At 46.4% G+C, this 72,089-nt stretch overlaps 3 protein-coding genes across 4 annotated transcripts; 1 reads left to right on the top strand and 2 right to left on the bottom strand.

Moving 5' to 3' along the window:
• Positions 1-20,455: 20,455 nt before the first annotated feature.
• LOC140116367 (olfactory receptor 52K1-like) lies at positions 20,456-21,484 on the top strand. The gene has a single exon (XM_072132896.1). The coding sequence runs from the start codon at positions 20,456-20,458 to the stop codon at positions 21,482-21,484; it is 1,029 nt and encodes a 342-aa protein (XP_071988997.1).
• An 8,387-nt stretch (positions 21,485-29,871) lies between these two features.
• Positions 29,872-58,251, bottom strand: LOC140116390 (olfactory receptor 51E1-like). 2 transcript variants are annotated; one of them, XM_072132915.1, is made up of 3 exons: positions 58,135-58,251; positions 54,087-54,297; positions 29,872-31,327 (listed from the first exon to the last, which is right to left on the bottom strand). In XM_072132915.1, exon 3 carries the CDS (start codon positions 31,296-31,298, stop codon positions 30,330-30,332), a length of 969 nt encoding a protein of 322 aa, XP_071989016.1. In that variant the 5' UTR covers positions 31,299-31,327; positions 54,087-54,297; positions 58,135-58,251; the 3' UTR covers positions 29,872-30,329. The 2 variants fall into 2 exon arrangements, with proteins under 2 accessions (XP_071989016.1, XP_071989017.1); XM_072132916.1 differs by lacking the exon at positions 58,135-58,251 and having other exon boundaries at positions 54,087-54,333.
• A 9,559-nt stretch (positions 58,252-67,810) lies between these two features.
• On the bottom strand, positions 67,811-68,785 carry LOC140116366 (olfactory receptor 51G2-like). Its single transcript, XM_072132895.1, has one exon. The coding sequence runs from the start codon at positions 68,783-68,785 to the stop codon at positions 67,811-67,813; it is 975 nt and encodes a 324-aa protein (XP_071988996.1).
• Between the last annotated feature and the right edge of the window lie 3,304 nt (positions 68,786-72,089).

Below are 72,089 nucleotides of genomic sequence, written 5' to 3'. Positions count from 1 at the left end.
ATGGGGCCTGGGGCTGGCTGAGGGGTAGGCCCGAGGCCTGGGAAGGAGCCTGGGGCTGGCTGGGGAGTAGGCCCGAGGCCTGGGATGGGGCCTGGGGCTGGCTGAGGGGTAGGCCCGAGGCCTGGGAAGGAGCCTGGGGCTGGCTGGGGAGTAGGCCCGAGGCCTGGGATGGGGCCTGGGGCTGGCTGGGGAGTAGGCCCCAGGCCTACGGGAGTAGGCCGACTGCAGGGAAGGACCGAGGTCTAGTAACAGGCCCGGGGTTGCATGAGTTATAGGCCCGAGGCCTGGTGGCGTGCCCGGGCCTAGGCGCCGGGTAGGCCTGAAGCCTACCGCAAAGCGAGAGGGGGTCTGGTGAGTTGCTGTATGGCTGGGGGGGAGGCCGGCCCCGAATGAGCAGGGAGCAGGAGGAGGATCGCTGGAGAGGAGGGCGCCCGGGCTTGAGAAAGGCCCGAACCGGAGCGTGGCCGGATGTGAGGGCCGCAGGCTCCGGAGGTAAGGTGAGCGGTGGGGTGGGGGCGGGATTGCGGGCGCCGCGGAGGTGGAGAGGTCGCCTACCGGTCGGGTGCCCGGGAGGCCATGCTGCAGTGCAGGATGCTGCTTAGGCCGCGGCCTGGAGGTGATGTGGCGGGTGCTGGGCGCGGGGGTCGGGGGGGGCAGCGCTGGGGAGCGGGCTGCAGCGCTGGGCAGCGGGGTGCAGCGCTGGGGAGCGGGGGTGCAGCGCTGGGGAGCGGGGGTGCAGCGCTGGGGAGCGGGGGTGCAGCGCTGGGGAGCGGGGGTGCAGCGCTGGGGAGCGGGGCAGGGGATCAGGCAGCAGCGCTGGGGTGCAGGGCAGGGGAGCAGGCAGCAGCGCTGGGGTGCAGGGCAGGGGAGCAGGCAGCAGCGCTGGGGTGCAGGGCAGGGGAGCAGGCAGCAGCGCTGAGATGAAGGGCAGGGGAGTGGGCAGCAGTGTTGGGGTGCAGGGCAGGTGATGCAAACCACTTACCCCTTGTGGTCTTCACAGCAGGGATCCCAAGAAAAACCTCCAGTGCAGCCAGCGTCTCACGTGGTCCAGGCGACGCCATCTTCTTCTGGCCCGGGCCGCGCTTCCTGGCTGGTGCAGGTGATGATCTTCTTCAGGGGACGTCTTCTATCTTCATCCAGCTGCTCCCGTGGAGGAGGTAAGGAGCACTGGGTGGGTGGTGGTGACAGGGTGGCGGGCCGCCGGGCGGGGGTGGTGGCTGTACCCTCCAGGGTGTAAGCCACTGCAGCGGGTTTCGATCCAGGGAGATGGGTGTCCTCTTCAGGGACGTCCGCTTCTTGAACCGACCCCGCAGCAGGGCGCTGCAGGAGGGTATCCAGCATGGCTGAACCCTGGTCACTTGCTGGATTACTTGTTGTTCTAGGGAAGCCATGCTGGGTATTTGCAGAGGTGTCTCTGACTTCTCGCCTCTTCGGTCCAGGGGGCAGAAGGAAAGAGGCCCCCCCACGTGCTCTCGGACTTTATAAAACCACCGGGCGGGTCCTTACCCGCCCCCAAACACCGCCTCCGGTGACCTCACACAGGAGGAGTAAAGGGGCAAGCCCCACCAGCCTACCAGAAGGCTTGAAACCACCCCCTACAGTCCTCAGCCCCTTCGCTATTTGCTTTGGGGCTTGCTATGCCATGTATGTAATGTCTGAGGAGGTATATACTGCTGTGTACATCCTGTGCCATGTATGTAATGTCTGAGGGGGTATATACTGCTGTGTACATCCTGTGTCATGTATGTAATGTCTGAGGAGGTATATACTGCTGTGTACACCCTGTGCTATGTATGTAATGTCTGAGGGGGTATATACTGCTGTGTACATCCTGTGTCATGTATGTAATGTCTGAGGGGGTATATACTGCTGTGTACATCCTGTGTCATGTATGTAATGTCTGAGGGGGTATATACTGCTGTGTACATCCTGTGTCATGTATGTAATGTCTGAGGGGGTATATACTGCTGTGTACAACCTGTGCCATGTATGCTTTCCTTTAACAGCCATTCGAGGGGGAATACTGCTGTGTGGGCTGTGTGAGGGGGAATATACTGCTGTGTGGGGTGTGTGAGGGGGTATATACTGCTGTGTGGGATGTGTGAGGGGTATATACTGCTGTGTGGGATGTGTGAGGGGTATATACTGCTGTGTGGGCTGTGTGAGGGGGAATATACTGCTGTGTGGGGTGTGTGAGGGGGTATATACTGCTGTGTGGGGTGTGTGAGGGGGTATATACTGCTGTGTGGGGTGTGTGAAAATTACTCATCTGGAAGCCCAGATTCTGGATCTAAATGAGCAAGTTTCAAGGCTGCGGGCAATTGATAATATGGAACGAAGTTTGCTGCTCCTGGAGCACAAACTCTCTGGGGAAGATGGGTGTGGGGAGGGAAGTATGGAGGTGCAGAGTGAGGGGGCAGATGGGTGTGGGGAGGGAAGTATGGAGGTGCAGATTGAGGGGGCAGATGGGTGTGGGGAGGGAAGTATGGAGGTGCAGAGTGAGGGGGCAGATGGGTGTGAGGAGGGAAGTATGGAGGTGCAGAGTGAGGGGGCAGATGGGTGTGGGGAGGGAAGTATGGAGGTGCAGAGTGAGGGGGCAGATGGGTGTGAGGAGGGAAGCATGGAGGTGCAGAGTGAGGGGGCAGATGGGTGTGGGGAGGGAAGTATGGAGGTGCAGAGTGAGGGGGGCAGATGGGTGGGGGGAGGGAAGTATGGAGGTGCAGAGTGAGGGGGCAGATGGGTGTGGGGAGGGAAGTATGGAGGTGCAGAGTGAGGGGGCAGATGGGTGTGGGGAGGGAAGTATGGAGGTGCAGAGTGAGGGGGCAGATGGGTGTGGGGAGGGAAGTATGGAGGTGCAGAGTGAGGGGGCAGATGGGTGTGGGGAGGGAAGTATGGAGGTGCAGAGTGAGGGGGCAGATGGGTGTGGGGAGGGAAGTATGGAGGTGCAGAGTGAGGGGGCAGATGTGTGTGGGGAGGGAAGTATGGAGGTGCAGAGTGAGGGGGCAGATGGGTGTGGGGAGGGAAGTATGGAGGTGCAGAGTGAGGGGGCAGATGGGTGTGGGGAGGGAAGTATGGAGGTGCAGAGTGAGGGGGCAGATGGGTGTGGGGAGGGAAGTATGGAGGTGCAGAGTGAGGGGGCAGATGAGTGCGGGGATGGAAGTATGGAGGTACAGAGTGAGGGGGCAGATGGGTGTGGGGAGGGAAGTATGGAGGTGCAGAGTGAGGGGGCAGATGGGTGTGGGGAGGGTAGTATGGAGGTGCAGAGTGAGGGGGCAGATGGGTGTGGGGAGGGAAGTATGGAGGTGCAGAGTGAGGGGGCAGATGGGTGTGGGGAGGGAAGTATGGAGGTGCAGAGTGAGGGGGCAGATGGGTGTGAGGAGGGAAGTATGGAGGTGCAGAGTGAGGGGGCAGATGGGTGTGGGGAGGGAAGTATGGAGGTGCAGAGTGAGGGGCAGATGGGTGTGGGGAGGGAAGTATGGAGGTGCAGAGTGAGGGGGCAGATGGGTGTGAGGAGGGAAGTATGGAGGTGCAGAGTGAGGGGGCAGATGGGTGTGGGGAGGGAAGTATGGAGGTGCAGAGTGAGGGGGGCAGATGGGTGGGGGGAGGGAAGTATGGAGGTGCAGAGTGAGGGGGCAGATGGGTGTGGGGAGGGAAGTATGGAGGTGCAGAGTGAGGGGGCAGATGGGTGTGGGGAGGGAAGTATGGAGGTGCAGAGTGAGGGGGCAGATGGGTGTGGGGAGGGAAGTATGGAGGTGCAGAGTGAGGGGGCAGATGGGTGTGGGGAGGGAAGTATGGAGGTGCAGAGTGAGGGGGCAGATGGGTGTGGGGAGGGAAGTATGGAGGTGCAGAGTGAGGGGGCAGATGGGTGTGGGGAGGGAAGTATGGAGGTGCAGAATGAGGGCGCAGCTAGTTGGGTAACGTGTAGAAGGCGGGGTAGAGGGAAGAGTTGTAGAGAGTCTAGTCCTGATCTGGTGCACCCCAATAAGTTTGGCGGCGGATGAGGGGGATATCAGCTCTGGGGTAGCAATGCTGCAGAAAGACGTGGCTGCTAGTAACCAGGGGAATGTCTGCTCCAGTAAGAAGGGTAATGGGAGCACAGGCAAGGTCAGACAGGTGCTGGTAGTGGGAGATTCCATTATTAGGGGAACACACAGGGCAATCTGTCACAAAGACCGTGCATACCGAACAGTGTGTTGTTTGCCGGGTGCTCGGGTTCGGCATGTTGCGGATCGGGTTGACGGATTACTGGGGGGGGCTGGTGAGGAACCAGCGGTCATGGTCCACATTGGCACTAATGACAAAGTAAGAGGTAGGTGGAAGGTCCTTAAAAATGATTTCAGAGATTTAGGTCATAAGCTCAGGGCAAGGACCTCAAAGGTAATTTTCTCCGAAATACTGCCTGTACCACGTGCCACACCAGAAAGGCAGCGGGAGATCAGGGAGGTAAATAAGTGGCTCAAAAGTTGGTGTAGGAAGGAGGGGTTTGGGTTCATGGAGAACTGGGCTGACTTTTCTGTTGGCTACAGGCTCTACAGTAGGGATGGGCTGCACCTCAATGGGGAGGGGGCCACTGTTTTGGGGGAAAAAAAATGGCTAGAAGGTTGGAGGAGTGTTTACACTAGAGACCTGGGGGGAGGGCAACTACACTTGTGCAGGGCAAATAGACAGTGTACATAGAGAGCTGGGAAGAGCCATAGTCCAAGGGGGAGGAAGGAGGGCTGGAATGAGATTGGGGAATAAGGACAAAAGGAATACGGACAGGGAAAACCATATAAAGTGTATGTACACAAATGCCAGAAGCCTCACAAACAAAATGGAGGAACTGGAACTCATGATGTTGGAACGGAAATATGATATAGTGGGTATCAGCGAGACATGGCTGGACAGTAGCTATGACTGGGCTGTTACTATAGATGGTTATAGTCTTTTTAGAAAGGATCGTATAAATAGACAAGGGGGAGGGGTTTGTTTATATGTGAATTCTTGCCTCAAGCCCGTCCTGCGAGATGACATCAGTAACACAAATGTGGAGTCCCTATGGGTGGAGATAAGGGGAGGGAAAAAGAATAATAAAATATTACTAGGGGTTTGTTATAAGGCTCCAAATATAATGGAGGCAGCAGAGGAAATGCCGATAAGTGAAATGGATGCGGCTTCAAAGCCCATGAAGGACTTATCATGGGGGACTTCAATTACCCAGATATTGACTGGGGGGCAGAAACATGCAGGTCCTTCAAAGGTAGCAGGTTCTTGTCAACAACAAAAGACACTTACCTGTCGCAACTAGTCCTGGAGCCAACAAGAGGGGGGGCACTGCTGGACCTTATCCTGACCAACAGACCTGATAGGGGATCAAAACTACAGGTTGGGGGGAACCTGGGGAATAGTGATCATAATATCATTGATTTTGTATTACGCTTTACTAAGAGCGTTAGTGAAGGGGCAACCAACACTCTAAACTTCAGGAGGGCAAACTTTCAGCAACTAAGGGAAGACCTTAAAGGCATAGACTGGGATAATGCTCTCAAGGACAAAAGCCCCCCCAAAAATGGGACTTTTTCTCATATATTCTGAAAAAGTCCTGTGAGAAACACATACCTTATGGGAAAAAGCATAAAAGGAACAAGAAAAACCCAATGTGGCTAGCTAGTCTTGTAAGGAAAGCAATAATCGAGAAAGATAAGGCGTTTAAGGTGCTAAAACGTGAAGGTAGCGATGAGGCATTACAGGATTATAGAGAGAAAAATAAATCCTGTAAAAAGCAGATAAAGGCCGCAAAAATAGAGACTGAGAGAAATATTGCCAGGGAGAGCAAAAATAATCCCATATTATTCATCAAGTATATAAATGATAAGAAACTAAAAACAGAGAGTGTGGGTCCCCTTAGAAATAACATGGGGGTCATGGTGGAAGGAGATGAGGAAAGGGCCAATCTACTGAATGTCGCCTTCTCAACTGTCTTTACCCAGGAAAATCCCCTGGTGGAAGACACAATGAGGAATAATGTAAATTTTTTTTATAATGTCAACAGTTTAACCCAGGAAGAGGTACGGCGCTGCCTCGCAACCACTAAGATAGATAAATCACCGGGCCCAGATGGCATACACCCCCGGGTTCCGCATGAATTATGTACGGTGATAGACAGACCGTTATTTCTAATATTTGAAGATTCACTGAGGACTGGTTATGTTCCACAGGACTGGCGCATAGTAAATGTGGTACCAATATACAAAAAAGGATCAAATAGCGATCCTGGAAACTACAGACCCGTAAGTCTAACTGCTGTGGTGGAGAAAATATTTGAGGGGTTTATTAGAGATGCTATCCTGGAGTATCTCACTGTGCACAACCTTATAACCCAGCGTCAGCATGGGTTTATGAGAGATCGGTCCTGTCAGACTAATCTGATTGGTTTCTACGAGGAGGTAAGTTCAAGACTGGATCTGGGGGACGCTGTAGATGTTGTATATCTGGACTTCTCAAAGGCATTTGACACCGTGCCACATAAAAGGTTGGTATTTAAAATGAGACTGCTGGGAATAGGAGAAAATCTGTGTACCTGGGTAAGTAATTGGCTTAGTGATAGAAAACAGAGGGTGGTCATTAATGGCACATTCTCAGATTGGGTTGATGTTACCAGTGGAGTGCCACAGGGGTCAGTATTGGGGCCACTTCTTTTTAATATTTTTATTAATGACCTTGTAGTGGGTTTACACAGTCAAGTTTCAATATTTGCAGATGATACTAAGCTGTGTAAAGTAATAAATACTGAGGTCGATAGTTTAGCATTATAGAGGGATTTGTGGAAGCTTGAGGAGTGGGCAGAGAAATGGTTGATGAGGTTTAATGTAGATAAATGTAAAGTTATGCACTTGGGCCATGGAAACAAAAAGTATAATTATGTTCTAAACGGTCAATTACTTAGTAAAACTGAAGCTGAAAAGGACTTGGGGGTATTGGTGGATGGTAAACTTAATTTTAGTGACCAGAGCCAGGCGGCTGCTGCTAAAGCAAATAAAATAATGGGATGTATCAAGAGAGGAATAGATTCTCATGATAAAGACATAGTTCTGCCCTTATACAAATCCCTGGTCAGACCACACATGGAATATTGTGTACAGCTTTGGGCACCAGTGTATAAAAAGGATATAGTAGAGCTGGAACGGGTGCAGAGGAGAGCAACCAGGATTATTAGGGGAATGGGGGGACTAGAATACACTGACAGATTACAAAACTTGGGATTATTCAGTTTAGAAAAAAGACGACTGAGGGGAGACCTCATTACAATGTACAAATACCTGAACGGACAGTACAAGGACCTCTCCAAAGATCTTTTTATACCTAGGCCTGTGACCAGGACAAGGGGGCATCCTCTACGCCTAGAGGAGAGGCGATTCTACCATCACCATAGACAGGGGACATTCTCTACACCTAGAGGAGAGGCGATTCTACCATCACCATAGACAGGGGGCATCCTCTACACCTAGAGGAGAGGAGGTTCTACCATCACCATAGACAGGGGGCATTCTCTACACCTAGAGGAGAGGCGATTCTACCATCACCATAGACAAAGGTTCCTTACTGTAAGAGCAGTGAGACTGTGGAACTCTCTGGGGATGGGGATAAAACATTTATTTAATTCTTGAAGGTTAGACTTGATGGACTTGCGTCTCCTTCCAGCCTTATATACTATGATACTATACTATGATAACAGCAGGGGGGTCTATCACATGTATATAACAGCAGGAGGGTCTATAACATGTATATAACAGCAGGAGGGTCTATAACATGTATATAACAGCAGGAAGGTCTATTACATGTATATAACAACAGGAAGGTCTATAACGTCTATATAACAGCAGGATGGTCTATAACATGCATATAATAGCAGGGGAGTCTACAACATGTATATAACAGCAGGAGGGTCTATAACATGTATATAACAGCAGGAAGGTCTATAACCTCTATATAACAGCAGGATGGTCTATAACATGCATATAACAGCAGGGGAGTCTACAACATGTATATAACAGCAGGAGGGACTATAACATGCATATAACAGCAGGAGGGTCTATAACCTCTATATAACAGCAGGGGAGTCTACAACATGTATATAACAGCAGGAGGGACTATAACATGCATATAACAGCAGGAGGGTCTATAACATGTATATGAAAGCAGGGGAGTCTATAACATTTATGTAACAGCTGGAGGGTCTATAACATTCATATAACAGCAGGAGGGTCTATAACATGTATATAACAGCAGGGGAGTCTATAACATGTATATAACAGCAGGAGGGTCCATAACACGTATATAACAACAGGAGGGTCTATAACATGTATATAACAGCAGGAGGGACGATAACATATATATAACAGCAGGAGGGTCTATAACACGTTTATAACAGCAGGAGGGTCTATAACATGTATATAACAGCAGGAAGGTCTATAACATGTATATAACAGCAGGAGGGTCTATAACATGTATATAACAGCAGGAAGGTCTATAACATGTATATAACACCAAAATACGGGCTACATATGCTAAAAGGGATGTCAAATTAATGCATTTGTTCTCCATTATGGCATCGCCATGATGCACTCCTAGAGGGGGTTCCCTTTTTCATTAATGCGTCAAATCATAAATTGGCTAACAAATAATAGACACATACAATTCAAAAAATACATTTATTTTATTGCGTATTCAGTAAAAACAAAAACCAACCTCTTCTCCGATCACGTGTCCTTCAGTGACGTTACCGTCACATGATCGGTCACGTGGTGGGGGTTGGGCTCGGGCGGGGGGCGGACACCTGCCGCAGTACGTGCGCTCAGTAGCTCCGTCCGGTTATTTAGAAATACACTACAGGTGAGCGATCTTTTTTGCTATTGGCTGATAGTTAGATAAAACTCTGGTGCAGCTAGAGTAACTATACCCCCAGACGAAGGCTAGCGCCGAAACGCGCGTCGGGGAACCAGACGGGAGGTGTATGATGGCTAAAGGTATGCTTCCATTTTAGGATTTGCACATGCATTAAGCACTTTATATACCTATAGGGAACTTGTGTACATTAAGCTGTATGGCAAGCACTTTATTGCATTATTTGCACAGTAACCCACTATTGGGTAAAAATTGCATTATGCATTTGATATTGTATACGTATGTGATCCATATGACTATGTACCCCACCTTTTCATCCCGCCCCACATGTTTTTAACATTTCTATGTGATAGCCCCACTGACCCACATGCTTCTTCCTGTCGAACTGTATATGTACTGTAATATTTTTGTTTTTGTTTTTACTGAATACGCAATAAAATAAATGTATTTTTTGAATTGGCTTAATGTTCTGTTTGTAGGTGTCTAACATGTATATAACAGCAGGAAGGTCTATAACATGTATATAACAGCAGGAGGGTCTATAACATGTATATAACAACAGGAGGGTCTATAATATGTATATAACAGCAGGAGGGTCTATAACATGTATATAACAGCAGGAAGGTCTATAACATGTATATAACAGCAGGAAGGTCTATAACATGTATATAACAGCAGGAGGGTCTATAACATGTATATAACAACAGGAGGGTCTATAATATGTATATAACAGCAGGAGGGTCTATAACATGTATATAACAGCAGGAAGGTCTATAACATGTATATAACAGCAGGAAGGTCTATAACATGTATATAACAGCAGGAGGGTTGATAACATGTATATAACAGCAGGAGGGTCTATAACATGTATATAACAACAGGAAGGTATATAACATGTATATAACAGCAGGAGGGTCTATAACATGTATATAACAGCAGGAGGGTCTATAACATGTATATAACAGCAGGAGGGTCTATAACTAGAGATGAGCGAACATGCTCGTCCGAGCTTGATGCTCGGTCGAGCATTAGGGTACTCGAAACTGCTCGTTACTCGGACGAATACTTCGCCCGCTCGAGAAAATGGCAGCTCCCGCCGTTTTGCTTTTTGGCGGCCAGAAACAGAGCCAATCACAAGCCAGGAGACTCTGCACTCCACCCAGCATGACGTGGTACCCTTACACGTGGATAGCAGTGGTTGGCTGGCCAGATCAGGTGACCCTGGGATAGACTAGCCGCTGGCCGCGCTGCTCGGATCATTCTGTCTCTGGATGCCGCTAGGGAGAGAGCTGCTGCTGCTCAGGGAAAGCGTTAGGGTGTTCTATTAGCTTACTGTTAGGCAGGAGTGATTCTCAAAGAACCCAACAGCCCTTCTTAGGGCTACAATAACGTTCTACTTTTTTTATTTTAATTTGCATCTTTTACCATTTTGTGAGGAATTAGCAGGGGGACTTGCTACCGTTGTGTTTAGCTCTTAGTGGCACACATATCCATAGCAAAGACCGAAGTGGGAAAATTCAGTAGGGGTTGGATTTCTATTAGGCAATAACTCAGTGTCATCTCATCTGGCATAGTAGTGTGCTTCCTTTGATACTTGGCTAGAAAATAGCCATAGGAGAATACAAACAGCTTCTTGAAGCCTACAGTAGCGTTCTATATATTTGATTTCTGGTTGATCTGCTGGTGGCTGTAGTTTCTGCAGTGCATGTACTTGCCAATTCTGAGCAATTTGTAGTGAGACTTGCGACCGCTGTGTTCTGCGCTTAGTGGCGCACATATCCATAGCAAAGGCCGAAGTGGCAAAATTCAGTAGGGGTTGGATTTCTATTAGGCAATAACTCAGTGTCATCTCATCCGGCATAGTACTGTGCTTCCTTTGATACTTGGCTAGAAAATAGCCATAGGAGAATACAAACAGCTTCTTGATCTTGAAGCCTACAGTAGCGTTCTATATATTTGATTTCTGGTTGATCTGCTGGTGGCTGTAGTTTCTGCAGTGCATGTACTTGCCAATTCTGAGCAATTTGTAGTGGGACTTGCGACCGCTGTGTTCTGCGCTTAGTGGCGCACATATCCATAGCAAAGACCGAAGTGGGAAAATTCAGTAGGGGTTGGATTTCTATTAGGCAATAACTCACTGTCATCTCATCTGGCATAGTACTGTGCTTCCTTTGATACTTGGCTAGAAAATAGCCATAGCAATAGGATAGCATTGTTTGGTTTTAAAAACTCAAAAAAAAAACAAAAAACACAAAAAAAAAAAAAAAAAACACAAAAAAAAACAAAAAAAAGTAAAAAAAAAAATAAAGTTATAACTCTCATTTTAAAAATGTTTAACCCGAGGGCTAGGGGTAGAGGACGAGGGCGGGGACGTGGGCGTCCAACTACTGCAGGGGTCAGAGGCCGTGGTCCTGGGCGGGGTGAGACACCACCTGCTGATGAGGGAGCAGGGGAACGCCGCAGAGCTACACTCCCTAGGTTCATGTCTGAAGTTACTGGGACTCGTGGTAGAGCACTGTTGAGGCCAGAACAGTGCGAACAGGTGATGTCGTGGATTGCTGACAATGCTTCGAGCAATTTGTCCACCACCAGTCAGTCTTCCACGCAGTCCACCCATGTCACCGAAATCGCCACTCCTCCAGCTCCTGCACCTCAGCCTCCTCCCCCCCAGTCTGCCCCCTCCCAGGAAAATTTGGCATTTGAACCGGCATACTCTGAGGAACTGTTTTCTGGACCCTTCCCACAGTCACAAACCACTTGTCCGGTTGCTGCTGAGCAATTTTCCGATGCCCAGGTTTTCCACCAGTCACAGTCTGTGGGTGATGATGACCTTCTTGACGTAGTGGAAGTGTGTAAAGAGGTGTCCGACGATGAGGAGACACGGTTGTCAGACAGTGGGGAAGTTGTTGTCAGGGCAGGAAGTCCGAGGGGGGAGCAGACTGAGGGATCGGAGGATGATGAGGTGACAGACCCAAGCTGGGTTGAGAGGCCGGGTGAACACAGTGCTTCTGAGACGGAGGAGAGTCCTCGACCTGAACAGGTTGGAAGAGGCAGTGGTGGGGCCAGACGGAGAGGCAGGGCCAGAGCTGGTGCATCAGCGCCACTGTCAACTAGTGAAGCTCCCGTGGTGAGGGCTCTTGCGGCGAGGGCTAGATCTTCAGAAGTGTGGAGGTTCTTTAAGGAAACACCGGATGACCGACGGACTGTGGTGTGCAACATTTGCCAAACCAGGCTCAGCAGGGGTTCCACCACTACTAGCTTAACTACCACCAGTATGCGCAGGCATATGAATGCTAAGCACCCCACTCAGTGGCAACAAGCCCGTTCACCTCCGGCCGTGCACACCACTGCTCCTTCCCCTGTGTCAGCTGCTAGTCAGCCCCCTGCCCAGGACCCTGGCACAAAAACCCCATCGTCGCCTCCACGATCCTCCACAGCATCCACCAGCGTTCAGCTCTCCATACCCCAGACGCTGGAGCGGAAACGCAAATATAGTGCAACCCACCCGCACGCCCAAGCCCTTAATGTGCACATCTCCAGATTGCTTAGCCTGGAGATGCTGCCCTATAGGCTAGTAGAGACCGAGGCCTTTCGCAACCTCATGGCGGCGGCCGCCCCTCGGTATTCGGTCCCCAGCCGCCACTACTTTTCCCGATGTGCCGTCCCAGCCCTGCACCAGCACGTGTCAGACAACATCATCCGTGCCCTGACCAACGCCGTTTCTGACAAGGTCCACCTGACCACGGACACGTGGACGAGTGCTGCCGGGCAGGGCCACTATATATCGCTGACGGCACATTGGGTTAACTTGGTGGAGGCTGGGACCGAGTCTGACCCTGGGGCTGCTCATATACTGCCGACGCCGAGGATTGCGGGGCCTACCTCGGTCCAGGTGTTTCAGGCCTACTATGCCTCCTCCTCCTCCCACCCCTCCTCCACCTCCTCCTCCGAACTACCATCCGTGGGCACGGCGCCATCAGTCGGTAGCTCTAGGCACAGCAGCAGTGCCGTCGCTAAGCGACAGCAGGCGGTGCTCAAACTGCTGAGCCTAGGCGACAAAAGGCACACCGCCCAAGAGCTATTACAGGGCATCACGGCGCAGACTGATCTGTGGCTGGCACCGCTGAACCTCAAGCCGGGAATGGTTGTGTGTGACAACGGCCGTAACCTGGTGGCGGCTCTGCAACTCGGCAGACTGACACATGTGCCATGCCTGGCCCATGTGTTAAATCTGATAGTGCAGCGTTTCCTCAAGACATACCCCAATCTGTCTGATTTGCTCACGAAGGTGCGCCGCATCTGTGCGCATTTCAGGAAGTCCAGCCCAGATGCTGCCACTCTCAGGGCAGCGCAGCGCCGCCTCCAACTGCCCGCTCACCGACTGTTGTGCGACGTGCCCACGAGGTGGAATTCAACACTGACCATGTTATCCAGAGTTTACCAGCAGCGCAGAGCGATTGTAGACTGCCAGATGTCAACTTCCACCAGAACTGGTAGTCAGGTCAGTCAGCTTCCTCAAGTCTACAATGAGGAGTGGACGTGGATGTCTGATATCTGTCAGGTGCTGAGTAACTTTGAGGAGTCAACACAGATGGTCAGTGGCGATGCCGCCATCATCAGCCTCACCATCCCGCTGCTTGGCCTGTTGAAAAACTCTCTGGTCAGCATGAAGTCGGAAGCTTTGCGCTCGTCACAAGAGACGGGGGAAGAATATTCCCTTGTTGATAGCCAAAGCACCCTCAGGTCTGTTTCTCAGCGCATATCGGAGGAGGTGGAGGTGGAGGAGGATGAGGAGGAAGAGGAGGAGAATGTTGGCGAGACACAAGAGGGGACCATTGTTGAGTCCTTCACTGTTCAGCGTGTATGGGCAGAAGAAGAGGAGTTGGAGGAGTTGGAGGAGGAGGAAATGGACAGTCAGGCCAGTGAGGGGAGTGAATTCTTACGCGTTGGTACTCTGGCGCATATGGCAGATTTCATGCTAGGCTGCCTATCCCGTGACCCTCGCGTTCAAAGAATTTATTCCAGCACCGATTACTGGGTGTTCACTCTCCTGGACCCACGGTACAAGCAAAATCTTCCCACTCTCATCCCTGGAGAGGAAAGGAGTGTGAGAATGCATGAATACCAGCAGGCCCTGGTGCACAAGCTGAAACAGTATTTCCCTTCTGACAGCGCTAGCGGCAGAGTGCGTAGTTCTGCGGGACAAGTAGCGAGGGAGAGTAGGCGAGCAGGCAGCTTGTCCAGCACTGGCAGGGGTACGCTTTACAAGGCCTTTGCCAGCTTTATGTCACCCCAGCAAGACACTGTCACCTGTCCCCAGTCTCGGCAGAGTAGGGCTGATCTTTACAGAAAGATGGTGAGGGAGTACGTAGCTGACCATACCATCGTCCTAAATGATCACACAGCTCCCTACAACTACTGGGTTTCAAAGCTGGACATGTGGCACGAACTGGCGCTCTACGCCTTGGAGGTTCTTGCCTGCCCTGCCGCTAGCGTCTTGTCCGAGCGGGTTTTCAGTGCAGCTGGTGGCATCATCACCGATAAGCGTACACGCCTGTCGACTGACAGCGCTGACAGGCTGACGCTTATCAAGATGAATAAAGCATGGATTTCTCCTAATTTCCAATCTCCAGCAGGTGAAGGAAGCTCAACCTGAATAATTTATCCACTCCTCCTCCTCCTCCTCATTTTCCTCCTTCTCCTGCTCTTTGTACAGTAAAGCAGAGGAAACTGGCTATTTTTTGACAGGGCCCACTGGCTCTACCTATAGTACTTTATGCATTTAATTTTTCTGGAGGGCCACCTACCCGGTCCTCTGTTTGAAACAATTTTTGTGAGTGCCACATACAGGCACTCAATCTATTCCATTTTTCTGGAGGGCCACCTACCCGGTCCTCTGTTTTAAAAAATTTTTGGGACTGCCACATACAGGCACTCAATCTATTCCATTTTACTGCAGGGCCACCTACCTGCTCCTCTGGTTTGAACAATTTTTGGGACTGCCACATACAGGCACTCAATCTATTCCATTTTACTGGAGGGCCACCTACCTGCTCCTCTGGTTTGAAACATTTTTGGGACTGCCACATACAGGCACTCAATCTATTCCATTTTACTGCAGGGCCACCTACCTGCTCCTCTGGTTTGAACAATTTTTGGGACTGCCACATACAGGCACTCAATCTATTCCATTTTACTGGAGGGCCACCTACCTGCTCCTCTGGTTTGAAACATTTTTGGGACTGCCACATACAGGCACTCAATCTATTCCATTTTACTGCAGGGCCACCTACCTGCTCCTCTGGTTTGAACAATTTTTGGGACTGCCACATACAGGCACTCAATCTATTCCATTTTACTGCAGGGCCACCTACCTGCTCCTCTGGTTTGAACAATTTTTGGGACTGCCACATACAGGCACTCAATCTATTCCATTTTACTGCAGGGCCACCTACCTGCTCCTCTGGTTTGAACAATTTTTGGGACTGCCACATACAGGCACTCAATCTATTCCATTTTACTGGAGGGCCACCTACCTGCTCCTCTGGTTTGAAACATTTTTGGGACTGCCACATACAGGCACTCAATCTATCCCATTTTACTGGAGGGCCACCTACCTGCTCCTCTGGTTTGAAAAATGTTTGGGACTGCCACATACAGGCACTATCCAAATTAAATTGTCTCCATAGCAGCCTCCACACGTTGTCTCCATTGCTACCTCCAAAAGTCGTCCATATAGCTGCCTCCATACATCGTCCCTTTATCAAACGAGGTGTGTCAGGCAGAAATTTGGGTTGTTTTCATGGATTCCACATCAAAGTTGTTAACTTTGTCACCACCCTGCTGTGTAATCCCCAAAATATACTGGCAAACTTTTACCATTTAGGGATATTATTTCAGCGCTTCTTGCGCATCTGTTTACATTCCCCTCACCCGGCATATCCTAAACTTATAAGAACGCTACTACACTTGATCTTATACAAAAGGTTCTTAGAAGTGCTGTTTGGGGAGTAGCCTAGAGACAGGGGCTTGGATTGGCGAAAGCTCGCCTGGCAGCGGAACGCCAGCTCCATGCGCATCATGCGCTTCTTGCGCATCTGTTTACATTCCCCTCACCCGCCATATCCCAAACTTATAAGAACGCTACTACACTTAACTTGGTGCAGGCTGGGACCGAGTCTGACCCTGGGGCTGGTCATATACTGCCGACGCAGAGAATTGCGGGGCCTACCTCGGTCCAGGTCTCAAAGGCCTACTATACCTCCTCCCACCCCTCCTCCACCTCCTCCTCCTCCGAATTACCATCCGTGGGCATGGCGCCATCAGTCGGTAGCTCTAGGCACAGCAGCAGTGCCGTCGCTAAGCGACAGCAGGCGGTGCTGAAACTGCTGAGCCTAGGCGATAAAAGGCACACCGCCCAAGAGCTATTACAGGGCATTCCACATCAAAGTTGTTAACTTTGTCGCCACCCTGCTGTGTAATCCCCAAAATATACTTGCAAACTTTTACCATTTAGGGATATTATTTCAGCGCTTCTTGCGCATCTGTTTACATTCCCCTCACCCGGCATATCCTAAACTTATAAGAACGCTACTACACTTGATCTTATACAAAAGGTTCTTAGAAGTGCTGTTTGGGGAGTAGCCTAGAGACAGGGGCTTGGATTGGCGAAAGCTCGCCTGGCAGCGGAGCGCCAGCTCCATGCCAAGATCCAACTAACATAGTTTTAACTGCAGTACCTTTAATCTACTACTAGTTCACTGCCTCCATACATGGTCCCCTTATCAAACGAGCTGTGTCAGGCAGAATTTTGGGTTGTTTTCATGGCTTCCATGTTAACTTTGTCGCCACCCTGCTGTGTAATCCACAAAATATACTGGCAAACTTTTATCATGTACCGATATTATTTGAGCGCTTCTTGCTCACCTCCTTTGGTTCCTCTCTGCCACCCATTGGTTTGAAGCCTGAGTCCATTTAGGGTATGTCGCCATGACACTCTCTAGCCTGCCACTGCTGCCGCTGCCTCTGCATGCCGTCCCCTATAGTGTCAGGGTCAATTATTGGATGTTTTAGATGCTATCTAGCTTCATTCTGTCACTCTGTCATGGCCATGCTGTTGCCCATAATTTTGGCATAATGGTGCGATTATGCAGCCTCAGAGGCATCCATGCATGCTGCCCCTGCTGTTTCCTGTCCATTTCCGTGGTGTTTCCATCCTTTTCTGAGGTTCCCAGGTGTTTGGCCAAGCTTCCCTGTGCAGAGCCTTGGTCCCCTTGAAAAATGCTCGAGTCTCCCATTGACTTCAATGGGGTTCGTTATTCGAGACGAGCACTCGAGCATCGGGAAAAGTTCGTCTCGAATAACGAGTACCCGAGCATTTTAGTGTTCGCTCATCTCTATCTATAACATGTATATAACAGCAGGAGGGTCTATAACATGTATATAACAGCAGGAGGGTCTATAACATGTATATAACAGCAGGAAGGTCTATAACATGTATATAACAGCAGGAGGGTCTATAACATGTATATAACAGCAGGAAGGTCTATAACATGTATATAACAGCAGGAGGGTCTATAACATGTATATAACAGCAGGAAGGTCTATATTTTGTATATAACATGTATGTTCCAGGCTCTACATTTTGGATCATGTATAATTGGCTTGAAGAACATCATGCCTCATAACCTAAGACCTGGTACAGACATGAAGGACGATGTGTTGACTCTCCAGTTCTGGATGTGAAGGGTAAACTTTATTCTTGTCTCCTTATTCTCATTGGTGGGGGTGGGGGGGGGGTCTCAGAGGTCTCCGTCCGGGGATCTCCCCTAATGATGTCTCCTATGATCCCCACAAGACTCGGAGGATTCTTCTGCCTTATAAATTCTTCTCTCTGATCTTTGAGGATCCTGGCAGATCCCATTCTGTGGTCCAGAGCCTCCTGTGACGAGGGTGAGGTCACTGCGGAGGAGCCTGCAGTATATACCTCCACCTTCACCCTGTATATACACCCTGCATGCAATATATAACATCCGTGCACTCAGTATACAGTGAGCAGAGGTGAGAGCAGTCACAGGGCACCTATTACTGGAGGTAGGTAGCAGGGTGACACCACAGCACAGGACGTGACGTGCACCAATATTATGACCTTTTTATGTTTTATATAGACAGAAAATGTAATCATTTCCAAATTTTGCTTTTTAAAAATCTCACAGATAAAGCTTCGGCGTAGAACAGTTTGTGGGTCATCACAGTGATGTGTGTACTGGGAGGACTGGAGTGTAAAGGGAGGATTGGGAGGACTGGGAGATACTGGGAGGATTGGGAGATACTAGGAGGACTGGGAGATACTAGGAGGACTGGGAGAACTGGGAGGACTGGAAGATACTTGGAGGACTGGGAGATACTGGGAGATACTGGGAGGACTGGGAGATCTGTGAGGACTGAGAGATACTGGGAGGACTGGGAGGACTAGGAGGACTGGGAGAAATGGGAGATACTGGGAGGACTGGGAGATACTAGGAGGACTGGGAGATACTGGGAGATGCTGGGAGGACTGGGAGGACTGTGAGATACTGGGAGATCTGTGAGGACTGCCAGATACTGGGAGATACTGGGAGAACTGGGAGATACTGGAAAGATTGGGAGATACTGGGAGGACTGGGAGATACTGGGAGGACTGTATTGCAAAGGGAGGACTGGGAGATACTGGGAGGACTGGGAGGACTGGATTGTAAAGGGAGGACTGGGAGATACTGGGAGGACTGGAGTGTAAAGGGAGGACTGGGAAGACTTGGAGATATTGGGAGGACTGGGAGATACTGGGAGGACTGGGATATACTGGGAGAACTGGGAGATACTGGAAAGATTGGGAGATACTGGGAGGACTGGGAGATACTGGGAGGACTGTATTGCAAAGGGAGGACTGGGAGATACTGGGAGGACTGGGAGGACTGGATTGTAAAGGGAGGACTGGGAGATACTGGGAGGACTGGAGTGTAAAGGGAGGACTGGGAAGACTTGGAGATATTGGGAGGACTGGGAGATACTGGGAGATACTGGGAGGACTGGGATATACTGGGAGAACTGGGAGATACTGGGAGGACTGGGAGATACTGGGAGGACTGGGAGATACTGGGAGGACTGGGAGATACTGAGAGGACTGGGAGATACTGGAAGGACTGGGAGGACTGGAGTGTAATGGGAGGACTGGGAAGACTGGGAGATATTGGGAGGACTGGGAGATACTGGGAGGACTGGGAGATACTGGGAGGACTGGAGTGTAAAGGGAGGACTGGAAGATACTGGGAGGACTGGGAGATACTGGGAGGACTGGAGTATAAAGGGAGGACTGGGAGGACATCACATTATGTAAAAATGGTAAAACACTGGTAACACTGGAGCAGGAAGAGACTCAGGGGGAGCTCAGTGCCAGGCAGCTGCTGCCAAGCCAGATATAATAATGGGAAGTGTGGAGACAGAGAGATAGATGACTGGTCATATCATACATGGAATATTCTGTACAGCACCGAGCACCTGTGTATAAGGACGGCACAGCTGCAGGGGGAAAAGGGGGGCGCGCAAGGGAAACAGGGAATATGGGCACTAGAGCAAAGGTGAATAGGGGAATGGGTGGATTAGGGTACAAGGGGATTAGGGGGAATGGGCGGATTAGGGTACAAGGGGATTAGGGGAATGGGTGGATTAGGGTACAAGGGGATTAGGGGAATGGGTGGATTAGGGTACAAGGGGATTAGGGGAATGGGTGGATTAGGGTACAAGGGGGTTAGGGGAATGAAGGTTTAGAAGACAAAAAAATTAGCGGAATGTTTGTATTAACACAATACAAGGGAATTAGGGGAATAGGTGGAATCATGCACAAAGTAAATTAAGGGAATAAAGGTTTTGAATAGAAGGGAAATAGGCAAGGGGTGAGTACAATGGAATTAGGGGGAGAGGGATGATTACAGTAAAATAACAGATCTATCAGACTGTCGGGGGATCCTCTGTACTTACAATCTACAGATGTGTGACTGGGCAGTACAGACACATTTCTCCTGATCTCATTAGACCTTGGCCTGTAACCCGGAGCAGACATCCTCCACACCAAGGAGAGAGGTGGATCACCATCTTCATGGACAGGATTGTGTAGTCTAAGAGCCGAGACACGATGAACCTCGCTGCCACTGGGTGATGTGATGTCTCATACATGGTACAGGGTCAGGAGGAGTCGGGAGTTCTGTACAAACCTGTTAGGCTCTACCTCTGCATGGTCCAATAGATGGAGGCCATTGTAAGACCTTCACAGAGCAGAATAACCTCAGCTCTTCCATGTCTTTATTGTTAGGCTGATTATAAATGCCCATCAAGCTGGACCAGCCAAGGAAACTCACAGTGGGTGATTCAGAAGACGGTAAGGGATGTCCAAAAAACTTTGAAGGAACCAATATCATAATAATAAAGAAAAACTCAGCCTAATTAACTGTAAAGTATGAGATGTTCATGTTTAATGGGACATAAATGACCATAGAGGAGACATCTGTAGGTCTGACCTTCCTCCATGTTATTTATGATGTCTCATGTTTCTTCATCCAGACCTTCCATGAATGTGAGACACGATGTCACATCTAATTCTACCAGGTTATTTCCCCTCCAGTTCTTCCTCCTGGGGATCCCTGGCCTTGAAGATCTCTACCTCTACCTCGCTTTCCTCTTCACTGTGATTTATGTCACATCAGTCCTCGGAAACTTCACGATGCTCTTCATCATCAGGATAGATCGGAGCCTCCATGAACCCATGTACTACTTTCTCTGCATGTTGTCCTCCGTTGACTTGGCCTTGTCCAATTCTACCACCCCTAAGATGTTGGGGATCCTTTGGATGAACACTCATGAGATATACGCTGAGGAGTGCCTCACCCAGATGTTCTTCCTCCATTCCTTTGCTATCATGGAGTCAGCTCTGCTCCTGGCTATGGCCTTTGATCGATATGTGGCTATCTGTAACCCTCTGAGATACACCTCCATACTAACCAAGGGGCTGGTCATGGTCATTGGCGTGTTGACCATTAGTAGGGCGGTGGCACTGATGACACCATTGCCTTTCCTCATAAGAAGGCTACCCTTCTGCTCGACCAACGTCATCCACCACTCCTACTGTGAGCACATGGCCGTGGTGAAGCTGGCCTGTGCCGATACCACCTTCAACAACATCTTTGGAATCGTGGTGGTATTTTTCATTGGAGGATTAGATTTGATCTTTATTATCTGTTCTTACATCATGATTCTTCGGGCCGTGTTTCGGCTTTCCTCTAGGGAGGCCAGATTCAAGGCTCTCGGCACGTGCGCCTCCCATATCTGCGCCATCCTGTCATTCTGGATTCCCGCAGTGCTGTCTTCTGTAGTCCATAGGTTTGGACATCATGTCCCGGTCCATATCCACATCTTATTGGCCAATGTGTACCTGATGCTGCCGCCTCTCATTAACCCCATAGTGTATGGTGTAAGGACCAAGCAGATTAGGAACAGGGTGAAGTCCATCTTCAGTGCAAACCTCCTCAAATGTTCCACCAATGTCTCCTCCAACGTGGCAAAGACTTAAGTGTGCAACATTCCCTCTGAAATGGAAGAGTAAACCAAGAATTCAAAAGAACCTGCAAAGTCAGACAAAGAATGGCGCAGGGGATTTAATAAATCTGTGCCAATATGTTCATTCTAATGGCTGCCCTCCAAGGGCTTAAAGGACGTCTACCACCAGGATGAAGGGTTGTAAACACAGCACACTGACATACTGGTGTGCGCCCAGTCTGCCAGGATCCAATCTTCTTTTAGCTCATTAGACTGATTTTTAAAGCCTTTTTTTGTAAAAACAAGGGCACAAGAAGCTAAAAGAAAAGCAGATCCTGGCAGAGGGGGCACACACCAGCATGTAAGTGTACTCAGTTTACAATCCTTCATCCTGGTGGTAGATTTACTTTAAGGGCTCATTGTAATCATATCACTCTATACATGTGACTAGGGATGAGAAGACCAAGGAGGGTTTTGACAGCTTTGGCCGAACCTGGAACAAATGTTTGATTTGGGTACCTGAACCCAAACACACCTTACCACCACATACGAGTTCGGGCTCACTGCCACCAGCAGCGCCCGTGATCATAGCTCAGCTCATCACTGCAGAGGACTTCTCCTAAACCACTCGCTTAACTGTGAAGGAGCAGATCCATCTATCATACAACCCACACTTGTTACATGGGGTCCTGGAAATCAGTGGGGTGAGAGGTTAACAGGCAGGAGGTCAGGCTGGGTGGCACAAGGCGAAATGTGGCATCTGGCAGAGGTCAGGACAAATTAGACTGGTGAGGTGTGAACTAACACAGAAAGAGGTGGAACATGTAGAAATTATAATGGACACCTTTATAGGACAAACATAAGGGACTGGGTAACATATGGCTCAGGCACCTTCTTAAGTAACCCAGGGTGCATGTGGCCATTAGCTTAGCAGTGACCGGCACAGTTAGTGAAGATTGTAGACGCTCTTTATAGGACACATATAAGGGACTGGGTAACACATGGCTCAGGCACCTTCTTATGACCGGCACAGTTAGTGAACATTGTAGACGCTCTTTATAGGACACATATAAGGGACTGGGTAACACATGGCTCAGGCACCTTCTTAAGTAACCCAGGGTGCATGTGGCCATTAGCTTAGCAGTGACCGGCACAGTTAGTGAAGATTGTAGACGCTCTTTATAGGACACATATAAGGGACTGGGTAACACATGGCTCAGGCACCTTCTTATGACCGGCACAGTTAGTGAAGATTGTAGACGCTCTTTATATATAGGAAAAATAATTTGTGGAGAACATTTTGGAGAACCCTGGAGACGTCTCTTAATGTATAATTCTTAGAAAAATGATGCAATTGATACAATTCAGCAAAGACCCAGAGGAAGAGAGAAGTTCTACATAACTAATCTCAAACTTGGTGCAGCTACTAAAGGTTTCAGTAGAAATATATATCATTACTTTGGTTTCAGATGATATTTTATACTATCTGTAGCTCCTGGCGTTGCCCGGGATAGTAAGTAACTGCTCTTATTTATAACAAAATAGAATGGGTTAAGAAAATATATTTTATATATATCTATAGACTGTTTCAGACTTTCTCTGTCTCTGGCCATCTCTGTCATTGACCATCTCTGTCACTGACCGTACCCTTTTTATAAACATTTTTGACCGTCCCTGTATCTGACCTTCTCTGTCTTTGGCAGTCTGTTTGAGTGACTGTCTGTCTCTAGCAGCTGCTTTAAGTATCTGTCTCTGGCAGTCTCTTTCAGTGACTGTTTTACACTCTCATTCCAGTGACTGTCTCTGACACTCTCATTCCAGTGACTGTCTCTGACACTCTCATTCAATTGACTGTCTCTAGATACTCTCATTCTAGTGACTGCCTCTGACACGCTCATTCCAGTGAGTGTCTCTGACACTCTCACTCCAGTGACTGTCTCTGACACGCTCATTCCAGTGACTGTCTCTGACACTCCCACTCCAGAGTCTGTCTCTGACACTCTCACTCCAGTGTCTGTCTCTGGTACTCTCATTTTAGTGTCCGTTTCTGACACTCTCTTTCCAGTGACTGTCTCTGTCTCCAACTGTCACTTTGTCTATGATGAGATTCATCAGAAGTGTCTGAGAGCAGAACTGCTCTAGTGGCCCATAGAAACCAATCATCTCAAGTTACATTTTCGCACAGCTGGTTGTAAAATTACAGATGATCTGATTTTTTTCCATGGGCAACTGGAACAGTTTTACTTCAGACATTTCTCCCCTTTCTTTGTCCTTCTCCATCTTACTTCTAACATAAGCATATTTGCCTGTAGCAACCAATCACAGCTCAGAGCTCATATTAATGACCTGTAGTAGTAACCAATCACAGCTCAGAGCTCATATTAATGACCTGTAGTAGTAACCAATCACAGCTCAGAGCTCATATTAATGACCTGTAGTAGTAACCAATCACAGCTCAGAGCTTATATTAATGACCTGTAGTAGTAACCAATCACAGCTCAGAGCTCATATTAATGACCTGTAGTAGTAACCAATCACAGCTCAGAGCTCATAGTAATCACCTGTAGTAATAACCAATCACAGCTCAGAGCTCATATTAATGACCTGTGGCAGAACAGCAACCAGTCATGGCTCAGCTTCCAACTGCCCCAGCAGCAGCAGACAATGGCTCCTGTACATGGGGGGGTAATAAGTGGGTTTTGAAATGCTCAAAACCGAGTCTATAATGTTACCTGAGTGACAGAGAGCGGCTGCGCAACATGTGGGGATTGTAAATGTGAGATTCCTTAAACCGACACGAACATACATATACACACACATACATACACACATATACACACATACATACATACATATACATGCATACACACATACATACACACACATACATGCACACATATACACACCCACACACATACATAAGCTCATACATTCATATACACACATACACACATATATACATAAATATATACACGCATACACACATACATACACACATATACACACATACTCATACATACATATACACACATACACACATACATACACACAACACAAATACACATCCACACACATACTCATACATACATATACACGCATACACACATACATACACATATATACACACACACTCAGCTTTATATATTAGATTGTGTTTGGGTGGGGGGGGGGATAGTGTGAACATTTTTCTAATATATTTTATCTCAAAAGTTAGTTAAAGGAAATCAAAATCCATCACGATGAACCAGGGACATTACTCATAGCTCCAGGAACTGGGACTGTGTTATCTGTTATACATGGCCTCCTTCCTTCTAAAATCAACTTTTATAATTATGCTAATGAGTCTGAGAGGCCTCCTTAGCTCCTCTGGCTTTACAGACTGCTAACTGTCTCACCCTGCAGGAAGCGCTCACTGCACAAGTGTTGAGGAGCAGGGGGGAGAGTGAGAAAGTCTCTAAAGCCAATTCACAGAAGGGCTACAGTAGGTCATCAGAATAATTTTAAAAGTTGATGTTAGAAGGAAGGAGGCCATGGATAACGATATAAGAAGATACCACAATTATGGTGCCGAGATCTATGAGTAATGTCCCTGGTTTATCATGAGGGATTTTGATAGTAGATTTCCTTAAATAAAAAACACCACAACGTTCTCCTTTGGGAAGGAAATCCTGTGCTCATCATGTTTAGTGTGGGCCTCAGAGTGACTCAAAGTGAACAAAAGTTGCTACCAGCCTCATGTTCTCCATAGCTCCCAACCATCCCAAATTTGGAGGGACAATCTCAGCTTTTCGGTGCTTTCCTGCCGTCCTTGACAGTTGGGAGAATGTCCGGCCCTGACACTAGAGCTTCAGAGCGCCCCACTTTTGTTGAGATTGACGCTCCCCCAATGTCATTAGGGAGCGGAGATAGTTTGATATGACATCCTTCTGGTTTCTGAAGATTCGCCAGTGGCTCATTGTAATGAATACTGTATGAAAACACCATATACAGCAATAGTATTAGTAGTAGTAGTATTGCAGTATATGGTAGGAACAATCAGACCCTCTAGGGGTAAAGTATCCTAGAGGTCTAAAAAATAGTAATAAATAAATAAATAAAAAATAATAATAAAATATTAAAAATCTATGCAAATATAAAAATGGGTTTTCCCGGCGGTGACCCTCATAACGGAAAATAGCGGCCACATGTCCAAAACGCCACTTATACACCATTGTACATAACATAAAAAAATTCATAAAAAGTGATTAAAAGGTTGCACAGTCCTCTAAATGGTAGCAATGAAAACATCAACTTATCTCGCAAAAAAATGACCCCTCCCCTGGCTCTGTGCACCACAGTATGAAAAAGTCATAAGCATCAGAAGATGGCGAAACTATTTTTTTGTCATACACATTTGTTTAATTTTTGAAAATGTATTAAAACACAATAAAACCTGCATCAATTACTTGGTATCACCGCGATCGGACCGAACCAACGAATAAAGTAGACATTTCCCACTAAGCCCACAACAAAGTGTTTTTTCACAGATTTCACCACATTTAGACTTTTTTTCCAGCTTTCCAGTACATGACATGGAATAGTAAATAACGTCTTAGGGAAGTACAATGTGTTACACAGAAACTAATCCCTTGCACAGCTCTGTACATGGGAAAATAAAAAAGTTCTGGATTTTTGAAGATGGGGAGCAAAAAATGAGCAGAAAAAGGCTGCATCCTTGAGGGGTTAAAGAGCGGGTGATATGTTTTGCACTGTTGCATTAGCGGGTAGGGAATGGGTCCTGTGTGGGGGCCTTTAAGGTCAATATGTAATGTTCTGTGGTGGGGCACAGAATGGGGCAATGGAAAAAAGGGAGGGACTTATTGTCTTCTCTTTAACCCCAAAATTGGGAGGTATTGGTGTCCTGACTAAAGCCCTCACCACCATCTGTCAGTGTCTCCTGTGAAGCCTCCATCTTTTCTCCTCCCCTTGCACTATTGAGCTCTGGACTAAGGACAGTTTGAAGGTTCATCAATCTCTGAGGCTCCTGGGACTCGTCCTTTCTGCTTGGTTTTATCCGTCTCCGGCCACCAGAGCAGATGCTAATCTCCGCTTTCTCCTGGATATTTCCTGGCATCCTGCTTGGCTCACTTAATACTTTTATGGCTTCCCATGTAGAAGGCCACGCCAGAGGATCTGCATCATTAAAGGCAAATGAGGAAACACCAGAAGAACATTGTTTATAGGCGTTATTACACCACGTCCTGGTCACCTGATTCCTGGAGACAAAGGGAAGGAACCGGCACGAGGGTCACGAGAGAAAGACATGAACTTTGCTGAACAGATTGTATCAATGCAACAATGGGACCAGAATTACAGGATTGTGTCACCCAAATAACTTTGGAACATTAAACTACAAATCCAATGGTCTCCGTGCACCTTCTGTCTCTATGATACTGGCCCGTCATGTGCCGCCTACCCTAAGTGACATCACTACAGGAGGACACCACCATCCCTGGTCACAGAATAACATCTCCTCAAATACTCCGTACCCCGGGGATCCCCTCCCTTTCACTTTCTAATACAGACATTAATGTTTTCCATAAGGAAGCATTGAATATGATAATAAACAGATTAAAAGAAAATACCCCATGTGGTGCAGATATTCCTTCCTACCGAAAACCGTAAGCAGCCATAGGGAGGGTAACAGGGTAATTTTCATTCATTTCCTGGGGCAAGAAGGAGGTCTTAATAGAAGAGGAGGGGGACAGAAGAGGAATAAGGACGAGTAGACGGGAGAGAATAGGAAGAGCAGAAGAGTCAGGAGAGAAAAAGAAGAGAGGAGGATCGGTCAGGAGAGAAAAAGAAGAGAGGAGGATCGGTCAGGAGAGAAAAAGAAGAGAGGAGGATCGGTCAGGAGAGAAAAAGAAGAGAGGAGGAACGGTCAGGAGAGAAAAAGAAGAGAGGGAGATCGGTCAGGAGAGAAGAGGAAGGAAGGAGGATCGGTCAGGAGAGAAGAGGAAGAGAGGAGGATCGGTCAGGAGAGAAAAAGAAGAGAGGAGGATCGGTCAGGAGAGAAAGAGAATAGAGGAGGATCGGTCAGGAGAGAAAAAGAAGAGAGGAGGATCAGTCAGGAGAGAAAGAGAATAGAGGAGGATCGGTCAGGAGAGAAAAAGAAGAGAGGAGGATCGGTCAGGAGATAAAAAGAAGAGAGGAGGATCAGTCAGGAGAGAAAAAGAAGAGAGGAGGATCGGTCAGGAGAGAAAAAGAAGAGAGGAGGAACGGTCAGGAGAGAAAAAGAAGAGAGGGAGATCGGTCAGGAGAGAAGAGGAAGGAAGGAGGATCGGTCAGGGGAGAAGAGGAAGGAAGGAGGATCGGTCAGGAGAGAAGAGGAAGAGAGGAGGATCGGTCAGGAGAGAAGAGGAAGAGAGGAGGATCGGTCAGGAGAGAAGAGGAAGAGCAAAAACGAATAGTCAGAAGACTAAAAGGAAGAGAAGAGGAGTGGTTAGGAAAAGGGAGGAAAAGCGGAGGAGTTGTCTGCAGAGAAGAGGAAGAGTGAAGGAGCATTCTGGTGAAAAGAGGGAGAGAAGAAGAGAAGATCAGTCAGGAGAGAAAAAGATAGGAGGATCAATCCGGTAAGAAGAAGAAGAGTGGAGGAGCAGTCAGGAGAGAAGAAGAAGTGAAGAGAAGTGGTCAGGAGACAAGAGGGAGAGAAGAAGAGAAGAGTAGTCAGGAGAGAAGAGGAAGAGCGGAAGAGTGGTCAGGAGAGAAGAAGAGAAGAAAAGAGTAATCAGGAGAGTATAGGAAGAGAGAAGGAGTGGTAGAGAGAGAAGAGGAACAACAGAGGAGTGCTCAGGAGTGAAGAGAGGAGGAGCAGTCAGGAGAGAAGAGGAAATGGAGTAGAAGCTGGAGAAGATTTACCAGAGAACAGGTAGAAGCAGAGATATAATATTATGGGTGACATTTCCAGACATTTGTAATGTAATCTAGGGGAAGTTGACATCTGTAACCTAGGGGCATGGGTGATCTGTAATCTATGGGCAAAGGCTACCTGTAAACTCGATGCAGAAGCTACATGTAATCTAGGGGCAGAGGCTGCATGTAATCCAGGGGAAGAGGCTATCTGTAATCTATGGGCAAAGGCTACCTGTAAACTCGATGCAGAAGCTACCTGTAATCTAGGGTTAGGGGCCACCTCTAATGTAGGGGCAGGGTTCATTTGTAATGTAGGAGTATGGGTTATCTGTAATCCAGGGCCAGAGGCTACATGCAATCTAGGGGCAGAGGCCATCTGTACTCTATGGGCAGGGGCCAGCTCTAATCTGGGGCCAGGGACGCCTCAGATATAGGGGCAAAGGCCACCTGCAACCTGGATGCAGAGGCTGCCTGTAATCCATGGGTGGAAGCTAGGGACAGAAGCCATTTGTAATCCAGGCGCAGGGCCCACAGGGGCCTCCATTAGTCTAGGGCAGTGATGGCTAACCTATGGCACGGGTGCCAGAGGTGGCACTCAGAGCCCTTTCTGTGGGTACTCAGGCCATCACCAGAGATGACTCCAGGTATCTTCCTGCAGTCCCAGACAGCCCAGGACTTGCTGTGCACAGAGCTATATTAAAGTGACAGGACTACCTGGGACTGTTTGCTGCTTTATTGGTGTCCTCAGGTGCTGATATCAATGAAAACTGTGACAGAGAAGGGAGTATAAATCACAAATTAAATTTCTGTGTTGGCACTTTGCGATAAATAAGCGGGTCTTTGTTGTAGTTTGGGCACTCGGTCTCTAAAAGGTTCGCCATCACTGCGCTAGGGGCATGGGTTGTCTGTAATCTAGGGGTAGAGGCTGACTGTAATTTAGGGAAAGGGGATGTCTATAATCTAGGGGCAAGGGTTGTACGTCATTGTAATTTGTTGATACCAATTTTTGCTTAAAGCCCTTTGAGAGCAGTGGAGAACCTGTACACGGGAACACGTCCGTCCTTTCATTGCTCTGGGCTGGACAAATGTTTGTCTCTAGGTGACCAGCCATGCGATTCTGTGATATCCTATGACCAAGTGATCCCCTGTGTCTACCCTGAGATAGTTCTGGTGTCAATTGAAGCTGATTAATTGTGTTTAATTCTTTTCACGAGAATTTAGGTTCTTAGACCAAAATGAAAGCCAAGTAAAAGGTGGACACATCAGTGTAGGACCACCGAGCCACCCAGGAGGAGCAAATCCTTGGTCTACAGGATGACACCCCTCACCTGCTCTCAGTCTCATGTTACACCATTGTAAACAGAGAAAGACGGAAGAAGAAGAAGTAGGGGGACACTTTATTGTTTCCAGTTTTAGGGCGTCTGACACGTTTACTACACTCAAGTCATGACTCTTCTTGAGAAGAAGCAAAACATGGAACTAGACATCCATCCTTGAGACCTTCTCCTCCATCCCTCCTGATCACCGTTCAGCCCTCTGAGGAGTCGTAGCAGTCGTCTTCCTTGCATGTGATTTACCTCTAGTAGCCTACAGAATCTCAGGTTCATCTGTTCCCATAACTCCTGTAGGTGCAGTAGAAAGGACCTCCCACATACACGGCCACTTCTCCTGTGTGTAAAATAGTCCAACGGGAGGAATAACAAACCCAACTCACCTTAGTCCAACCTTGTAAAAACTCTTACTCAACTCAGATCTTACAATGGATAAGAATTATCTAATGTAAAGTCCTCCAAAGCTTCTCCTCCCGTGATAACCCAAAGTCTTCAGCCTAAAAACTTTGGAGACTTCTCGACCCTATATCTGCTTGGACTTTCCCCTCAGAGGTCCCCTCCCCCTATACAGTAGCCAATAGGTTGTGTTTCTTGATAGAACAATCTGTAGATTAGAGTAGGTGTCCACAACATTCTATTGTCCATGTTCCGCTAATATCAGATCTTTCTGGAGTTTTTTCCCTGATGGATCATTTTAATCAAGAATTTTTTGAGTCCGTTGCGGATTTGCTTTGTTTTAATCCCATAAATTAAGGGGTTAATGACAGGGGGAAGCAGGAGATAGACATTCCCAAAAAATATATGAAGGTTTGGAGTCGAGTTGTTTTTGAACCTGTGAACGACTGAAAGACCAATCAAAGGGATGTAGTACACAAGGACGGCGCATATGTGGGCGGCACACGTCCTGAAGGCCTTCATGCTGGCCTCTTCCACCAGGCCAAGCACCGCCTTAAGGATCAACAGGTAGGACAAGGAGATGAAGAGGGAGTCAATGCCCATGACCGAGATGATGACAAAGAGCCCATAGATGACATTGACCTTGATGTCTCCACAAGCCAGGTTCATCACCTCTTGGTGGAGGCAGTAGGAATGGGTCAGGACGTTGTTCTTCCATTGTGGAAGCCTCTTGATGATGAGGGGGATGGGAACCATAACAAGGGCCCCTCTGACCACAATCAGTGTGGACATCTTAAAAATCTTCTCACTGGTCAGAATAGACGAGTATCGTAGAGGGTGACAGATAGCCACATAGCGATCTACAGCCATGGCCACCAAGATCCCGGACTCCAGAGCAGACAGGAAGTGGACGAAGAACATCTGGGTCAGACACGTATCAAAGGCAATCTCCCTGAGGTCCATCCAGAAGATCCCCAGCATTTTTGGCATGGTTGTGGTGGCTAACAACAGGTCTACCACTGACAACATGAAGAGGAAGATGTACATGGGCTCGTGAAGCTCCGGCTCCACCTTGATGATGTAGAGAATCGAGACGTTCCCCATGACTGCCACGATGTACATAGAGATGAGAAGAAAACCAAACCAGAAGCTGAAGTCCTCCAGATGTGGGATCCCGCTGAGGAGGAAGTGGCTGGAGTTACTGCAGTTTGGACTGATGGACGGTGACATGACCGGCACAGCTATGGGAGACGCATCATCTGTAATCAGGGGGAAAGTCATCACATCATGAGGCTCAGTACAATGTACAGGGAATAAGTCTATAACATAATGGAACATTATTACTGAATAAAAGAACAATGATGGTATAACATAGGTATTTACTGTGCATAATGATATATGTACAGCCGGTATAACCTGGGGATCTCCTGTATATAATGATATATGTACAGCTGGTATAACCTGGGGATCTCCTGTATATAATGATATATGTACAGCCGGTATAACCTGGGGATCTCCTGTATATAATGATATATGTACAGCCGGTATAACCTGGGGATCTCCTGTATATAATGATATATGTACAGCCGGTATAACCTGGGGATCTCCTGTATATAATGATATATGTACAGCTGGTATAACCTGGGGATCTCCTGTATATAATGATATATGTACAGCTGGTATAACCTGGGGATCTCCTGTATACAATGATATATGTACAGCTGGTATAACCTGGGGATCTCCTGTATATAATGATATATGTACAGCCGGTATAACCTGGGGATCTCCTGTATATAATGATATATGTACAGCTGGTATAACCTGGGGATCTCCTGTATATAATGATATATGTACAACTGGTATAACCTGGGGATCTCCTGTATATAATGATATATGTACAGCCGGTAGAACCTGGGGATCTCCTGTATATAATGATATATGTACAGCCGGTATAACCTGGGGATCTCCTGTATATAGTGATATATGAACAGCCGGTATAACCTGGGGATCTCCTGTATATAATGATGTATGTACAGCTGGTATAACCTGGGGATCTCCTGTATATAATGATATATGTACAGCCGGTATAACCTGAGGATCTTCTGTATATAATGATTAGAGATGAGCGAACATGCTCGTCCGAGCTTGATGCTCGGTCGAGCATTAGGGTACTCGAAACTGCTCGTTACTCGGACGAATACTTCGCCCGCTCGAGAAAATGGCAGCTCCCGCCGTTTTGCTTTTTGGCGGCCAGAAACAGAGCCAATCACAAGCCAGGAGACTCTGCACTCCACCCAGCATGACGTGGTACCCTTACACGTCGATAGCAGTGGTTGGCTGGCCAGATCAGGTGACCCTGGGATAGACTAGCCGCTGGCCGCGCTGCTCGGATCATTCTGTCTCTGGATGCCGCTAGGGAGAGAGCTGCTGCTGCTCAGGGAAAGCGTTAGGGTGTTCTATTAGCTTACTGTTAGGCAGGAGTGATTCTCAAAGAACCCAACAGCCCTTCTTAGGGCTACAATAACGTTCTACTTTTTTTATTTTAATTTGCATCTTTTACCATTTTGTGAGGAATTAGCAGGGGGACTTGCTACCGTTGTGTTTAGCTCTTAGTGGCACACATATCCATAGCAAAGACCGAAGTGGGAAAATTCAGTAGGGGTTGGATTTCTATTAGGCAATAACTCAGTGTCATCTCATCTGGCATAGTACTGTGCTTCCTTTGATACTTGGCTAGAAAATAGCCATAGGAGAATACAAACAGCTTCTTGAAGCCTACAGTAGCGTTCTATATATTTGATTTCTGGTTGATCTGCTGGTGGCTGTAGTTTCTGCAGTGCATGTACTTGCCAATTCTGAGCAATTTGTAGTGAGACTTGCGACCGCTGTGTTCTGCGCTTAGTGGCGCACATATCCATAGCAAAGGCCGAAGTGGCAAAATTCAGTAGGGGTTGGATTTCTATTAGGCAATAACTCAGTGTCATCTCATCTGGCATAGTAGTGTGCTTTGATACTTGGCTAGAAAATAGCCATAGCAATAGGATAGCATTGTTTGGTTTTAAAAACTCAAAAAAAAACAAAAAACACAAAAAAAAAAAAAAACACAAAAAAAAAAAAAAAAAAGTAAAAAAAAAAAAAAAAAGTTATAACTCTCATTTTAAAAATGTTTAACCCGAGGGCTAGGGGTAGAGGACGAGGGCGGGGACGTGGGCGTCCAACTACTGCAGGGGTCAGAGGCCGTGGTCCTGGGCGGGGTGAGACACCACCTGCTGATGAGGGAGCAGGGGAACGCCGCAGAGCTACACTCCCTAGGTTCATGTCTCAAGTTACTGGGACTCGTGGTAGAGCACTGTTGAGGCCAGAACAGTGCGAACAGGTGATGTCGTGGATTGCTGACAATGCTTCGAGCAATTTGTCCACCACCAGTCAGTCTTCCACGCAGTCCACCCATGTCACCGAAATCGCCACTCCTCCAGCTCCTGCACCTCAGCCTCCTCCCCCCCAGTCTGCCCCCTCCCAGGAAAATTTGGCATTTGAACCGGCATACTCTGAGGAACTGTTTTCTGGACCCTTCCCACAGTCACAAACCACTTGTCCGGTTGCTGCTGAGCAATTTTCCGATGCCCAGGTTTTCCACCAGTCACAGTCTGTGGGTGATGATGACCTTCTTGACGTAGTGGAAGTGTGTAAAGAGGTGTCCGACGATGAGGAGACACGGTTGTCAGACAGTGGGGAAGTTGTTGTCAGGGCAGGAAGTCCGAGGGGGGAGCAGACTGAGGGATCGGAGGATGATGAGGTGACAGACCCAAGCTGGGTTGAGAGGCCGGGTGAACACAGTGCTTCTGAGACGGAGGAGAGTCCTCGACCTGAACAGGTTGGAAGAGGCAGTGGTGGGGCCAGACGGAGAGGCAGGGCCAGAGCTGGTGCATCAGCGCCACTGTCAACTAGTGAAGCTCCCGTGGTGAGGGCTCTTGCGGCGAGGGCTAGATCTTCAGAAGTGTGGAGGTTCTTTAAGGAAACACCGGATGACCGACGGACTGTGGTGTGCAACATTTGCCAAACCAGGCTCAGCAGGGGTTCCACCACTACTAGCTTAACTACCACCAGTATGCGCAGGCATATGAATGCTAAGCACCCCACTCAGTGGCAACAAGCCCGTTCACCTCCGGCCGTGCACACCACTGCTCCTTCCCCTGTGTCAGCTGCTAGTCAGCCCCCTGCCCAGGACCCTGGCACAAAAACCCCATCGTCGCCTCCACGATCCTCCACAGCATCCACCAGCGTTCAGCTCTCCATACCCCAGACGCTGGAGCGGAAACGCAAATATAGTGCAACCCACCCGCACGCCCAAGCCCTTAATGTGCACATCTCCAGATTGCTTAGCCTGGAGATGCTGCCCTATAGGCTAGTAGAGACCGAGGCCTTTCGCAACCTCATGGCGGCGGCCGCCCCTCGGTATTCGGTCCCCAGCCGCCACTACTTTTCCCGATGTGCCGTCCCAGCCCTGCACCAGCTCGTGTCAGACAACATCATCCGTGCCCTGACCAACGCCGTTTCTGACAAGGTCCACCTGACCACGGACACGTGGACGAGTGCTGCCGGGCAGGGCCACTATATATCGCTGACGGCACATTGGGTTAACTTGGTGGAGGCTGGGACCGAGTCTGACCCTGGGGCTGCTCATATACTGCCGACGCCGAGGATTGCGGGGCCTACCTCGGTCCAGGTGTTTCAGGCCTACTATGCCTCCTCCTCCTCCCACCCCTCCTCCACCTCCTCCTCCGAACTACCATCCGTGGGCACGGCGCCATCAGTCGGTAGCTCTAGGCACAGCAGCAGTGCCGTCGCTAAGCGACAGCAGGCGGTGCTCAAACTGCTGAGCCTAGGCGACAAAAGGCACACCGCCCAAGAGCTATTACAGGGCATCACGGCGCAGACTGATCTGTGGCTGGCACCGCTGAACCTCAAGCCGGGAATGGTTGTGTGTGACAACGGCCGTAACCTGGTGGCGGCTCTGCAACTCGGCAGACTGACACATGTGCCATGCCTGGCCCATGTGTTAAATCTGATAGTGCAGCGTTTCCTCAAGACATACCCCAATCTGTCTGATTTGCTCACGAAGGTGCGCCGCATCTGTGCGCATTTCAGGAAGTCCAGCCCAGATGCTGCCACTCTCAGGGCAGCGCAGCGCCGCCTCCAACTGCCCGCTCACCGACTGTTGTGCGACGTGCCCACGAGGTGGAATTCAACACTGACCATGTTATCCAGAGTTTACCAGCAGCGCAGAGCGATTGTAGACTGCCAGATGTCAACTTCCACCAGAACTGGTAGTCAGGTCAGTCAGCTTCCTCAAGTCTACAATGAGGAGTGGACGTGGATGTCTGATATCTGTCAGGTGCTGAGTAACTTTGAGGAGTCAACACAGATGGTCAGTGGCGATGCCGCCATCATCAGCCTCACCATCCCGCTGCTTGGCCTGTTGAAAAACTCTCTGGTCAGCATGAAGTCGGAAGCTTTGCGCTCGTCACAAGAGACGGGGGAAGAATATTCCCTTGTTGATAGCCAAAGCACCCTGAGGTCTGTTTCTCAGCGCATATCGGAGGAGGTGGAGGTGGAGGAGGATGAGGAGGAAGAGGAGGAGAATGTTGGCGAGACACAAAAGGGGACCATTGTTGAGTCCTTCACTGTTCAGCGTGTATGGGCAGAAGAAGAGGAGTTGGAGGAGTTGGAGGAGGAGGAAATGGGCAGTCAGGCCAGTGAGGGGAGTGAATTCTTACGCGTTGGTACTCTGGCGCATATGGCAGATTTCATGCTAGGCTGCCTATCCCGTGACCCTCGCGTTCAAAGAATTTATTCCAGCACCGATTACTGGGTGTTCACTCTCCTGGACCCACGGTACAAGCAAAATCTTCCCACTCTCATCCCTGGAGAGGAAAGGAGTGTGAGAATGCATGAATACCAGCAGACCCTGGTGCACAAGCTGAAACAGTATTTCCCTTCTGACAGCGCTAGCGGCAGAGGGCGTACTTCTGCGGGACAAGTAGCGAGGGAGAGTAGGCGAGCAGGCAGCTTGTCCAGCACTGGCAAGGGTACGCTTTACAAGGCTTTTGCCAGCTTTATGTCACCCCAGCAAGACACTGTCACCTGTCCCCAGTCTCGGCAGAGTAGGGCTGATCTTTACAGAAAGATGGTGAGGGAGTACGTAGCTGACCATACCATCGTCCTAAATGATCACACAGCTCCCTACAACTACTGGGTTTCAAAGCTGGACATGTGGCACGAACTGGCGCTGTACGCCTTGGAGGTTCTTGCCTGCCCTGCCGCTAGCGTCTTGTCCGAGCGGGTTTTCAGTGCAGCTGGTGGCATCATCACCGATAAGCGTACACGCCTGTCGACTGACAGCGCTGACAGGCTGACGCTTATTAAAATGAATAAAGGCTGGATTTCTCAGAATTTCCAATCTCCACCAGGTGAAGGAAGCTCAACCTGAATAATTGATCCACTCCTCCTCCTCCTCCTCATTTTCCTCCTTCTCCTCCTCTTTGTACAGTAAAGCAGAGGAAAATGGCTATTTTTTGACAGGGCCCACTGGCTCTTGCTATAGTACTTCATGCATTTAATTTTTCTGGAGGGCCACCTACCCGGTCCTCTGTTTGAAACAATTTTTGTGAGTGCCACATACAGGCACTCAATCTATTCCATTTTTCTGGAGGGCCACCTACCCGGTCCTCTGTTTTAAAAAATTTTTGGGACTGCCACATACAGGCACTCAATCTATTCCATTTTACTGCAGGGCCACCTACCTGCTCCTCTGGTTTGAACAATTTTTGGGACTGCCACATACAGGCACTCAATCTATTCCATTTTACTGGAGGGCCACCTACCTGCTCCTCTGGTTTGAAACATTTTTGGGACTGCCACATACAGGCACTCAATCTATTCCATTTTACTGCAGGGCCACCTACCTGCTCCTCTGGTTTGAAACATTTTTGGGACTGCCACATACAGGCACTCAATCTATTCCATTTTACTGGAGGGCCACCTACCTGCTCCTCTGGTTTGAAACATTTTTGGGACTGCCACATACAGGCACTCAATCTATTCCATTTTACTGCAGGGCCACCTACCTGCTCCTCTGGTTTGAACAATTTTTGGGACTGCCACATACAGGCACTCAATCTATTCCATTTTACTGCAGGGCCACCTACCTGCTCCTCTGGTTTGAACAATTTTTGGGACTGCCACATACAGGCACTCAATCTATTCCATTTTACTGCAGGGCCACCTACCTGCTCCTCTGGTTTGAAACATTTTTGGGACTGCCACATACAGGCACTCAATCTATTCCATTTTACTGCAGGGCCACCTACCTGCTCCTCTGGTTTGAACAATTTTTGGGACTGCCACATACAGGCACTCAATCTATTCCATTTTACTGCAGGGCCACCTACCTGCTCCTCTGGTTTGAACAATTTTTGGGACTGCCACATACAGGCACTCAATCTATTCCATTTTACTGCAGGGCCACCTACCTGCTCCTCTGGTTTGAACAATTTTTGGGACTGCCACATACAGGCACTCAATCTATTCCATTTTACTGCAGGGCCACCTACCTGCTCCTCTGGTTTGAACAATTTTTGGGACTGCCACATACAGGCACTCAATCTATTCCATTTTACTGCAGGGCCACCTACCTGCTCCTCTGGTTTGAACAATTTTTGGGACTGCCACATACAGGCACTCAATCTATTCCATTTTACTGGAGGGCCACCTACCTGCTCCTCTGGTTTGAAACATTTTTGGGACTGCCACATACAGGCACTCAATCTATCCCATTTTACTGGAGGGCCACCTACCTGCTCCTCTGGTTTGAAAAATGTTTGGGACTGCCACATACAGGCACTATCCAAATTAAATTGTCTCCATAGCAGCCTCCACACGTTGTCTCCATTGCTACCTCCAAAAGTCGTCCATATAGCTGCCTCCATACATCGTCCCTTTATCAAACGAGGTGTGTCAGGCAGAAATTTGGGTTGTTTTCATGGATTCCACATCAAAGTTGTTAACTTTGTCGCCACCCTGCTGTGTAATCCACAAAATATACTGGCAAACTTTTACCATTTAGGGATATTATTTCAGCGCTTCTTGCGCATCTGTTTACATTCCCCTCACCCGCCATATCCTAAACTTATAAGAACGCTACTACACTTGATCTTATACAAAAGGTTCTTAGAAGTGCTGTTTGGGGAGTAGCCTAGAGACAGGGGCTTGGATTGGCGAAAGCTCGCCTGGCAGCGGAGCGCCAGCTCCATGCCAAGATCCAACTAACATAGTTTTAACTGCAGCACCTTTAATCTACTACTAGTTCACTGCCTCCATACATGGTCCCCTTATCAAACGAGCTGTGTCAGGCAGAATTTTGGGTTGTTTTCATGGCTTCCATGTTAACTTTGTCGCCACCCTGCTGTGTAATCCACAAAATATACTGGCAAACTTTTATCATGTACCGATATTATTTGAGCGCTTCTTGCTCACCTCCTTTGGTTCCTCTCTGCCACCCATTGGTTTGAAGCCTATGTCCATTTAGGGTATGTCGCCATGCCACTCTCTAGCCTGCCGCTGCTGCCGCTGCCTCTGCATGCCGTCCCCTATAGTGTCAGGGTCAATTATTGGATGTTTTAGATGCTATCTAGCCTCATTCTGTCACTCTGTCATGGCCATGCTGTTGCCCATAATTTTGGCATAATGGTGCGATTAAGCAGCCTCAGAGGCATCCATGCATGCTGCCCCTGCTGTTTCCTGTCCATTTCCGTGGTGTTTCCATCCTTTTCTGAGGTTCCCAGGTGTTTGGCCAAGCTTCCCTGTGCAGAGCCTTGGTCCCCTTGAAAAATGCTCGAGTCTCCCATTGACTTCAATGGGGCTCGTTATTCGAGACGAGCACTCGAGCATCCGGAAAAGTTTGTCTCGAATAACGAGTACCCGAGCATTTTAGTGTTCGCTCATCTCTAATAATGATACATGTACAGCTGGTATAACCTGGGGATCTCCTGTATATAATGATATATGTACAGCCGGTATAACCTGGGGATCTCCTGTATATAATGATATATGTACAGCCGGTATAACCTGGGGATCTCCTGTATATAATGATATATGTACAGCCGGTATAACCTGGGGATCTCCTGTATATAATGATATATGTACAGCCGGTATAACCTGGGGATCTCCTGTGTATAATGATATATGTACAGCCGGTATAACCTGGGGATCTCCTGCATATAATGATATATGTACAGCCGGTATAACCTGGGGATCTCCTGTATATAATGATATATGTACAGCCGGTATAACCTGGGGATCTCCTGTATATAATGATATATGTACAGCCGGTATAACCTGGGGATCTCCTGTATATAATGATATATGTACAGCGGGTATAACCTGGGGATCTCCTGTATATAATGATATATGTACAGCTGGTATAACCTGGGGATCTCCTGTATATAATGATATATGTACAGCCGGTATAACCTGGGGATCTCCTGCATATAATGATATATGTACAGCCGGTATAACCTGGGGATCTCCTGTATATAATGATATATGTACAACTGGTATAACCTGGGGATCTCCTTTATATAATGATATATGTACAGCCGGTATAACCTGGGGATGTCCTGTATATAATGATATATGTACAGCCGGTATAACCTGGGGATGTCCTGTATATAATGATGTATGTACAGCTGGCATAACCTGGGGATCTCCTGTATATAGTGATATATGTACAGCCGGTATAACCTGGGGATCTCCTGTATATAATGATATATGTACAGCCGGTATAACTCGGGTATCTCCTGTATATAATGATATATGTACAGCTGGTATAACCTGGGGATCTCCTGTATATAGTGATATATGTACAGCCGGTATAACCTGGGGATCTCCTGTATATAATGATATATGTACAGCCGGTATAACCTGGGGATCTCCTGTATATAATGATATATGTACAGCCGGTATAACCTGAGGATCTCCTGTATATAATGATATATGTACAGCCGGTATAACCTGGGGATCTCCTGTATATAATGATATATGTACAGCCGGTATAACCTGAGGATCTCCTGTATATAATGATATATGTACAGCCGGTATAACCTGAGGATCTCCTGTATATAATGATATATGTACAGCTGGTATAACCTGGGGATCTCCTGTATATAATGATATATGTACAGCCGGTATAACCTGGGGATCTCCTGTATATAATGATATATGTACAGCCGGTATAACCTGGGGATCTCCTGTATATAATGATATATGTACAGCTGGAATAACCTGGGGATCTCCTGTATATAATGATATATGTACAGCCGGTATAACCTGGGGATCTCCTGTATATAATGATATATGTACAGCCGGTATAACCTGGGGATCTCCTGTATATAATGATATATGTACAGCCGGTATAACCTGGGGATCTCCTGTATATAGTGATATATGTACAGCCGGTATAACCTGGGGATCTCCTGTATATAATGATATATGTACAGCCGGTATAACCTGGGGATCTCCTGTATATAATGATATATGTACAGCCGGTATAATCTGGGGATCTCCTGTATATAATGATATATGTACAGCCGGTATAACCTGGTGATTTCCTGTATATAATGATATATGTACAGCTGGTATAACCTGGGGATCTCCTGTATATAATGATATATGTACAGCCGGTATAACCTGGGGATCTCCTGTATATAGTGATATATGTACAGCCGGTATAACCTGGGGATCTCCTGTATATAATGATATATGTACAGCCGGTATAACCTGGGGATCTCCTGTATATAATGATATATGTACAGCTGGTAAGACCTGGGGATCTCCTGTATATAATGATATATGTACAGCCGGTATAACCTGGGGATCTCCTGTATATAATGATACATGTACAGCTGGTATAACCTGGGGATCTCCTGTATATAATGATATATGTACAACTGGTATAACCTGGGGATCTCCTTTATATAATGATATATGTACAGCCGGTATAACCTGGGGATCTCCTGTATATAATGATATATGTACAGCTGGTATAACCTGGGGATCTCCTGTATATAGTGATATATGTACAGCCGGTATAACCTGGGGATCTCCTGTATATAATTATATATGTACAGCCGGTATAACCTGGGGATGTCCTGTATATAATGATATATGTACAGCTGGTGTAACCTGGGGATCTCCTGTATATAGTGATATATGTACAGCCGGTATAACCTGGGGATCTCCTGTATATAATTATATATGTACAGCCGGTATAACCTGGGGATCTCCTGTATATAATGATATATGTACAGCCGGTATAACCTGAGGATCTCCTGTATATAATGATATATGTACAGCTGGTATAACCTGGGGATCTCCTGTATATAATGATATATGTACAGCCGGTATAACCTGGGGATCTCCTGTATATAATGATATATGTACAGCCGGTATAACCTGGGGATCTCCTGTATATAATGATATATGTACAGCTGGTATAACCTGGGGATCTCCTGTATATAATGATGTATGTACAGCCGGTATAACCTGGGGATCTCCTGTATATAATGATATAGGTACAGCCGGTATAACCTGGGGATCTCCTGTATATAATGATATATGTACAGCCGGTATAACCTGGGGATCTCCTGTATATAATGATATATGTACAGCTGGTATAACCTGGGGATCTCCTGTATATAATGATATATGTACAGCCGGTATAACCTGAGGATCTCCTGTATATAATGATATATGTACAGCCGGTATAACCTGGGGGTCTCCTGTATATAATGATATATGTACAGCCGGTATAACCTGGGGATCTCCTGTATAAATTGATATATGTACAGCCGGTATAACCTGGGGATCTCCTGTATATAATGATATATGTACAGCCGGTATAACCTGAGGATCTCCTGTATATAATGATATATGTACAGCCGGTATAACCTGGGGATCTCCTGTATATAATGATATATGTACAGCTGGTATAACCGGGGGATCTCCAGTATATAATGATATATGTACAGCCGGTATAACCTGTGGATCCCCTGTATATAATGATATATGTACAGCTGGTATAACCTGGGAATCTCCTGTATATAGTGATATATGTACAGCCGGTATAACCTGGGGATCTCCTGTATATAATGATATATGTACAGCCGGTATAACCTGGAGATCTCCTGTATATAATGATATATGTACAGCCGGTATAACCTGGGGATCTCCTGTATATAATGATATATGTACAGCCGGTATAACCTGGGGATCTCCTGAATATAATGATATATGTACAGCCGGTATAACCTGGGGATCTCCTGTATATAATGATATATGTACAGCCGGTATAACCTGGGAATCTCCTGTATATAATGATATATGTACAGCCGGTATAACCTGGGGATCTCCTGTATATAATGATGTATGTACAGCCGCTATAACCTGGGGATCTCCTGTATATAATGATATATGTACAGCCGGTATAACCTGGGGATCTCCTGTATATAATGATATATCTACAGCCGGTATAACCTGGGGATCTCCTGTATATAATGATGTATGTACAGCCGGTATAACCTGGGGATCTCCTGTATATAATGATATATGTACAGCCGGTATAACCTGGGGATCTCCTGTATATAATGATGTATGTACAGCCGGTATAACCTGGGGATCTCCTGTATATAATGATATATGTACAGCCGGTATAACATGGGGATCTCCTGTATATAATGATATATGTACAGCCGGTATAACCTGGGGATCTCCTGTATATAATGATATATGTACAGCCGGTATAACATGGGGATCTCCTGTATATAATGATATATGTACAGCTGGTATAACCTGGAGATCTCCTTTATATAATGATATATGTACAGCCGGTATAACCTGGGGATCTCCTGTATATAATGGTATATGTACAGCCGGTATAACCTGGGGACCTCCTGTATATAATGATATATGTACAGCTGGTATAACCTGGGAATCTCCTGTATATAATGATATATGTACAGCTGGTATAACCTGGGGATCTCCTGTATATAATGATATATGTACAGCCAGTATAACCTGGGAATCTCCTATATATAATGATATATGTACAGCTGGTATAACCTGGGGATCTCCTGTATATAATTATATATGTACAGCCGGTATCACCTGGGGATCTCCTGTATATAATGATATATGTACAGCCGGTATAACCTGGGGATCTCCTGCATATAATGATATATGTACAACTGGTATAACCTGGGGATCTCCTTTTTATAATGATATATGTACAGCCGGTATAACCTGGGGATGTCCTCTATATAATGATATATGTACAGCTGGTATAACCTGGGGATGTCCTGTATATAATGATATATGTACAGCTGGTATAACCTGGGGATCTCCTGTACGTAATGATATATGTACAGCTGGTATAACCTGTGGATGTCCTGTATATAATGATATATGTACAGCCGGTATAACCTGGGGATCTCCTGTATATAATGATATATGTACAACTGGTATAACCTGGGGATCTCCTTTATATAATGATATATGTACAGCCGGTATAACCTGGGGATGTCCTGTATATAATGATATATGTACAGCCGGTATAACCTGGGGATGTCCTGTATATAGTGATATATGTACAGCTGGCATAACTCGGGTATCTCCTGTATATAATGATATATGTACAGCTGGTATAACCTGGGGATCTCCTGTATATAATGATATATGTACAGCCGGTATAACCTGGGGATGTCCTGTATATAATGATGTATGTACAGCTGGCATAACTCGGGTATCTCCTGTATATAATGATATATGTACAGCTGGTATAACCTGGGGATCTCCTGTATATAGTGATATATGTACAGCCGGTATAACCTGGGGATCTCCTGTATATAATGATATATGTACAGCCGGTATAACCTGGGGATCTCCTGTATATAATGATATATGTACAGCCGGTATAACCTGAGGATCTCCTGTATATAATGATATATGTACAGCCGGTATAACCTGGGGATCTCCTGTATATAATGATATATGTACAGCCGGTATAACCTGAGGATCTCCTGTATATAATGATATATGTACAGCCGGTATAACCTGAGGATCTCCTGTATATAATGATATATGTACAGCTGGTATAACCTGGGGATCTCCTGTATATAATGATATATGTACAGCCGGTATAACCTGGGGATCTCCTGTATATAATGATATATGTACAGCCGGTATAACCTGGGGATCTCCTGTATATAATGATATATGTACAGCTGGAATAACCTGGGGATCTCCTGTATATAATGATATATGTACAGCCGGTATAACCTGGGGATCTCCTGTATATAATGATATATGTACAGCCGGTATAACCTGGGGATCTCCTGTATATAATGATATATGTACAGCCGGTATAACCTGGGGATCTCCTGTATATAGTGATATATGTACAGCCGGTATAACCTGGGGATCTCCTGTATATAATGATATATGTACAGCCGGTATAACCTGGGGATCTCCTGTATATAATGATATATGTACAGCCGGTATAATCTGGGGATCTCCTGTATATAATGATATATGTACAGCCGGTATAACCTGGTGATTTCCTGTATATAATGATATATGTACAGCTGGTATAACCTGGGGATCTCCTGTATATAATGATATATGTACAGCCGGTATAACCTGGGGATCTCCTGTATATAGTGATATATGTACAGCCGGTATAACCTGGGGATCTCCTGTATATAATGATATATGTACAGCCGGTATAACCTGGGGATCTCCTGTATATAATGATATATGTACAGCTGGTAAGACCTGGGGATCTCCTGTATATAATGATATATGTACAGCCGGTATAACCTGGGGATCTCCTGTATATAATGATACATGTACAGCTGGTATAACCTGGGGATCTCCTGTATATAATGATATATGTACAACTGGTATAACCTGGGGATCTCCTTTATATAATGATATATGTACAGCCGGTATAACCTGGGGATCTCCTGTATATAATGATATATGTACAGCTGGTATAACCTGGGGATCTCCTGTATATAGTGATATATGTACAGCCGGTATAACCTGGGGATCTCCTGTATATAATGATATATGTACAGCCGGTATAACCTGGGGATGTCCTGTATATAATGATATATGTACAGCTGGTGTAACCTGGGGATCTCCTGTATATAGTGATATATGTACAGCCGGTATAACCTGGGGATGTCCTGTATATAATTATATATGTACAGCCGGTATAACCTGGGGATCTCCTGTATATAATGATATATGTACAGCCGGTATAACCTGAGGATCTCCTGTATATAATGATATATGTACAGCTGGTATAACCTGGGGATCTCCTGTATATAATGATATATGTACAGCCGGTATAACCTGGGGATCTCCTGTATATAATGATATATGTACAGCCGGTATAACCTGGGGATCTCCTGTATATAATGATATATGTACAGCTGGTATAACCTGGGGATCTCCTGTATATAATGATGTATGTACAGCCGGTATAACCTGGGGATCTCCTGTATATAATGATATAGGTACAGCCGGTATAACCTGGGGATCTCCTGTATATAATGATATATGTACAGCCGGTATAACCTGGGGATCTCCTGTATATAATGATATATGTACAGCTGGTATAACCTGGGGATCTCCTGTATATAATGATATATGTACAGCCGGTATAACCTGAGGATCTCCTGTATATAATGATATATGTACAGCCGGTATAACCTGGGGGTCTCCTGTATATAATGATATATGTACAGCCGGTATAACCTGGGGATCTCCTGTATAAATTGATATATGTACAGCCGGTATAACCTGGGGATCTCCTGTATATAATGATATATGTACAGCCGGTATAACCTGAGGATCTCCTGTATATAATGATATATGTACAGCCGGTATAACCTGGGGATCTCCTGTATATAATGATATATGTACAGCTGGTATAACCGGGGGATCTCCAGTATATAATGATATATGTACAGCCGGTATAACCTGTGGATCCCCTGTATATAATGATATATGTACAGCTGGTATAACCTGGGAATCTCCTGTATATAGTGATATATGTACAGCCGGTATAACCTGGGGATCTCCTGTATATAATGATATATGTACAGCCGGTATAACCTGGAGATCTCCTGTATATAATGATATATGTACAGCCGGTATAACCTGGGGATCTCCTGTATATAATGATATATGTACAGCCGGTATAACCTGGGGATCTCCTGAATATAATGATATATGTACAGCCGGTATAACCTGGGGATCTCCTGTATATAATGATATATGTACAGCCGGTATAACCTGGGAATCTCCTGTATATAATGATATATGTACAGCCGGTATAACCTGGGGATCTCCTGTATATAATGATGTATGTACAGCCGCTATAACCTGGGGATCTCCTGTATATAATGATATATGTACAGCCGGTATAACCTGGGGATCTCCTGTATATAATGATATATCTACAGCCGGTATAACCTGGGGATCTCCTGTATATAATGATGTATGTACAGCCGGTATAACCTGGGGATCTCCTGTATATAATGATATATGTACAGCCGGTATAACCTGGGGATCTCCTGTATATAATGATGTATGTACAGCCGGTATAACCTGGGGATCTCCTGTATATAATGATATATGTACAGCCGGTATAACATGGGGATCTCCTGTATATAATGATATATGTACAGCCGGTATAACCTGGGGATCTCCTGTATATAATGATATATGTACAGCCGGTATAACATGGGGATCTCCTGTATATAATGATATATGTACAGCTGGTATAACCTGGAGATCTCCTTTATATAATGATATATGTACAGCCGGTATAACCTGGGGATCTCCTGTATATAATGGTATATGTACAGCCGGTATAACCTGGGGACCTCCTGTATATAATGATATATGTACAGCTGGTATAACCTGGGAATCTCCTGTATATAATGATATATGTACAGCTGGTATAACCTGGGGATCTCCTGTATATAATGATATATGTACAGCCGGTATAACCTGGGAATCTCCTATATATAATGATATATGTACAGCTGGTATAACCTGGGGATCTCCTGTATATAATTATATATGTACAGCCGGTATCACCTGGGGATCTCCTGTATATAATGATATATGTACAGCCGGTATAACCTGGGGATCTCCTGCATATAATGATATATGTACAACTGGTATAACCTGGGGATCTCCTTTTTATAATGATATATGTACAGCCGGTATAACCTGGGGATGTCCTCTATATAATGATATATGTACAGCTTGTATAACCTGGGGATGTCCTGTATATAATGATATATGTACAGCTGGTATAACCTGGGGATCTCCTGTACGTAATGATATATGTACAGCTGGTATAACCTGTGGATGTCCTGTATATAATGATATATGTACAGCCGGTATAACCTGGGGATCTCCTGTATATAATGATACATGTACAGCTGGTATAACCTGGGGATCTCCTGTATATAATGATATATGTACAGCCGGTATAACCTGGGGATCTCCTATATATAATGATATATGTACAGCTGGTATAACCTGGGGATCTCCTGTATATAATGATATATGTACAGCTGGTATAACCTGGGGATTTTCTATATGTGATGATATATGTACAGCCGGTATAATCTGGGCATCTCCTGTATATAATGATATATGTACAGCCGGTATAACCTGGGGATCTCCTGTATATAATGATATATGTACAGCTGGTATAACCTGGGGATCTCCTGTATATAATGATATATGTACAGCCGGTATAACCTGGGGATCTCCTGTATATAATGATGTATGTACAGCTGGTATAACCTGGGGATCTCCTGTATATAATGATATATGTACAGCTGGTATGACCTGGGGATCTCCTGTATATAATGATGTATGTACAGCTGGTATAACCTGGGGATCTCCTGTATATAATGATGTATGTACAGCCGGTATAACCTGGGGATCTCCTGTATATAATGATATATGTACAGCCGGTATAACCTGGGGATCTCCTGTATATAATGATATATGTACAGCCGGTATAACCTGGGGATCTCCTGTATATAGTGATATATGTACAGCCGCTATAACCTGGGGATCTCCTGTATATAATGATATATGTACAGCCGGTATAACCTGGGGATCTCCTGTATATAATGATATATGTACAGCCGGTATAACCTGAGGATCTCCTGTATATAATGATATATGTACAGCCGGTATAACCTGGGGATCTCCTGTATATAATGATATATGTACAGCCGGTATAACCTGAGGATCTCCTGTATATAATGATATATGTACAGCCGGTATAACCTGAGGATCTCCTGTATATAATGATATATGTACAGCTGGTATAACCTGGGGATCTCCTGTATATAATGATATATGTACAGCCGGTATAACCTGGGGATCTCCTGTATATAATGATATATGTACAGCTGGTATAACCTGGGGATCTCCTGTATATAATGATATATGTACAACTGGTATAACCTGGGGATCTCCTTTATATAATGATATATGTACAGCCGGTATAACCTGGGGATGTCCTGTATATAATGATATATGTACAGCCGGTATAACCTGGGGATGTCCTGTATATAATGATGTATGTACAGCTGGCATAACTCGGGTATCTCCTGTATATAATGATATATGTACAGCTGGTATAACCTGGGGATCTCCTGTATATAGTGATATATGTACAGCCGGTATAACCTGGGGATCTCCTGTATATAATGATATATGTACAGCCGGTATAACCTGGGGATCTCCTGTATATAATGATATATGTACAGCCGGTATAACCTGAGGATCTCCTGTATATAATGATATATGTACAGCCGGTATAACCTGGGGATCTCCTGTATATAATGATATATGTACAGCCGGTATAACCTGAGGATCTCCTGTATATAATGATATATGTACAGCCGGTATAACCTGAGGATCTCCTGTATATAATGATATATGTACAGCTGGTATAACCTGGGGATCTCCTGTATATAATGATATATGTACAGCCGGTATAACCTGGGGATCTCCTGTATATAATGATATATGTACAGCCGGTATAACCTGGGGATCTCCTGTATATAATGATATATGTACAGCTGGAATAACCTGGGGATCTCCTGTATATAATGATATATGTACAGCCGGTATAACCTGGGGATCTCCTGTATATAATGATATATGTACAGCCGGTATAACCTGGGGATCTCCTGTATATAATGATATATGTACAGCCGGTATAACCTGGGGATCTCCTGTATATAGTGATATATGTACAGCCGGTATAACCTGGGGATCTCCTGTATATAATGATATATGTACAGCCGGTATAACCTGGGGATCTCCTGTATATAATGATATATGTACAGCCGGTATAATCTGGGGATCTCCTGTATATAATGATATATGTACAGCCGGTATAACCTGGTGATTTCCTGTATATAATGATATATGTACAGCTGGTATAACCTGGGGATCTCCTGTATATAATGATATATGTACAGCCGGTATAACCTGGGGATCTCCTGTATATAGTGATATATGTACAGCCGGTATAACCTGGGGATCTCCTGTATATAATGATATATGTACAGCCGGTATAACCTGGGGATCTCCTGTATATAATGATATATGTACAGCTGGTAAGACCTGGGGATCTCCTGTATATAATGATATATGTACAGCCGGTATAACCTGGGGATCTCCTGTATATAATGATACATGTACAGCTGGTATAACCTGGGGATCTCCTGTATATAATGATATATGTACAACTGGTATAACCTGGGGATCTCCTTTATATAATGATATATGTACAGCCGGTATAACCTGGGGATCTCCTGTATATAATGATATATGTACAGCTGGTATAACCTGGGGATCTCCTGTATATAGTGATATATGTACAGCCGGTATAACCTGGGGATCTCCTGTATATAATGATATATGTACAGCCGGTATAACCTGGGGATGTCCTGTATATAATGATATATGTACAGCTGGTGTAACCTGGGGATCTCCTGTATATAGTGATATATGTACAGCCGGTATAACCTGGGGATCTCCTGTATATAATTATATATGTACAGCCGGTATAACCTGGGGATCTCCTGTATATAATGATATATGTACAGCCGGTATAACCTGAGGATCTCCTGTATATAATGATATATGTACAGCTGGTATAACCTGGGGATCTCCTGTATATAATGATATATGTACAGCCGGTATAACCTGGGGATCTCCTGTATATAATGATATATGTACAGCCGGTATAACCTGGGGATCTCCTGTATATAATGATATATGTACAGCTGGTATAACCTGGGGATCTCCTGTATATAATGATGTATGTACAGCCGGTATAACCTGGGGATCTCCTGTATATAATGATATAGGTACAGCCGGTATAACCTGGGGATCTCCTGTATATAATGATATATGTACAGCCGGTATAACCTGGGGATCTCCTGTATATAATGATATATGTACAGCTGGTATAACCTGGGGATCTCCTGTATATAATGATATATGTACAGCCGGTATAACCTGAGGATCTCCTGTATATAATGATATATGTACAGCCGGTATAACCTGGGGGTCTCCTGTATATAATGATATATGTACAGCCGGTATAACCTGGGGATCTCCTGTATAAATTGATATATGTACAGCCGGTATAACCTGGGGATCTCCTGTATATAATGATATATGTACAGCCGGTATAACCTGAGGATCTCCTGTATATAATGATATATGTACAGCCGGTATAACCTGGGGATCTCCTGTATATAATGATATATGTACAGCTGGTATAACCGGGGGATCTCCAGTATATAATGATATATGTACAGCCGGTATAACCTGTGGATCCCCTGTATATAATGATATATGTACAGCTGGTATAACCTGGGAATCTCCTGTATATAGTGATATATGTACAGCCGGTATAACCTGGGGATCTCCTGTATATAATGATATATGTACAGCCGGTATAACCTGGAGATCTCCTGTATATAATGATATATGTACAGCCGGTATAACCTGGGGATCTCCTGTATATAATGATATATGTACAGCCGGTATAACCTGGGGATCTCCTGAATATAATGATATATGTACAGCCGGTATAACCTGGGGATCTCCTGTATATAATGATATATGTACAGCCGGTATAACCTGGGAATCTCCTGTATATAATGATATATGTACAGCCGGTATAACCTGGGGATCTCCTGTATATAATGATGTATGTACAGCCGCTATAACCTGGGGATCTCCTGTATATAATGATATATGTACAGCCGGTATAACCTGGGGATCTCCTGTATATAATGATATATCTACAGCCGGTATAACCTGGGGATCTCCTGTATATAATGATGTATGTACAGCCGGTATAACCTGGGGATCTCCTGTATATAATGATATATGTACAGCCGGTATAACCTGGGGATCTCCTGTATATAATGATGTATGTACAGCCGGTATAACCTGGGGATCTCCTGTATATAATGATATATGTACAGCCGGTATAACATGGGGATCTCCTGTATATAATGATATATGTACAGCCGGTATAACCTGGGGATCTCCTGTATATAATGATATATGTACAGCCGGTATAACATGGGGATCTCCTGTATATAATGATATATGTACAGCTGGTATAACCTGGAGATCTCCTTTATATAATGATATATGTACAGCCGGTATAACCTGGGGATCTCCTGTATATAATGGTATATGTACAGCCGGTATAACCTGGGGACCTCCTGTATATAATGATATATGTACAGCTGGTATAACCTGGGAATCTCCTGTATATAATGATATATGTACAGCTGGTATAACCTGGGGATCTCCTGTATATAATGATATATGTACAGCCGGTATAACCTGGGAATCTCCTATATATAATGATATATGTACAGCTGGTATAACCTGGGGATCTCCTGTATATAATTATATATGTACAGCCGGTATCACCTGGGGATCTCCTGTATATAATGATATATGTACAGCCGGTATAACCTGGGGATCTCCTGCATATAATGATATATGTACAACTGGTATAACCTGGGGATCTCCTTTTTATAATGATATATGTACAGCCGGTATAACCTGGGGATGTCCTCTATATAATGATATATGTACAGCTGGTATAACCTGGGGATGTCCTGTATATAATGATATATGTACAGCTGGTATAACCTGGGGATCTCCTGTACGTAATGATATATGTACAGCTGGTATAACCTGTGGATGTCCTGTATATAATGATATATGTACAGCCGGTATAACCTGGGGATCTCCTGTATATAATGATACATGTACAGCTGGTATAACCTGGGGATCTCCTGTATATAATGATATATGTACAGCCGGTATAACCTGGGGATCTCCTATATATAATGATATATGTACAGCTGGTATAACCTGGGGATCTCCTGTATATAATGATATATGTACAGCTGGTATAACCTGGGGATTTTCTATATGTGATGATATATGTACAGCCGGTATAATCTGGGCATCTCCTGTATATAATGATATATGTACAGCCGGTATAACCTGGGGATCTCCTGTATATAATGATATATGTACAGCTGGTATGACCTGGGGATCTCCTGTATATAATGATGTATGTACAGCTGGTATAACCTGGGGATCTCCTGTATATAATGATATATGTACAGCTGGTATGACCTGGGGATCTCCTGTATATAATGATGTATGTACAGCTGGTATAACCTGGGGATCTCCTGTATATAATGATGTATGTACAGCCGGTATAACCTGGGGATCTCCTGTATATAATGATATATGTACAGCCGGTATAACCTGGGGATCTCCTGTATATAATGATATATGTACAGCCGGTATAACCTGGGGATCTCCTGTATATAGTGATATATGTACAGCCGCTATAACCTGGGGATCTCCTGTATATAATGATATATGTACAGCCGGTATAACCTGGGGATCTCCTGTATATAATGATATATGTACAGCCGCTATAACCTGGGGATCTCCTGTATATAATGATATATGTACAGCCGGTATAACCTGGGGATCTCCTGTATATAGTGATATATGTACAGCCGGTATAACCTGGGGATCTCCTGTATATAATGATATATGTACAGCCGGTATAACCTGGGGATCTCCTGTATATAATGATATATGTACAGCCGGTATAACCTGGGGATCTCCTGTATATAATGATATATGTACAGCTGGTATAACCTGGGGATCTCCTGTATATAATGATATATGTACAGCCGGTATAACCTGGGGATCTCCTGTATATAATGATATATGTACAGCCGGTATAACCTGGGGATCTCCTGTATATAATGATATATGTACAGCCGGTATAACCTGGGGATCTCCTGTATATAATGATATATGTACAGCCGGTATAACCTGGGGATCTCCTGTATATAATGATATATGTACAGCTGGTATAACCTGGGGATCTCCTGTATATAATGATATATGTACAGCCGGTATAACCTGGGGATCTCCTGTATATAATGATATATGTACAGCCGGTATAACCTGGGGATCTCCTGTATATAATGATATATGTACAGCCGGTATAACCTGGGGATCTCCTGTATATAATGATATATGTACAGCCGGTATAACCTGGGGATCTCCTGTATATAATGATATATGTACAGCCGGTATAACCTGGGGATCTCCTGTATATAATGATATATGTACAGCCGGTATAACCTGGGGATCTCCTGTATATAATGATGTATGTACAGCCGGTATAACCTGGGGATCTCCTGTATATAATGATGTATGTACAGCCGGTATAACCTAGGTAAATCCCATTAATAGTCTATAGTGTGTAGCACATACCTGTTTCGTGGTTGTGTCTCCTTCATATCTTGTGGATTCTCCTGCTTCTATCCTCCATCTGTTCATGGATTTGTGTTGTCCATATTTCCTTGTGTTGGACACAGTTTCCTTCTGATCTTCTTATTTGCATCCAGATAAGTCTGATCTGAAGACTTTGTGAGATCCACAATTTCTGATACAATGAATCAACTCAATGTCCTCATAGACAAGTCTGTAAGAGAACAATAGACAATCCAGGAGATGGTGGAGAAAGAGGAAGCGGCTGAACATTATCAGATGAGAGCGGACATTACAGCCAGTTATAAGGAAACAGATCCTGTGCCAGCTGCGAGGCGGCCAGGAAGCAGTGGGGGGCACCGGGCTACTCAGAGGGCGGCCACAAGTGCCCACACCTCCACCCAAACTGCACCGCTATGGACAGTCTAGGATGTCCGGCTATAGTGACCCCCCCCCATATCATCTAAGCCAAATGAAATGTGTCCTTCCGACATGGGGGCCCACCAGCTAATGACACCAATTATAGGGACTCATTCCTGCTGCCCATGGTCCATACTACACCACCAGACCTCGTCTCCCCTCTACTCAGAATTCTACTACAGACTATTTGCTATTAAACCATGTAGGTCCCCATGACATCTCCACACACCGTGAGAACTCGGAATACAAACTCCCTTTAGGCTCTCAATAAAGAGAAACGTTGACTTCTCTGTCCTCTCCTGACTCCAGAGACCTCGCTTTCCTCCATAAGACTCCTATACCCCCTTTTAAGAGCACTCCTCATCCCTTCCAAATCCCTCCGCAGTGAATGATCCAGTGCTGAGCCACCGGACTTGAGATGGTTGTCAGGACCTGACTATAAGGGTCTTTCAGAGGGTCCATTCTGGATTATTTCACCTCTCTAAAATCAGATCTTTACCTCCTCAGTACTTGGTTGAGATCTTATGGCTTATCTCCAAACCTTTTAGATTACAATTCTAAAAATAAAGAACACCCAGCCAAGAGTCCTCGGTGACATGTGACCGGAGAGCAGAACAAGAAGCCGGTCACGTGATTCTTCAGAAGAGAAGATTCCACTTGTTTATGGAGTTTGTTTAGACTTGGGCTTCCTCCAGGTTTGAGATGGATCCAAGAGGTCACCACCAAGTTATGGGGCCACAGTCACAGAGACGGCAGGAATGCGGCCAATGTTCTCATGTCCCTGTCAGCAGTATTATGAGTTACAATCATGGGGAGGGGTTTATTTTTCCAGTTTTGGGGGGAGGGAGGATAAACGGGTCACATATTTGTAACTCTGAGTATAATTTCTGTGAGGAACTAGTGGCTACAAGGTGGAGAAGCATCTTTGGAGAAGCACGTGGGACAGATGGTCCTGCATGTGACCAGGTCTTAGTCTTCAGGTTTCTAAGAGTAATGTATAGAGGTGAGCGTGTCCTAATATATACTGGTAATACTGGCAGCACTTCTGCTCCAAGCCTTGGTCCTCAACACCAGGACACCTTCATTACATTTCTCTCCTCTTTGTGTGCTAGGATGTGTATAAACTGTCCTTGGCTCTTGCATACGTCCTCCTTGACGGTCTTTGCAGACTATAACCCTACTTGACACTATTGTCACTAGTGTCTTTTGGTGGGGCACCACTTCACAACAGAAACTGCTCAGATGTAGTAGAGGTAAAGGTAGTTAGGAACCCAAACCGGCTGAGACTAGATCCCTGTAAAACGAAGGTAAGGAATAATGGAGAGACGAGGTGGCCCAATGTATAATGCATGGTGGGTTCAAAGATTAGTCATGGAGGAGGCCCAAGCAGGGGCGTAACTTGAGGGGGTGCAGAGGTTGCGATCGCACCTGGGCCCCAGAGGCTTAGGGGGCCCTTATGGTGTCACTTTCCCATATGAGAAGACTAGTACTATAAACCATACAGTATAGTCGGGGGCCCGGCACAGACTGTGCACTGGGGCCCATCAGCTTCAAGTTACGCCACTGGGCCCAAGGTCTGACAATTTGACCAGAACTGCCACAATATAAAGTCAGTGAGGTGTAACATAGAATAGATAACGATATGCTGAGAAATGCTTGGGGCACCTGGAGCCCAGCACCATATATAACTGGTGCCAGGTTTCCTCTGCTACCTCGGCATATCCTCTACTGCAGGGGCAAGATGGTGCTCACACAGAGAAGCCAAAAGTCCTTCCTCCCTGTACGATGCAATAACTGGGGTCTAGGCAGAATTATGGATTCATACAGCCCATAGCCAATCCTGATCATCCCCAAACACGCTCCAAATGCAAATGTAAAAAATTGGGCCCCCAATCCTGAGCCCTGTATATCACATGTATCTTCTGTCCTACATGTTCATGGACAATCCTGGGGAGTTGGAGGTCAGTGTTTCTAAACGTTCAAGGAGTTTTAAGAGGGTTTGTGGTTGAGTATCAGTAAATAGATTTGGGGGAGTCCAGTAGAGGGTTGTGGTGCCACAGTTTGTGGTTGGGGTTTAGGATTAGCAGGAAGGTAAGGGCCAAAAGGTGTGGAGTAAAGAGTAAGGGGGTAAGAGGGATATAGGATGGATATATTTAGCTTGTATGGGTTTAGTGGGTTGAGGGCTAGTAAAGGTTTAGGATAGTAGAGAAGGGTTACATTGTTAATAGATAATAAAAGGTCTATGGAGGATTCGTGGTTCAGTGTTGGTGTTAGAAGGTGTTATAGGGTCAGTAATTGGATAGTGGGTCAGTGATTTAGTATTAGTAAAGAATTACTGACTTGGGGTTGAATGAAGATACTTTAGGGTTAGGGCTAGAAGAGGAGCTCAGGGGAAAGATAAGGAGTGTCTGGGTGCTATGTAGCCCCTATAAGGAGACTTCTGCCTGGAGAAGTTGTAGAATGGAAGAAAATACAGGTCAATGTTAGCAAGTTGAGATGAGGAAGAAGAAGATTGGAAGTAAGATTCAGCAGGAGAACTTCCTCAAGGATCAGAGCGAAGGGCCATCAAATCAAAATGAAGCAGATATTGTACATGATGGAAATGCGGCAGCATGAGATGTTCTCCAAGGATCTGACTTGTAGCAGACGGCAAAGAATATATTCAGAACGAAAGAGATGTTCCTCGATGTTCTGAGCAGAGACCAGAGAGTAAAAAAGAAGGAGACGTCTGATGGAAATGCACCAGGATGAGATGTTCCTCAACGTTATGAGTAGGGACAATATAATGAAAAAGAAGGAGACGTATGATTACATGTGCCAGGGTGAGATGTTCCTCAACGTTCTGAGCTGAGACCAGAGAGTAAAAAAGAAGGAGACGTATGATGGAAATGCACCAGGATGAGATGTTCCTCAACGTTATGAGTAGGGACAATAGAATCAGAAAGAAGGAGACGTCTGATGATATGCACCTGGATGAGATGTTCCTCAACGTTCTGAGCTGAGACCAGAGAATCAGAAAGGATGAAATACAAGATGGGAATGTAGGTAGAATGTGCAATGAGAGGTGATATGGAGTTATAGGGTCAACATTTGTAGGAGAAGGGGGTTAATATGACAAAGCGTGTGTATATCTAAGAACGTCATTGTAGATATTGGGATTAAATATTAATGAAAGTCAATATAACATTTGATGTCAGTGTTTACGGGTAAGAGTTAGGCTAAATCCTACAACATCTGGTGTAATCCACAGATTATAGAGAGGTATATAGGAGCCCGGGTAGTGCAAACCATAAGGTGCCATCCTGCAAGAGGTGGGGGAGGGGAGAAGTATTAGCCGCAAAATATGATGATGAGGCCAAAGTAAGAGATCCTGATGGGTTTAGAAGTGATGATAGGGACCCCCGGCCCATTCCGCAGCTTCTCTGCTGCTCCATTCTGGTTTTCCAGGTGTCTAATCTGTCCTACACTGTAAATAACCTTCAAGCCTCAGATTAATTTCATGGGAATGGGATAAGATTCTCTGTATCCACAATATAAAATACACAAACACTACAATATTATGTGGCAGTGGGTATATATGACCACAGGAGCGGGGGCTCAGTGCTCAGCTGTGTCGGTGCTGTCCACTCACCGGTGCTTTGGGTCCTCGGTCCAGGGGTTTATCCGGCAGATGTCCCGAGCTCCCAGCACTGGAGTATTTATAGAGAAGGACGAGCGCTGGGAATACGCTGCTGCCACTTGTCCGGTGTCCAGGGAAATCACCCACAGCACAAACAAGAATTCGGATGTCATCTATGTAGAGGGGAGGACTCGGGGGTCCGCCAGCTGATGACACAAATTATAAGGACTCATTACCGCTGCCCATGCTCCATACTACACAACATAAAGTAACTGTAATACAGAAGATCATAGAGGATTATAATAAAATAATCCAGTAACCTACTGCCGGAGTGAGCGGCTCCTCAGCTCCAGGGAGACACCAGAGGCCTCCATCTACTATCTAGAGAGGGAGTGGATTATATAGTCAGGTGCCAGTTACCTGAACATTCTCCAGCAGGGGGCAGGAGCAGTCAGCTATAGGCGATAGTCTGCTCCAACTGCTCACCCCCCAGAGGTCCACTGATCCATGCAGCAGATCCCCCACATTGTGTTCCTAAACATGCCACAGTCACATCCAGTATAGTGTCACCTGTAAAACAACTATGTTCCACACTGTGCACCTAAATAATATATACTCCTCACACCCCAACTGGTCACATTGTGACCCCTTAAAACCTTTATCATCTATACTATACAATATATAGTGCCCCTGAATACAATATATAGTGCCCCTGAACTATTTACAGAGAACCCCAATGTAATGTATAATATACAGGAACCTTAACTCTTACCCCATAATGTAAGGGTGAGACGTTCTCCCAGGTATCACAGCAGAAAACCCGAACAATTTAGTGTAAGAAAACCTCAAAGTCAAGTGTTTTATCAAATTTCCTTTGACAATGTTGTAAAGACATCTTGCATCTAGGACACATTAGTAGTTGAATAGTCTAGGAGACCTCAGTGATCATATGCAGTCTGATTGACTAGTGAGACTGGTAAACTAATTAGACCGGCGAGTCTCCAGTGTCACCAGTCCACCAGTCTATCACCTGTCTCACTAGTCTATCACCAGTCTCACTTGTCTACCAGTCTCTCATTAGTCTCACAAGTCTACCGGTCTATCACAAGTCCCACTAGTCTACCAGTCTATCACCAGTCTCAGTAGTCTACCAGTCTATCACCAGTCTCACCAGTCTATCACAAGTCCCACTAGTCTACCAGTCTATCACCAGTCTATCACCAGTCTACCAGTCTATCACCAGTCTCACCAGTCTATCACAAGTCCCACTAGTCTACCAGTCTATCACCAGTCTACCAGTCTATCACCAGTCTACCAGTCTATCACAAGTCCCACTAGTCTACCAGTCTATCACCAGTCCCACTAGTCTACCAGTCTATCACCAGTCTCAGTAGTCTACCCGTCTATCACTAGTCTATAAGAGAAAAAAATGTTGTTGCTCACCATCATATAACCAATTCACATGTGCAGGAAATCCACACCGACGTAGTGAATATCCAAGATTCTTGAAGAAAAAATGGAGCCTCGCACCAGTGATGGAATAAAACATTTCTTGTCCGTCAAGACTTTATTGCAATATCATATTAAAATATACACCGCATAACCCCTAGACCATAGAGGGTGATAGACTGGTAGACTAGTGGGACTTGTGATAGACTGTCTACCAGTCTACCAGTGTATCACCAGTCCCACTAGTCTATCAGTCTATTACCAGTCTCACTAGTCTACCAGTCTATCACCAGTCTCACTAGTCTACCAGTCTATCACCAGTCTATTTCCACTCTCATCAGTCTATCACCAGTCTCACTAGTCAATCAATCTATTAACAGTCTCACTAGTCTACCAGTCGCATATTAGTCTCAATAGTCTATCACCAGTCTCACTAGTCTACCAGTCTGTCACCAGTCTATCACCAGTCTCACTAGTCAATCAATCTATATACAGTCTCATTGGTCTACCAGAATATCACCAGTCTACCAGTACATGACCAGTCTATCACCAGTCTCCCCAGTCTATTACCAGTCTCACCAGTACATCACCAGTCTCACCAGTTTATCACCAGTCACACTAGTCTATCACCAGTCTCCCCAGTCTATTACCAGTCTCCCCAGTCTATCAGCAATCTCACTAGTCTATCACCAGTCTCACCAGTCTATCACCAGTCTCAAAAGTCTATCATCAGTCTCACTAGTCTATTACCAGTCTCACCAGTCTATCACCAGTCTCACTAGTCTATCACCAGTCTCAAAAGTCTATCACCAGTCTCACTAGTCTATCACCAGTCTCACCAGTCTATCACCAGTCACACTAGTCTATCACCAGTCTCACTAGTCTATCACCAGTCTCACTAGTCTATCACCAGTCTCCCCAGTCTATCACCAGTCTCCCCAGTCTATCACCAGTCTCCCCAGTCTATCACCAGTCTCCCCAGTCTATCACCAATCTCACTAGTCTATCACCAATCTCACTAGTCTATCACCAGTCTCACCAGTCTCACCAGTCTATCACCAGTCTCCCCAGTCTATTACCAGTCTCCCCCGTCTATCACCAGTCTCACCAGTCTATCACCAGTCTCAAAAGTCTATCACTATTCTCACTAGTCTATCACTATTCTCACTAGTCTATCACCAGTCACACTAGTCTATCACCATTCTCCCCAGTCTAATACCAGTCTCCCCAGTCTATCACCAGTCTCACCAGTCTATCACCAGTCTCACCAGGCTATCACCAGTCTCACTAGTCTATCACCAGTCTCCCCAGTCTATCACCAGTCACACTAGTCTATCACCAGTCTCCCCAGTCTATCACCAGTATCACCAGTACATCACCAGTCTCACCAGTCTATCACCAGTCTCACCAGGCTATCACCAGTCTCACTAGTCTATCACCAGTCTCCCCAGTCTATCACCAGTCTCACTAGTCTATCACCAGTCTCCCCAGTCTATCACCAGTCACACTAGTCTATCACCAGTCTCCCCAGTCTATCACCAGTCTCACCAGTACATCACCAGTCTCACCAGTTTATCACCAGTCTCACTAGTCTATCACCAGTCTCCCCAGTCTATCACCAGTCTCCCCAGTCTATCACCAGTCTCACCAGTTTATCACCAGTCTCACTAGTCTATCACCAGTCTCCCCAGTCTATCACCAGTCTCACCAGTTTATCACCAGTCTCACTAGTCTATCACCAGTCTCCCCAGTCTATCACCAGTCTCCCCAGTCTATCACCAGTCTCCCCAGTCTATCACCAGTCTCCCCAGTCTCCCCAGTCTATCACCAGTCACTAGGTTACCATTAAATCAAAAGTCTCCTTCCCTCTGACATGATGAAGTTCTGTCCTGTTTTGGTAATGTTTGGCTTTATAGGAAGTAGTGGAAAAGTGTTGGGGCTCTGTGTTTTTGTTGGTCTTTGTTTTTGGACATTAGACCATATTCTGGGAGTATAATGATCTGGAGATGGGCACGAGACACAGAAGTCAGTCTGGGGGAGGGGGTGTAATGGGCAGATAGTTACTTTCCCACATGAAGCGCTAGTTATGATCCTGATGGACGAACGGTTTTAGTTTATCTCTTTCCGTTCATTTGCTGGTAATTTCCTGTTCATGTTTGTAATATGATAACATTCATTATTATATATCAGTTTATCTCTTGTATCTGATCTGGGTTTATAGTAGAAGAGCTCAGGATGGCATAAAGGACAATGGAGGGTTCTGCTTATCATCTGGAAGGGTCTTTTTACACCCCGATTATCCATAAACATAGGACACAGTGACCTCACTCCTCACGTATGGACATTAGGAGAAGGTCTCTGCCGGATGAAGGGCACAATGTTGTATTCTCTGGGACATTATTGTGTCCTGGATCTTTATCAGCTTCATAGAACGTCCTGTTCTCATTCATGGAATGCAAATCAAGAATGGAATATAATGGAATATAATGGAAGATAAGCTGATAACATGGAAATCCGGCTGTGAAGCGATCGGAGGTGGGACCAGATGAGGGTCTGATGATTCATCAAGAGGGATCAAAAGTTACAAAGGATGAACATCATTGTCACATGTGGTTCAAGGCAACTGACACAAGGGGGAAATGACAGTGACACTAGGGCGGAGACGAGGAATAGGCAGAGGAGGGTGATGTCCTAGGGCGCCACCTATGCTCTAGCTGGAAGGGGCGGAGGATGGATGTGCAGGGTGACAGCCAGAGCTGGAGCTCCTCCCCTGCTGAGTCCTATGCAGCAAGCCCCACCCCCTCATCATGTGGCTGCATCAGGCTCCAGAGCTGGAGTGGCAGTGGCACCTCCAATAGCTTCAAGAGATCCTACCCCTACAGCATGTGCCGTAACCAGGAAGATAGCATACCTCCCAACATTTGTGAAAGGGAAAGAGGGACAAAATGGCGGCACGCGTATCCCCCTAAGCCACACCCCCAATCACTCCCTGGCCCCGCCCCAAATTTTTGCCATATTATAATAATAAAAATCATCTCAATAAAAAAAAAAAAACCTATCCTCTATGGGATTTGAACCTAGAACCTGCAGTGTCCATGCACAATAATGTCACAGTACCCGACCCACTGAGCTATAACCTCTGTGACTTTCCAGTTTTAGAATTTTGGTAACTAAGAACTATGACTGCTGTTACACTTTGACACAGATTTAATGCCTTGGTATATAGGGTATATATTTTTGCGACTACTATTATTATTATGGAGATTATTATTATTATTATTATTGAGATGATTATTATTATTTTTACTATTATTAATAATCGGCTCCATAATAATAAAAATAATAAAATTAATAATAATAATAATAATAGTCTCAATAATTACAATAATAACCTCTGAGAAGATCCCTCTCTATATATCAGTGCATTAGTCTGTGTCACAGTGTAACAGTGGCAGATAACACTTCTTAGTTACCAGAAATCCTCAGCTCTGTATCACTGGGCTTATAGCTCAGTCAGTTAAGGCTCCTGTCGACAGTGCAGAGGGTCCCAGGTTTGAATCTCAGCCTGTATAAAACTTTATTTAATTACATAAACAGCTTGTGTCTGGGAAAGCCCTGGAGACCATATATGGACAGATGCTGATCTGACCTAATGACGTGGTCCCTGCTCTCCGCTAAGCTGACACTTCTCTGAAAAGGATTCCCTGCCCGATGTCTGTAGAAGCCATTCTGTACTATGGGTTCTGGCTTTCAAAGTATTTACTATGCGGACACAGCGGGACCTGGGGGTCAAATCGGTGACAATCTCATAGCTGCCCGTGACACGTGGCAGAGGTAAGAAAAACGGGACGGCTGGGAGCTATGATAGCAACGAGACACAGGGAGGAAATGACTTGTTTGTTGTCAGATATGGAGTGAGCAGTCTGTATGTTGACTGGTACAAGCTGACACTTGGAGGGACAGGACAGGGACACGCTGACACTTGGAGGGACAGGACAGGGACACGCTGACACTTGGAGGGACAGGACAGGGACACGCTGACACTTGGGGGACAGGACAGGGACACGCTGACACTTGGAGAGACAGGACAGGGACACGCTGACACTTGGGAACAGGACAGGGACACGCTGACACTTGGGGGACAGGACAGGGACACGCTGACACTTGGGGGACAGGACAGGGACACGCTGACACATCGGGGGGGGGGGGCAGGACAGGGACATGCTGACACTTGGAGGGACAGGACAGAGACACGCTGACACTTGGGGGGGGGGGGGCAGGGACACGCTGACGCTTGTGGGGCAGGATAGGAACACACTGATACTTGGGGGGGACAGGACTGGAGCCCGCTGACACTTGGGGGGACAGGACAGGGACACGCTGACGCTTGTGGGGCAGGATAGGGACACGCTGACACTTGGGGGGGCAGGGACACGCTGACACACTGACACATGGGGGTACAGGACAGGGACACTCTGACACTTGGGGAACAGGAAAGGGACACGATGACACTTGGGGGACAGGACAGGGACACACTGACACTTGGGGGACACGACAGGGACACGCTGATACTTCGGGGGACAGGACAGGGGCATGCTGACACTTGGGGGACAGGACAGGACACACTGACACTTGGGGAGGGCAGGACAGGGACAGGCTGACACTTGGGGAGGGCAGGACAGGCACACGCTGACACTTGGGGGACAGGACAGGGGCATGCTGACACTTGGAGGGACAGGACAGGGACACGCTGACACTTGGGGGGCAGGACAGGGACACGCTGACACTTGGGGAGGGCAGGACAGGCACACGCTGACACTTGGGGGACAGGACAGGGACACGCTGACACTTGGGGGACAGGACAGGGACACGCTGACACTTGGGTGGACAGGACAGGGACACGCTGACACTTGGGGGACAGGACAGGGACACGCTGACACTTGGGGGACAGGACAGGGACACGCTGACACTTGGGGGACATGACAGAGACACGCTGACACTTGGGGGGGGCAGGGACACGCTGACACTTGGGGGGACAGGACAGGGACACGCTGACACTTGTGAGACATGTCAGGGACACGCTGACACTTGGGGGGGGGCAGGGACACGCTGATGTTTGTGGGGCAGGATAGGAACACACTGAGACTTGGGGGGGACAGGACAGGGACACACTGACACTTGGGGTGACAAGACAGGGACACGCTGACACTTGGGGGGACAGGACAGGGACCCGCTAACACTTCGGGGACAGAAAAATGATGACAAGGAAGCAGATGTCAATCTTTCATATGTAACTTTTTATTAAACAGTAGTAAAAACTGAACCCTGCAGCACTTCTACTGGGTGAATTGTGTATTACATAGATCAGTGGACTATATGTATAATGACCTCTGTAGGGTCATCTAGAGGAAGAACACGTGTCCTGTGTTAGCAGATTGTGCTTCAGAAGCTTCTCCTTTGACCTCTTGCAGGAGATGTGGTGGTGAAGTTGGAGTGGAGGCCACTCGTTAAGTGAAGCAAAAAATATATCTATATTGCCATCATTGGGGCTCATTTACTAAGGATCGGTTGGGCGCATTTTTGTTGGGTTTGGCGCCGATTTCCGTTTTGCGCCGAATTCCCCTGGAATTTTGGCGCATGCGATCGGATTCTGCTGCACTGGCGCCAGTTTCCACGAGACAGAAATCGGGAGGGGGGGGGAGTTGGCGTCGGACAACGCGACGGATTCGGACAACGCGCAGGATTTAACATTTAGAATTGTGTCGCAAGACATGCACTTACAAGCACCGGGAAGAAGAAGGTAAACTCCAGCGGACCTTGGCGCAGAAGTGATGGATGCAGGAACTCTGGCGCACAATCTTAGTGAATCGCGGCATACCCGAATCCTCATCGGACAATACACCATGGGTTCGCCACAGGGCAGGGTAAGCAAATCTGCCCCATTGTCCTTCTAAGTCTCATTAGGGGCATATTTATTAAGAACAGAGCAGTATGTACTATATGCAGGTTGTGTACTATGTGCAGTGTCCTGTGTAGTGTGTACTTTGCGCAGTGTCCTGTGTACTATGTGCTGGGTGTACTATGTGCAGGGTGTGTACTATGTGCAGTGTGTACTATGTGCAGGGGGTGCACTATGTACAGTATCCTGTGTAGTGTGTGCAGGGTGTACTATGTACTATGTGCAGGGTGTGTGTACTATGCATAGCTCCCAACCGTCCCGATTTTGCCGGGAAAGTCCTGTTTTTCTTACCTCTGTGAGATTGTCTATGAGATTGTCACGGATTTGACCCCCAGGTCCCGCTGTGTCCCGGCGCTGTGTCCGCATAGTAAATACTTTGAAAGCCAGAACTCACAGTACAGAATGGCTTCTACAGGCATCGGGAGGGAATCCTTTTCAGAGAAGTGTCGGCTTAGCGGAGAGAGCAGGGACCACGTCATCAGGTCAGATCAGCATCTGTCCATATATGGTCACTGCATCTCCTAGGCTTCCCCAGAGCAGACATCGGGAGGGAATCCTTTTCAGAGAAGTGTCGGGCTTAGCGGAGAGCAGGGTCCACGTCATCAGCTTCATATCACCATCTGTCCATATATGGTCAGTGCATCTCCTACGGTTCCCCAGAGCAGACATCGGGAGGGAATCCTTTTCAGAGAAGTGTCGGCTTAGCGGAGAGCAGGGACCATGTCATCAGCTTCAGATCAGCATCTGTCCATATATGGTCACTGCATCTCCTAGGCTTCCCCAGAGCAGACAAAGGGAGGGAATCCTTTTCAGAGAAGTGTCGGCTTAGCTGAGAGAGCAGGGACCACGTCATCAGGTCTGATCAGTATCTCTCCATATATGGTCTCCAGGGCTTCCCCAGACACAAGCTCTTTATATAATTAAATTACATAAAGATTTGTCCAGGCTGAGATTCGAACCTGGGACCCTCTGCACCATAGACAGGAGCTTAACTAACTGAGATATAAGCCCAGTGATACAGAGCTGAGGATTTCTGGTAACTAAGAAGTGTTATCTGCCATTTACACTGTGACACAGACTAATGCACTGATATATAGAGAGGGATCTTCTCAGAGATTATTATTGTAATTATTCAGACTATTATTATTATAAATTTTATTATTTTTATTATTATGGAGACGATTATTAATAATAGTAAAAATAATAATAATAGTCTCAATAATAATAATAACAAAAATAGTCGCAATAATTACAATCATCTCTGAGAAGATCAATCCCTATATACCAAGGCATTAAATCTGTGTCAGTGTAAAAGTAGCAGTCACAGGGCTTAGCTACCATAATTCTAGAACTAGATAATCACTGCGATTATAGCTCAGTTGGTTGGGGCACTGTATTGTACATGGACACTGCAAGATCGAGGTCCCAGTCAGGAAATTTTTTTTTTTTTTATTGAGATGATTTTTATTATTATAATTTGGTTAAAATTTGGGGCGTGGCCAGGGAGTGATTGGGGGTGTGGCTTAGGGGGATCGCATGCCGCCATTTTGTCCCTCTTTCCCTTTCACAAATGTTGGGAGGTATGGTACTATGTGCAGTGGGTACTATATGCAGGGGATGTACTATATGCAGGGGGTGTACTATGTGCAGGGGGTGTGTACTATATGCAGGGTATGTACTATGTGCAGGGGGTGTACTATGTGCAGGGGGGTGTACTATATGCAGGGGGTGTACTATGTGCAGGGGGTGTACTATGTGCAGGGGGTGTACTATGAGCAGGGTGTACTATGAGCAGGGTGTGTACTATGTTCAGTGTTCTGTATACTATGTGCAGTGTCCTGTGTACTATGTGCAGTGTGTACTATGTGCAGGGGGTGTACTATGTGCAGGGGGTGTACTATCAATCGTGTCTCACGTTCTTCATGAATCTGCCCTGACTCAGTGCAGCACTTTTTTTTTTTATGCACCTTTAACATGGGGCATACACTATTCTGTCAGACTGCGCATGATAAATGTGGCCCCTGGTCACACCAGAGCGCCCCCTTCAGTGCAGAATTGGGTGTTGCGTGAAGAATAGTGCAGCAGCGACACAAAATGGTAGTATGTGACAGAAATGTGGTGCAGTTTGCAAAGTGAAAGCTGGCACAAGGTCCTTAGTAAATGTGGTCCATTGCCTATGCAAAATATAACAAACTACAAAGTCCACGTCCCATGGTATATACAGGATACAGCATGTATATTACTGCCACCAATGTGTATACAACATCCATAACCAGAACATCACATCGTTACAGCAGAGACCCCAATACCAGGACTCCTCTTCGTCATGGAGAACCTGAAGACCTTGACGATCTTCTGACGGATGAGTTTGGTTTTCACGCTATAGATCACTGGATTGATGACAGGAGGAACCAGAATATAAATATCGGCCATCAAGATGGGGATAAGATGGGAGGCCTTCTTCCCAAACCTGTGGACCACAGATAATCCAATGAGTGGGATGTAGAACAGGAAGACGGCACAGAGGTGGCAGACGCAGGTGTTGAAGGCCTTCAGCCGAGCCTCATTTGCTGTGATGCTTAGGACGGCTTTGAGGATCATCATGTAGGAGACGATGATGAACATGGAGTCAACACCTTTCGTCATGAGAACGGCCACCAGCCCATAGATACTGTTAACCTTTATATCGGCACAAGCCAGTCTGATAATGTCCTGGTGGAGACAGTAGGAATGGGATAGGACATGGCTCTTACAAAATGGAAACCTCTTGGTGAGAAGAGGGACAGGGAGGACCACAAAGATGCTCCTCAACAATATCCCTAAGCCAATCTTTCCAATGACTGAACGGGTTAAGATAGAAGCGTATCTCAGAGGGTTCCATATAGCGATCAGTCTGTCTATGGCCATGGCCACCAGGACTCCCGACTCCATGGCTGCCAAAGCATGAAGAAAGTACATCTGGGTGAAGCACGTGTCAAAGGGAATCTGGTTGTAATTAAAACAAAAAATTCCCAGAACCGTTGGTAACGTTGTGAGGGACACTCCAAAGTCAGTAAAGGCCAACATGGCGAGAAGCAAGTACATGGGCTGGTGGAGGCTCTGCTCCTTCTTGATGATCGCCAGAATGGTACAGTTCCCAAATAATGCAATGATGTACAGAAGACACAGGGGGAAGGCCAAGACCGTCTGATCGTGACCCAACTCTGGGATCCCACCCAGCAGAAAAATCAGTGAAGCATTCAGAGGAGCTTCCATGGTCCATCAGATGTGTCTGGAGGAGAGAATTCAGAAAGTCATCAGATCGAGAAGGGCTGGACAGGACAACTCTGTGTGGCAAAGATTTATAGGGCAATGACTTTGGGAAAACGAGAACAGATGGACCCCATTATACAACCCTATAGTAGACATCATCTGCACACAACAAATACCCCCTTGGAGTTGCCCGTTTACTTATGGATACTTTTAGTTACCTGTCCCCCCCTTTATGTAACCGTTTCCATTGTAACTACAACCCCCATCTATTCCTCTTTCTTTTCTTCTCTGTTCACCCAGGACTGTCCCTCTAAATCTTGGATGGGTGAGATGGAGAGGTAAGTACCTGGGTGGTCCCATGACCAGTGTAGTATCTACAGTCCTGCATAGACTCACGTTCTGCTCCTCTATTAACTTCATGCAGTTGTTTATTTTAGTTTTCACTACTTTTGTCTAGTGAATATTTTGAGTCATAAATTACTCATCCAAAACTATTGAATGGCTGGAGATGTTGGGGGGACTTGTGTTTTATAGAGAGACCTATACTTTTCATAGCAAGTGCTATAAGGTGACAGCAGATATTGAGCACTCGGCATTGGGGGAGAAGGGGTAAAGGAGGTGTGGAAAAGTGGTATCTGTCGTAGAGGCAGTTAAAGGGTGTTTAGTAAAAAGCCTTGGACCTGTCTCCTAAGGGGTAATGCAGACCTGTAGTGAGCAGGACTAGTCTGTCTGTGTTGGCCTCGGTAGCACAGACACCATTGCAATGTCCATACTGGGTCTGCTTATCCTGCAGTAGGGGTAGGGAAGGTAGTGGGACTCCTACTCCATCCGGGCTTCCATCCTGGGTGTTTGTATCGCCCACAGGTGCAGGTGACAGGACGGGTTAGAGCCTAATTTATCCTGGAGGCCAGAATGTGTAGGTGAGGCACCTGGAGAGCTGGATGCTGCACTGTGGACATATAGGAAAGGTAACTGAGCACCTCCATATGTACTACTGGCCAAGAGCGGTGCCTGGCAGCCCGGGGCACGTATAGAGGGAACTGCTATAGTATTACACTAATCCTACTCATCTGAGTACTGGCCAAGAGCGGTGCCTGGCAGCCCGGGGCATGTATAGAGGGAACTGCTATAGTATTAGACTAATCCTACTCATCTGAGTACTGGCCAAGAGCGGTGCCTGGCAGCCCGGGGCATGTATAGAGGGAACTGCTATAGTATTAGACTAATACCACTCATCTGAGTACTGGCCAAGAGCGGTGCCTGGCAGCCTGGGGCACGTATAGAGGGAACTGCTATAGTATTAGACTAATACCACTCATCTGAGTACTGGCCAAGAGCGGTGCCTGGCAGCCCGGGTCACGTATAGAGGGAACTGCTATAGTATTAGACTAATACCACTCATCTGAGTACTGGCCAAGAGCGGTGCCTGGCAGCCTGGGGCACGTATAGAGGGAACTGCTATAGTATTAGACTAATACCACTCATCTGAGTACTGGCCAAGAGCGGTGCCTGGCAGCCCGGGGCACGTATAGAGGGAACTGCTATAGTATTAGCCTAATCCTACTCATCTGAGTACTGGCCAAGAGCGGTGCCTGGCAGCCCGGGTCACGTATAGAGGGAACTGCTATAGTATTAGACTAAACCTACTCATCTGAGTACTGGCTAAGATCGGTGCCTGGCAGCCCGGGGCACGTATAGAGGGAACTGCTATAGTATTAGACTAACCCTACTCATCTGACTACTGGCCAAGAGCGGTGCCTGGCAGACCGGGGCACCTATAGAGGGAACTGCTATAGTATTAGCCTAATCCCACTCATCTGAGTACTGGCCAAGAGCGGTGCCTGGCAGCCCGGGGCACGTATAGAGGGAACTGCTATAGTATTAGACTAATCCTACTCATCTGAGTACTGGCCAAGAGCGGTGCCTGGCAGTCCGGGGCACGTATAGAGGGAACTGCTATAGTATTAGACTAATCCTACTCATCTGAGTACTGGCCAAGAGCGGTGCCTGGCAGCCCGGGGCACGTATAGAGGGAACTGCTATAGTATTAGACTAATCCTACTCATCTGAGTACTGGCCAAGAGCGGTGCCTGGCAGCCCGGGGCACCTATAGAGGGAACTGCTATAGCATTTGCCTAATCCTACTCATCTGAGTACTGGCCAAGAGCGGTGCCTGGCAGCCCGGGGCACGTATAGAGGGAACTGCTATAGTATTACACTAATCCCACTCATCTGAGTACTGGCCAAGAGCGGTGCCTGGCAGCCCGGGGCACGTATAGAGGGACCTGCTATAGTATTAGACTAATCCTACTCATCTGACTACTGGCCAAGAGCGGTGCCTGGCAGCCCGGGGCACCTATAGAGGGAACTGCTATAGTATTAGACTAACCCAACTCATCTGAGTACTGGCCAAGAGCGGTGCCTGGCAGCCCGGGGCACGTATAGAGGGAACTGCTATAGTATTAGACTAATCCTACTCATCTGAGTACTGGCCAAGAGCGGTTCCTGGCAGCCCGGGGCACCTATAGAGGGAACTGCTATAGTATCAGACTAATCCTACTCATCTGAGTACTGGCCAAGAGCGGTGCCTGGCAGCCCGGGGCACGTATAGAGGGAACTGCTATAGTATTACACTAATCCCACTCATCTGAGTACTGGCCAAGAGCGGTGCCTGGCAGCCCGGGGCACGTATAGAGGGAACTGCTATAGTATTAGCCTTATCCCACTCATCTGAGTACTGGCCAAGAGCGGTGCCTGGCAGCCCGGGGCACGTATAGAGGGAACTGCTATAGTATTAGACTAATCCCACTCATCTGAGTACTGGCCAAGAGCGGTGCCTGGCAGCCCGGGGCACGTATAGAGGGAACTGCTATAGTATTAGACTAATCCTACTCATCTGAGTACTGGCCAAGAGCGGGTGCCTGGCAGCCCGGGGCACCTATAGAGGGAACTGCTATAGTATTAGCCTAATCCTACTCATCTGAGTACTAGCCAAGAGCGGTGCCTGGCAGCCCGGGGCACGTATAGAGGGAACTGCTATAGTATTAGACTAATCCTACTCATCTGAGTACTGGCTAAGAGCGGTGCCTGGCAGCCCGGGGCACCTATAGAGGGAACTGCTATAGTATTAGCCTAATCCTACTCATCTGAGTACTGGCCAAGAGCGGTGCCTGGCAGCCCGGGGCACGTATAGAGGGAACTGCTATAGTATTAGCCTAATCCTACTCATCTGAGTACTGGCCAATAGCGGTGCCTGGAAGCCCGGGGCACGTATAGAGGGAACTGCTATAGTATTAAACTAATCCTA

The sequence above is a fragment of the Engystomops pustulosus genome, chromosome 2, assembly GCF_040894005.1.
Source record: "Engystomops pustulosus chromosome 2, aEngPut4.maternal, whole genome shotgun sequence".
NCBI lineage: Eukaryota > Metazoa > Chordata > Amphibia > Anura > Leptodactylidae > Engystomops > Engystomops pustulosus.
Note: the sequence above shows the minus strand (reverse complement) of the source record. Positions and strands in the feature narration are given on the sequence as shown.

What these genes read in the sequence shown, in the direction of transcription:
- LOC140116367 (XM_072132896.1), top strand. Translation starts at nt 20,456, where the DNA reads ATGTCTCATGTTTCTTCATCCAGACCTTCCATGAATGTGAGACACGAT.
- LOC140116390 (XM_072132915.1), bottom strand. Translation starts at nt 31,298, where the DNA reads ATGTCACCGTCCATCAGTCCAAACTGCAGTAACTCCAGCCACTTCCTC.
- LOC140116366 (XM_072132895.1), bottom strand. Translation starts at nt 68,785, where the DNA reads ATGGAAGCTCCTCTGAATGCTTCACTGATTTTTCTGCTGGGTGGGATC.